Source organism: Perna viridis, chromosome 11 (genome assembly GCF_037379345.1).
Source record: "Perna viridis isolate PV_CMFRI_1.1 ecotype Kerala chromosome 11, ASM3737934v1, whole genome shotgun sequence".
Lineage (NCBI taxonomy): Eukaryota > Metazoa > Mollusca > Bivalvia > Mytilida > Mytilidae > Perna > Perna viridis.
Genome location: NC_142455.1, coordinates 32654775 through 32711419, shown reverse-complemented (window position 1 = coordinate 32711419; position 56645 = coordinate 32654775). Strand labels below are relative to the sequence as shown.

At 32.4% G+C, this 56645-nt stretch overlaps 2 protein-coding genes across 9 annotated transcripts; one reads left to right on the top strand and one right to left on the bottom strand.

The window, feature by feature from the left end:
- Positions 1-13944: 13944 nt before the first annotated feature.
- Positions 13945-39467, bottom strand: LOC148603770 (testis-expressed protein 10 homolog). 7 transcript variants are annotated; one of them, XM_088552439.1, is made up of 16 exons: positions 39369-39467; positions 36184-36386; positions 34690-35363; positions 33430-33575; positions 31522-31709; positions 27279-27398; positions 26339-26534; positions 25315-25447; positions 24067-24236; positions 22570-22747; positions 22006-22118; positions 20021-20133; positions 19220-19297; positions 16757-17030; positions 15415-15563; positions 13945-14140 (listed from the first exon to the last, which is right to left on the bottom strand). In XM_088552439.1, the coding sequence occupies exons 2-16, from the start codon at positions 36373-36375 to the stop codon at positions 14066-14068; spliced, it is 2799 nt and encodes a 932-aa protein (XP_088408565.1). In that variant the 5' UTR covers positions 36376-36386; positions 39369-39467; the 3' UTR covers positions 13945-14065. The 7 variants fall into 7 exon arrangements, with proteins under 7 accessions (XP_088408565.1, XP_088408569.1, XP_088408570.1 ...); XM_088552443.1 differs by having other exon boundaries at positions 22048-22118; XM_088552444.1 differs by having other exon boundaries at positions 31522-31661.
- Positions 39468-39679: 212 nt separating this feature from the next.
- LOC148603769 (sugar transporter SWEET1-like) lies at positions 39680-54133 on the top strand. 2 transcript variants are annotated; one of them, XM_088552063.1, is made up of 7 exons: positions 39680-39774; positions 42270-42376; positions 43611-43688; positions 44755-44878; positions 49547-49708; positions 50826-50945; positions 51981-54133. In XM_088552063.1, the coding sequence occupies exons 2-7, from the start codon at positions 42309-42311 to the stop codon at positions 52092-52094; spliced, it is 666 nt and encodes a 221-aa protein (XP_088408189.1). In that variant the 5' UTR covers positions 39680-39774; positions 42270-42308; the 3' UTR covers positions 52095-54133. The 2 variants fall into 2 exon arrangements, with proteins under 2 accessions (XP_088408189.1, XP_088408190.1); XM_088552064.1 differs by lacking the exons at positions 39680-39774; positions 42270-42376 and adding an exon at positions 42387-42513.
- Positions 54134-56645: the final 2512 nt, after the last annotated feature.

Here is a 56645-nt window from a genome sequence, read left to right as displayed (position 1 = left end):
GAAGTTACAATGATATACAAGTAAAAACTACAGAAAGTTTATTTGTAGACATATGAAAATCCATCATCTATAAGCTGTTTGTCAGCAATATAATTTTTTTTTTCAATGAGATATGGGTATCGGAAATAAAACTTTTTTAGGCAGATATAATTTCTTATAACGCTGGTTTAAAAGCCTGTCTTTTATGGAATGGGGCGTCTGACCTTAACAGCTGAGAAATACCATATTATAGAACTAGCTGGTATAGATAGCGCAAGGTAAGGAAATTTATAATCATCTCGTTCGTCATAAAGTTTGTAAAACTGATGCGGATGAAGCTGTGTCAGTGGTTTCGTTAATTTCTAATTCTGGTGGATAAATAAACTGGCGATGGATATTTTAGAGCTTTGTTACGTAAAATGTTTAAAATTATATGAAGTACTAAAGTCTGCATGTCTATCTACATCTACCATCTAGGAACTTATAATTTACAAGTCAACAAGAACTTGATACTTAAATATATCATGTATTTAGATTAAAATATACCTTTTTGTATATGCATTATAAGTGTTTGTTTAAACCTTATATCGCGTACCCTATATCACACATTTAGACTTATATCGCACCCCTCCACGGACCATACTTAAGTATAGTTGAAAGAGTAATCAAAGGAACCAAGGTTATGGCGGTAATCAAAAGAATGAAATCCAGGGACAAAGACCAGGCATGGAAAACAGACATACACAACAAAGAACATAAAGTAACTAAAATAATACATACAAAGTAATAAAAGCAAATGAGCAACTCGAACTCAACAAAAAACTGGGAGCATGGACCAGGTGCACCGGTAGGATAAGCGTCCTCTTATAATATACGATATGAAGCGTCCTCTTGAATTATACGACATGAAGGACATTACTTGTCAAAATCTGTATCTCATGCGGTATCAACCCTTGACCTTTATTATCCCGCGGGTCGATGGCCCTTGGCATGATATAGGAGTCTCGGGTTGATACAGCATGAGATACGGATTTTGACATGTAATATTCAGTATGCATAATGATTCCTTCTGACATTGCCAAAGACGTAACTGATAAAAGTCTATCAAAAACTGTTCCTTTTCCTTGTCATATCTCGATTGAGGAGCAGGGAGGATCTTAACATAACTGATGGTTTGTGTCTGTGATAACTAAGATATATGTGCAGATAACTTTTGTTCACCATGCATGTATATGTAGTGGTAATTATTCAGGCCTGGGTTACAAGATCAATCGTATATAGTTATTAAAGTATTAAAAGTAAATCAAAACGGATAATCGGAGTTAAAAAATCCTATCAAAGTTAAAGATGAACGGCGCTAAAAAGTCCCATGGGGACGGCGATAAAATGTCCACTGCCTAAATAAGGATAATTAATGGAGAGAACATCAGAAATATATCGATATGAGAATAAAAGGATATATTCTCTATAAACTGTTCGTCTTTCACAAGATTTTGAAGAGACTCTGATTTATAAGAATCATAAAGAAACAGATCGGATAGAAGAGGGCACAATTAGTGCCCATTGGAATGCCGATACATTATTGAAAAATTGTCCCTCCAATAGGAGATATATCGAGCACATTGATCACTTCTTCGGTACAACAATTTTGGTCTTGTTTGTTTTGTAGTGGTAAAATATGTAGAATCATAGCCTGAATCAACACATTTATTAGTATTGCCATTCTTGCAGTTAAATGCTTTGTTAATGATTTCCTTTAGAATGGTTTTCAATTTATCATGCGGCAAGATTGTATATACTGCTTAAAAATAAAAAGTTTCAGTAGATTTAACTTCGGCGAAGGAGGTATCTAAACGATCTTATTTAACAAGAGTTTTTTTTTATAATGCAAATATGATTAATACCACTACGAGAGAAAACAGTTTCACAGTATTTTTGCTGTCCTGCCTACACTGGTGAGCAGACAACTCTGTTGTAAAACAAGTAGATGATTCTGCCATGTACCCTTGGTTGTACGGATTGTTATGTAGTTTTGAAATCCAATACAAATAAGGTGAATAACTGTATCTCCCCTGTTTTGAAACTGGGTAAACGTTCAGCCAATAAAGTTTACATTTGACTTGTGCATACTGGGAGGGGGGATTAATCGGGATTTTATTTATTTATTTTGATGATGAAAATACTGCGGAAGATGTGTTCTCAAAACAAAAAAAAATATAATAGAAATGTCCAAATTTACATTTAAAAATCAATAATTTCCCCAGGGAAACATTAATGAAATTTGTCAACTTTTAACTGTAAATTAGGTATTTCAAACTCATTATTACACAATAAAATTGCATCATTTTATAAAATGTTTTAATAGGAAGTAATTTCAAAAGATTATACAAACAGAAAGGCATAATTGGGGCATAGTTTTTGAACATGGCTATTTTTATATTTCTAATTCAAGTTATATGTACATTCATTTAGTCATCATTTCATCATAATTCACATTTATTAAAAATAGCCGTTGCCATTCAGCAGATTTGTTTCTTTCATTTAATGATATTAATTTCATTTTAATAGACGCAATAGCTTTCGCAAACACTCATCGAAAAACCAACATTAACGAACCTTTTAAAAGTGTGCTTTTTGGGGGGTCAATTGTCTAAATTTACCCAATTTTGAACTGGAAAATATTAATATTCCTCTTATTGCCAATAACAAAAAAAGATATGTTGCCATTTCCAATCTTTTATTTTTAATTTGGTACATCAGTCACCATTATCCATCCAGTAGTTTATACAAACACTCTTAGGCTATAAGCAAACACCCTATTTCCAACAAAAGAAATTTGAGAAAATTTGCAGAGCATAGAAATACCCAAGAAAACCCCAGGATACATAATAATATACATTTGAACCTCCAAAATTGACGGAAATATGTTTTATTTGATGAAAGATAATGTTTTTATTCCGTTTTTTTCGGATTTTTCTTTCGACTAATACCAGCAATTTATCAATGTGACCACTTACGCAATGCTAATTATGCATGATAATCAGTGTTTTTTTTATGTATGTTGACTTAGATAACACTTTTTTTTTATCAATAAATCGAAGCATTCAAGAAAATTTTTGCAATTTAAATAAATATAAGTCAAGCGCTGGCCACGCGCTGCATATCCTCTGATGTAATGGTCAGGTCTACAATGTTCGATCAAGCTAATCTGGGCCTGTGGCGATAATCACGGCGGTAATTTCAATGATTTATTTTATTGTTATTTATAACAAGTGTGGACACAGACTGGCATTGCCCGAGGGGCAAGTATGGACGCAGACTTGTATTGCCGGAAGAGCAAATTTGAATATACAAACGATTTGTCTTGAAAGTGTTTGCGTTGTCTAGAAAACTTCTCCATTTATTGATATCAATAATTGAATTATGCACATGTTGATAAATATCCATAACGATGTGTTACTAAACATCTAAATGGGGAACAAATTCCAATATGGATTGCTATAAGACAAGTCATACACATATTACAATGCTTCCTTGAAGGTGCACTTGTACGGATGTGTTGAACTTGACTATGTCATCTTAAGGATTGGCCATATCCCTTTATACATTTCTGGACTCTGGTGTTTTTTTTTTGTTTTTTTGTTTTTTTTGTTTTGTTTTGTTTGTTTGTTTGTTTGTTTTTTTTATTAACAGAAACCTACAGTGTGGTATCTAAGGAAGCGTATTATGGACATGGTATTTTTTTTGTTTTTTAATCTCAAATTATCAAGAAGTAATTTGTATATAAGTAGTAGGTTATTTGATATAACAAATTAGAAATACCATGTCCCCAATACGCTTCCGTAGGTATCTGTCAGTTAGAATGTAGGAAAAAAAAAGTCACAGGAAATAAAAAAGTCAAGGATAAAAAGTCACAATACATGAAAAGAAGTAAATTTCTAATTTTATTAAATTTATGACATATTTGTTCACCTTTTTTTTCATGGGTATACCTTTTCAAGATACTTTATTTAATTGGAAAGAAATATGTTAACTGTCAACTTTTATTATTAATTGTCAAACTCATACCATCATATCACATGTATTGTATCTGTATGTTTGTTTGTATATGCTTTGGATTATTGTAATCCCTAAATAAATTGATTATTTAAAGACAATAAAAACATGACAAATAAACTAATAATTAATCTTTAAAACATACCAGAAAATATGTCACAATAAATCAGTGTCTTATGAAACAAAATTACGAAACCGGTATATGAAGGACTTTTAGACTAAATCCATCGATACTGACTCACAGTTAACACTTTAAAATCAATATTCCAACTAAATCTGGTATCAAACAATTTTAATCAACTTCTAAATAGTTATATACATTTGTAGCCTGAAAAATGTGTCCTTGGACAAAAACTGTATACTATAGTACTTTTTTTGCAGCTGTATAAAATATATTCTGAGGCAGTGCAAGTATCGTTTGGTTTCAGAACCAACGTAACATGTATGTACATCCATCATTTCAAAACACTGTCATTGACTTTTCGTTAGATCTCTATTTCATTAAATCCTGTAAATCTTCGCACTTAAATAAAACCTGGTTATTTTTACGTGTGTAGTATTAATGTCTTGATACTAAACAAAAACCTTCACCCTTTTAACAGACAAGCGATTCATCAATATTTGTCTATCCAAAAATAAAAGAAAAGAAAATGAGTAGACATATATTTTTAATACTTTACAAAAATTATCAAAAATGTTTTTTTTTATATATACATATAGTTGTATTTGTTGATTGAGTGTATAGCGTTACTCTACATCTATAATCATCTATATATAAATCTAACTGTGCAATTCAAAATCAATGTCTATTGAATATTCTAAGGAAAACATCATCTGACATCCCTATGGGTATAAAACATCATCTGACATCACTATGGCTATAAACATCATCTGACATCACTATGGCTATAAACATCATCTGACATCACTATGGCTATAAAACATCATCTGACATCACTATGGCTATAAAACATCATCTGACATCACTATGACTGTAAAACATCATCTGACATCACTATGGCTATAAAACATCATCTGACATCACTATGGCTATAAACATCATCTGACATCACTATGGCTATAAACATCATCTGACATCACTATGGCTATAAAACATCATCTGACATCACTATGGCTATAAAAAATCATCTGACATCACTATGGCTATAAACATCATCTGACATCACTATGGCTGTAAAACATCACCTGACATCACTATGGGTATAAAACATCATCTGACATCACTATGGCTGTAAAACATCATCTGACATCACTATGGCTATAAACATCATCTGACATCACTATGGGTATAAAATATCATCTGACATCACTATGGCTATAAAACATCATCTGACATCACTATGGCTATAAACATCATCTGACATCACTATGGCTGTAAAACATCATCTGACATCACTATGGCTGTAAAACATCATCTGACATCACTACGGCTGTAAAACATCATCTGACATCACTATGGCTGTAAAACATCATCTGACATCACTATGGCTATAAAACATCATCTGACATCACTATGGCTGTAAAACATCATCTGTCATCACTATGGCTATAAAACATCATCTGACATCACTATGGCTGTAAAACATCATCTGACATCACTATGGCTATAAAACATCATCTGACATCACTATGGCTATAAAACATCATCTGACATCACTATGGGTATAAAACATCATCTGACATCACTATGGGTATAAACATCATCTGTCATCACTATGGCTATAAAACATCATCTGACATCACTATGGCTATAAAACATCATCTGACATCACTATGGGTATAAAACATCATCTGACATCACTATGGGTGTAAAACATCATCTGACATCACTATGGCTATAAAACATCATCTGACATCACTATGGCTGTAAAATATCATCTGACATCACTATGGGTATAAAACATCATCTGACATCACTATGGCTATAAAACATCATCTGACATCACTATGGGTGTAAAACATCATCTGACATCACTATGGCTGTAAAACATCATCTGTCATCACTATGGCTGTAAAACATCATCTGACATCACTATGGTTGTAAAACAACATCTGACATCACTATGGCTATAAAACATCATCTGACATCACTATGGCTATAAAAAATCATCTGACATCACTATGGCTGTAAAATATCATCTGACATCACTATGGCTGTAAAACATCATCTGACATCACTATGGGTGTAAAACATCATCTGACATCACTATGGCTATAAACATCATCTGACATCACTATGGCTGTAAACATCATCTGACATCACTATGAGTATAAAACATCATCTGACATCACTATGGCTATAAAACATCATCTGACATCACTATGGCTATAAAACATCATCTGACATCACTGTGGGTGTAAAACATCATCTGACATCACTATGGCTATATACATCATCTGACATCACTACGGCTATAAGACATCATCTGACATCACTATGGCTATAAACATCATCTGACATCACTATGGCTATAAACATCATCTGACATCACTACGGCTATAAAACATCATCTGACATCACTATGGCTATAAACATCATCTGACATCACTATGGCTATAAAACATCATCTGACATCACTATGGCTATAAAACATCATCTGACATCACTGTGGGTGTAAAACATCATCTGACGTCACTATGGCTATAAACATCATCTGACATCACTACGGCTATAAAACATCATCTGACATCACTATGGCTATAAACATCATCTGACATCACTATGGGTATAAAACATCATCTGACATCACTATGGCTGTAAAACATCATCTGACATCACTATGGGTGTAAAACATCATCTGATATCACTATGGCTATAAAACATCATCTGACATCACTATGGCTATAAAACATCATCTGACATCACTATGGGTGTAAAACATCATCTGACATCACTATGGCTATAAAACATCATCTGACATCACTATGGCTGTAAAATATCATCTGACATCACTATGGGTATAAAACATCATCTGACATCACTATGGCTATAAAACATCATCTGACATCACTATGGGTGTAAAACATCATCTGACATCACTATGGCTGTAAAACATCATCTGACATCACTATGGCTGTAAAACAACATCTGACATCACTATGGCTATAAAACATCATCTGACATCACTATGGCTATAAAACATCATCTGACATCACTATGGCTGTAAAATATCATCTGACATCACTATAGCTGTAAAACATCATCTGACATCACTATGGGTGTAAAACATCATCTGACATCACTATGGCTATAAACATCATCTGACATCACTATGGCTGTAAACATCATCTGACATCACTATGAGTATAAAACATCATCTGACATCACTATGGCTATAAACATCATCTGACATCACTATGGCTGTAAAACATCATCTGACATCACTATGGCTATAAAACATCATCTGACATCACTATGGGTGTAAAACATCACCTGACATCACTATGGCTATAAAACATCATCTGACATCACTATGGCTATAAAACATCATCTGACATCACTATGGCTGTAAAACATCATCTGACATCACTATGGCTATAAACATCATCTGACATCACTATGGGTATAAAACATCATCTGACATCACTATGGCTATAAAACATCATCTGACATCACTGTGGGTGTAAAACATCATCTGACGTCACTATGGCTATAAACATCATCTGACATCACTATGGGTATAAAACATCATCTGACATCACTATGGCTATAAAACATCATCTGACATCACTATGGCTGTAAAACATCATCTGACATCACTATGGGTGTAAAACATCATCTGACATCACTATGGCTATAAAACATCATCTGACATCACTATGGGTGTAAAACATCACCTGACATCACTATGGCTATAAAACATCATCTGACATCACTATGGCTATAAACATCATCTGACATCACTATGGGTATAAAACATCATCTGACATCACTATGGCTATAAAACATCATCTGACATCACCGTGGGTGTAAAACATCATCTGACGTCACTATGGCTATAAACATCATCTGACATCACTATGGGTATAAAACATCATCTGACATCACTATGGCTATAAAACATCATCTGACATCACTATGGCTGTAAAACATCATCTGACATCACTACGGGTGTAAAACATCATCTGACATCACTTTTGCTATAAAACATCATCTGACATCACTATGGCTATAAAACATCATCTGACATCACTATGGCTATAAAACATCATCTGACATCACTATGGCTGTAAAACATCATCTGACATCACTATGGGTGTAAAACATCACCTGACATCACTATGGCTATAAAACATCATCTGACATCACTACGGCTGTAAAACATTTTTAAAGAACTTTGCATGTGCAGTGTATTTTATCTTGCATGCACGTATGTGTACAATATAATAAAATGAGCCCAGACCACCGTCATCAAAACTAAAAAAAAATATCTCAAGCGCCGAATTTGAATTTAAGAGATATGGCCGTGGACTAAGTCTAAAATTATTACAATGTAGTTGTTTAGTCTTGGCATATTTGGTTTTCATTGCATTCTGAGTTTGGTGTCACTATAATGACTTATTTCATTTCAAAATGTTTAAATAAAAATAAATCCATATCTACCCACCCTACAAAATTTCAGAGTGGTGATCGGAAACATAACTTTATTATTTTTTTTCGGCCTTTGAGATTTCTCACCGATTGACTGGCATGCACCAGTAAATTGACTTACCTGTCTTACATGGACTTGAAACTGTTGATTTTTTCCCGAAAAGTATTTTGGTGGGTCAAAGATTCAGCAAATGCTGTAGGCTGTACAGCGCGCAGATCACAAACTGGATCACTAGGTCAAGGATTGACATCAAATCTTTAATGAATTGAACGAATGAACGTGGTCACATGTCTACTATAATTTCCCCGAATACACCATGACACGCATTCACGGGTATGACTATGCTCGGGGACTGTGTAAACGCTTCGATGTTTTACACCGTCCGTAAGAGACCCCAAATGATAGCAAAGGGCGTTAAGAAATCCCTCAATCCGGCATGAATTACAAATACCACATACGAGTGCCAACCGGGTCTAACAGTATTGAGTATATATGTTAGCACGAAAACAAAAATTAAACTATAAGAATAGTCAGCTGATGGTCAGCGTCTCCGATATCGTGCAGATGATTGGCTAAAACTGTGTTACCAAAGGCTTTTTTGGGCGGATTTTAGTGGTCTATATCCCCAAAGACTGTCGAATTATTAAATCAGTTTATAATGCGCGAAATGAAGGGTGTAACGGATATACGGAAAGTGCTATCATTTTAAACTTTATTGTTATAGTGTTATTTAATTATTTTCTACTGAAAACTTCTTGTTCGAACATATTTGTTTATATAATGATCTGGGGTTAGTTTTTGAAAGGATTGATGATTTACTCACAGCTAAGACATTCTCAATGTAGAATATTAAACGCAATACCGAAAATCAAACACAGATCAAATATTCGCCCAATTCACTCAAACCTTTAAAAATATGAAAATGTATAAATAAACTACACGAAACAATATTAGATCCTGCCTATATTAATTTGTATACCCCCGCAAATATATATAGTGGTAGGGGTGTCCGTCCTTCGTTACACAAGGGGGATGTCTTATACGTCACTCTTTTACCAATAAATGTAATATGCTGAAACTTTCACAAATCTTTATTGCATGTTGCCATTGTGTATCTCCTATTTTAAATTTTGATCAAATAAATATGGGGGTTTCACATAGCAAAACATGGACTTATTTATGGAACGCCGCAACTGTCTTTTGTTGACGGTTTTCTATATACGCAGTACATTTCTCGTTATACACAGTACATTTTATGGTATACATAGTGTATTTCACATTATACGCGGTGCATATAACTTTATGTGCAGTATAACTGTCATTATACGTGGTGCGTTTTTTCATTATATGCAGTACAAAACTGGGTATACGCAGTACTTTTTACATTATACGTGGTACATATATCGTTATACGCAGTACATTTTCTAATATGAGCAGTAGATTTCACAGTATGAGGAAAGACATTATACGCAGTATTCTCTGGATATACGCAGTGCAATTGTCATTATTCGTGGTTCTTTCGACATTATACGCAGTAGATATTTCGTTATGATGATGATCATTTATTCTCGTTACTTTCCGTAAATGTACAACTACAAACGAAGTGAATCCAAAAAAGCGTTTTTTTACTTAGGCGGAATACATACGCACCGTAACTAATGGACTCCAACATGCAGACGAACGTCTCTGTAACTTCTATTTTAACCAAACTGAACTTAACAAGCCTAGTTCCAAAATTCGCCGAGGGGAAAATCTCACCAGATATTGTTTGTAAGCTTTAAGACAGGATTTTCATGACTTAGAAGTCACTGACAGAAACATAATTATGAAATTAAGAACCGAATGCATTACGTTTGGCGGGCGTCAACCAGACAGAATCGACAAGCACTTCGAAATACCAAAAGTTACGCTGGAAAGTCTTTTAGAATCAAAGTTTTCCATTATTGATATCAGCCGCATGTTATGCGTTTCTGAAAGCACTATATACAAACGGCTTACAGGTAATGACAACAAAAAAAAGTCTTAGGAGCTAGACCTGGTATTATACATGTACAAAGCCTCTGTGGTTTTTCCTACAGTTGGCTACAAATTTCACTGCAAATGTTTATTCTTTCTTTGTATTACAAAAATTATTCAAATTATGCATGAAGATGCCGTTTTCGACCTAAATATGACATAATTATTTACAAATGAGAAACAAAAAAGAAAAAGAAAACAAGTGGTAGGACAATGATCGGTCCTACCACTTGTTTTCTTTAAATAATTATGTCATATTTAGGTCGAAAACGGCATCTTCATGCATAATTTGAATAATTTTTGTAATACAAAGAAAGAATAAACATTTGCAGTGAAATTTGTAGCCAACTGTAGGAAAAACCACAGAAGCTTTGTACATGTATAATACCAGGTCTAGCTCCTAAGACCTTTTTTGTTGTCATTACTTGTAAGCCATGTCGCTGAAGTAAAAGTTCCCTTAGCATAGTCTCAGCACAATGAGGAAATTCATTTGTAACATTTTTTACACATTTATCAAGTATTTTATCTTCTACGACTGAAAAAAAGTCTCTTTACTAAGACCAAACTGTTGCATCCGTCTGTATATAGTGCTTTCAGAAACGCATAACATGCGGCTGATATCAATAATGGAAAACTTTGATTCTAAAAGACTTTCCAGCGTAACTTTTGGTATTTCGAAGTGCTTGTCGATTCTGTCTGGTTGACGCCGGCCAAACGTAATGCATTCGGTTCTTAATTTCATAACTGTTTCTGTCAGCGACTCCTAAGTCATGAAAATCCTGTCTTAAAGCTTACAAACAATATCTAGTGAGATTTTCTCCTCCGCGAATTTTGGAACTAGGCTTGTTAGGTTCAGTTTGGTTAAAATAGAAGTTACAGAGACGTTCGTCTGCATGTTGGAGTCCATTAGTTACGGTGCGTATGAATTCCGCCTAAGTAAAGAAAAAACGCTTTTTTGGATTCACTTCGTTTGTAGTTGTACATTTACGGAAAGTAACGAGAATAAATGATCATCATCATAACGAAACATCTACTGCGTATGATGTCGAAAGAACCACGTATAATGACAAATGCACTACGTATATCCAGGGAATTTTCCACCGCATATATAAAACAGAGTACTATGTATAAAGTTGGAACTACTGCAAATTAGGCGTAAAATACTGGTGTAATGTCTTTCCTCATACTGTGAAATCTACTACTCATATTAGAAAATGTACTGCGTATAACATGAAATGTACAGCGTATATTGCAAAATGCACTGCGTATAACGATATATGTACCACGTATAATGTAAAAAGTACTGCGTATACCCAGTTTTGTACTGCATATAATGAAAAACGCACCACGTATAATGACAGTTATACTGCACATAGTTATATGCACCGCGTATAATGTGAAATACACTATGTATACCATAAAATGTACTGTGTATAACGAGAAATGTACTGCGCATATAGAAAACCATCAACAAAAGACAGTTGCGGCGTTCCACACTTAGTCATTTATTAACACGGGGACAAGAGGGACCATCTGTTATTTTTTACCACTGAATGGAATTCAATGACACTTTCAGGAATCTTTGTTACATGCTGCCATTTCACACCACCTATTTTAGATTTTGACCAAATCAATATGGGAATTTACATAACAAAACATGGACTTTTAATTTGTTTTATATGGGGAAATACGGAATCCATCTCTTATTCGTTTGGACTATTATACCACTGAATGGAATTGAAGCATTCACAGAATCTTTATTACTTGTTCTCATTGTGCACCCTCTTTGAAGATCTTGATTCAAATCAAAATAGAGATTAAAATATGCATGTTATCAAAATGGGGAGGCGGGTATCAAATTTCACACAGTTTTCTAGTTTCTTATGGGTGGTCCAGCATTTTAATTTCTTGAAAATTTCAATCTTATCATTTACTCTAACAGTATAAGCAGATATATGGTCAAATGTAATTTTCCACAGGGTTTCAATTGCAACTTTGAGCGACCACAAACACCCAATAAGTGGATCATTTGAAGAGGGCATTGACGTTAAAAACACCTACATGTTTCAATTTTCAAAACATTGGCACCTGTTGCAAGATTGAAGAAGTTGACCTTTGAAATTTTTCAATCAGAAGCTTAGAAAGCCTCTACAAGGGACCAAGTAGTCTGATTACACATAACAACAGGAAAACAACACAAACATATAAAAAAGTCTTGGTCTCTGGACACTTCCATAATTACATAACTTCAAAGTTGCAAGTTTGGCAATAATTTAAGAAAATCCAAATCCGTACGCCAAGCACATCTCAAGTATGTGTATAAACGTACTACCACATTTCAAAGTTGTAGCTCAAAAATTGTGGAAAGAGATAGCCGGACCAAATATAAAACCGCTATTACCCCTACAGAGTATTGAATAACTTCATGCAGCTACTTATTTCTGCAATATTTTACACAAATCTAACTCCTTTGGCCCTGCAAATCTCAATTGTGTGTATAAATATCCTGGACAATTTCAAAGCTGTACCTCAAAAACTGTTGTAAGATATATATAGCCCTACAAACCCAGACAGACAAGCAGATAAACAGGAGCAAATTGAGATTAACTTTAAGTCAGGGAGGATTCAAAATTCTGCTTTGTTGTGGGTGTAAAAGAATTATTTTTTAATTTTCTGAAGACTACAAATTGTATCTCATCATAACTGTAATAGAATGGTTAGTGCCAAATGACTTAGGTGTACAGCAACCATTAAAATACCATTATCAAAAAATTGCTTAGTGTGTTTATTTTCTTTCAATTATATTTAATCACTATGTACTGTATTGTTTCTCATATCATTTTTATTTTTTTCCAATGGTAAATGAAACCTATGGCAGGTACAGACAATTCAAAATTAGCTCCCTCTAAGTCATATTGATTTTGGAAACATTAAAAAAGTAAAAATATTAAATTGGCTCTGAAAGGAATAAATAATCTACTATGTATACATATGTGTTAACCCTATCAATTTGAGGGGGGACTCTCCAACAAAATCCATGAAAATTTAGAATCTCCTGAATAAAAATGTAAGGTTTGTGGTAGGTTTTTTGATAAAGTTACTATAGGTATATTTTTGTGACAATAACAGAAATGATAAATCTTAAATATTACAGTTTTGACAACAGTTTCAAACAGACAGTAGAGACACTTGGATCACATTTTCAAATCTACTTTTCAGCTTCTATTGGGCCTTTTATAAAAAGGTTAACAAAATTTATAAAACCAAGAATCAGAAGAAATTTATGAATATCCCTCATTTTATTATTTTTATCTCTTGCTTGCTCCAAGTTGAGAAAGGCAACTGTAACTCCTCCATAATGACAAATATTTAGCAACATTTATCATAACAACATTTATAGATTATAATTTGAGTCGTGACACAAGGAATGTAAAATCTGTCCACCATTGTAGTTCCTTTAGAGCTGGCTTAGATTCCTGAAATAAACAAAAACATTTAACTATTTTTGTTTATATTTGAGATATACTTCTTTTTATTCTCGTATGGAAGCAAAAGATTGTTAATACTATACTAAATAAAATGCTTCACAGGACACAGCTTGATAAAACAACAGAAGTCATACCCTGAACAGTTGGGGCAAGCATTCTAACTTGATACAGCTCTGAATTTGGATTGTGATTTTTTATTATTAGAAATGAAAGTGGCCAAAGAACTTTAAAAAGTAGACATAAGAAATAAGTTATTAACAAATTTTTATCTCCAACTCATTTTATGTCCCTAATTCTATAACCTTTAAAACCTTTTGCATGTTTTATACAATGGAACCTTGAAGAACAAATTCACAGAGATCCATTCACATTTACTCATCTTATTGCCAAAGAACCAGGTAAGGGGTGTTTTGGTCCCTTCTTCTCAATGAATACAGTCACGGTCCCATGTAAATCTAAGCCTGACTATATAAATCCTTGTGATACAATTTCTCTGAGAACATGCACTTACAATGAAGGTTGCTGGTAAGTTCTCCTGGCCCTTCATTACCCTTCAATCAATCGAAACCCTCCTTTTGTGGTATGGAACCTTGCTGTACAATTTCATACAGATCCATACACTAATACTTATGCAATCGTTTAGGAAAATTATGCACTACGATGTTACATACCTCAATGAACAGACTTCGATTTTGGAAATTGGGGTGTTAACTATTAAGGAATTACATTAATGAAAGAGGCCATCTAATGTTTTATTTTGGGGATTTCCAAACAATTGCATGAATCTATAAAATTCATACATGTATATTTGAGTTAATGTTTTGGTCCTTAATTCCTATTGGCCATTGTTTCCAATTACTTTTATTGTGATATTAAGTCACAAATGGCTTATGACTTTACTGATGCATTTTTAAGCATTGTATAAGACGAGGTCATGTGCATCCGTTTTCATGGGTTGTCATACATGGAAAATGCATCACTAAGACAAAGTCATGTACATCTGTCTTCATGGGTTGTCTTACATGGCAAATGCATCAAAATGGAAGAATAATAGAATCTTACAACAGTGCTTAGCGAATGTATCCAACATCAGCACATTGCAAAAGTAAACCCATTTCTTTATTTTTCACCATAAACACTATATCATGAATAAGCTCAACAATTGCTCCCAGTGACAACATTGTCAATATTGTGAACAAATGCAGCCAATGAAGTGAAGTGCACCAAAATGAACCTATCTATATTCCTAAATAAATTAATACCTGGATAGAACTGGTAAGCTTGGAGACACAATTGGAATCATTAACTACATATGTTGACCTTTGACTTAAGTTATCATACTGACGTAACCATAGTGATTCAGACTGGCATGTTTTTTGTAGTTCAATTACATCTGTCTTCTTTACATGTGCTGAAAATCATTACATACATAATTAGAAATTAGGTTGCACATAAATTATATTTTACTGTTGACAGTATTTAATTTTTACTGTTCACGTATAAAGCATTTAGAAAAAATTAGGATGCCTTTGTCTCCATTTGAAATAAAAACGCCAATTTTCTGATATTAATTAATAGAAAAAATGATGCCAATTCAGAATACAGTACTTGCTACTATTCCTGTGTATTTACAAAGAATCATATAACCTTTTATTGTGACCTCAGAAACATTACATGTTTCATCTTGACTGTGAGATAAAGGGAATATCCTGCATGACTAAAATAAGAATATCAATGTCAAGGTGTGTGTTTATTGGTGATTAACTATTCCAATAACCTCCATATCCACAGTAGCTAGCACCATAGGTGTGTGTTTATTGGTGATTAACTATTCCAATAACCTCCACATCTACAGCAGCTAGCACCATAGCTGTATGTTTATTGGTGATTATCTATTCCAATAACCTCCACATCTACAGTAGCTAGCACCATAGGTGTGTGTTTATTGGTGATTAACTATTCCAATAACCTCCACATCTACAGCAGCTAGCACCATAGGTGTGTGTTTATTGGTGATTAACTATTCCAATAACCTCCACATCTACAGCAGCTAGCACCATAGCTGTATGTTTATTGGTGATTAACTATTCCAATAACCTCCACATCCACAGCAGCTAGCACCATAGGTGTGTGTTTATTGGTGATTAACTATTCCAATAACCTCCACATCCACAGTAGCTAGCACCATAGGTGTGTGTTTATTGGTGATTAACTATTCCAATAACCTCCACATCCACAGTAGCTAGCACCATCGGTGTGTGTTTATTGGTGATTAACTATTCCAATAACCTCCATATCCACAGGACCTAGCACCATCGGTGTGTGTTTATTGGTGATTAACTATTCCAATAACCTCCACATCTACAGTAGCTAGCACCATAGGTGTGTGTTTATTGGTGATTAACTATTCCAATAACCTCCATATCCACAGGACCTAGCACCATAGATGTGTGTTTATTGGTGATTAACTATCCCAATAACCTCCACATCTACAGTAGCTAGCACCATATGTGTGTGTTTATTGGTGATTAACTATTCCAATAACCTCCATATCCACAGGAACTAGCACCATAGGTTTGTGTTTAGTACCTATAAGTTTCATACCATTTATATCTTCCAGCATAGACTGAATTAATCCATCAAATCCACCACATAATCTACAGACAGATTCCAACATTCTGGGAAGTACAATGTTACATTTCACAACAAATTCATCCTTCTGTGGTGAGAGTGTGGTCTGAACTGAATGGACTGTACAACAAAATTTCTTGAATTCTAAGACAAAACTGTTTGTAAGCTCTGATGTAATAGGATGATTGTTAAATCCCATTTGATTGGATAAAATTAATACTGCTATGAGCTGACACTCTGTAAAATTCTGCAAATTAAGCAAATAATTTCTAACTATTATGAAACTATGTTATACAATTTCAGAAAATTAATTACCAAGTGTACATGTATGAGTTTCCATACAACAGATCATACAAGAAACACATCCTAGTAAATAGTTTTGTTAACATACTTATCCAGCATTTTAATAGCATAAAAAGTTCATTTAATTTGGTTTAAAACACACCTCTTTATTGGTTAGTTCTTTCTGGGTAAGGCAGGTCTGTATAACTAGTCTTGGTATTGTGAAATCACTTCAATTGACTAAATCTACATAATGTTTAATTAAGACTCTAAGCCTTTATATATTTGAAATGAAAAAAAGTTAAATCTAAATCATAGATCAGTTTCAAATTTGTGACCAAGTTATGGATGAAACACCAACTTGGGCATGATTTATACTTTTTCATTTAATGAAGTGTATACATTTTTCTTTAGTTAGTTGACTATTTCACAAAACTAGGCCATAAATTGACAACAATCTTTAAATGTGGAAACTTAACTGTATGATACTGACATTATAAACACAATTTATTTTTTTGCCTTACTGATTAGGAAGTATATAATGATTATGCTGTCAGTCTGTTCGTCTGTCCCCAGTTCTAATCTACAACTCCTCTTAAGTTGCTGAATGAATTTCAATGAAACTTTTACACAATCTTTATCACAAGATGGTATTGCACATCTTCTATTTTCTTTTTCAATCTGAATTACTATTGGGTTTTCCAATAAGGTTTCTAGAGAGAGGAAAGGAGGGGGTATCACAAAGTGATCTTTGGTCACATTTTTTCAAGTCGTTGAACCCCATCATTATACTGTAGCTTATTTTAGTGAACAATTAATTTTGCTGATTTTGTTAGCAAGGAAAAAAGATGAAGACAAATCACTGTGAAGTCCCTTCATTTTGTAATGTATGTTAACTGAGTGTTAGCTATAAAAGGATATGGAGCTGACAGATAGACTGAAAAGGTGGATTCCAATATACCAATAAAAGGTAGTGATATTGAATTGATATCATGAAATGCGAAAATTAACAAAACAAGCAGATTTAAAAAATTTTTTTGCATTGATGTATAGTTTTTTATTTAAAATAAAACAATACTGAAACATGTGTTGCTTGAGCTACAACCAAGAAGTTGAAAATCTAGGATTTAAAACAAATTATTCATTGTAAAAAATTATAATTTAAAGTAGGACATTTTTATAATAAAAGCTTCACTGAGTGCACCATGATACAACTACAGCCAGTTGATCTCTGTTCATTTGGGGCAAGTGTGGGCACAACATTAGCTTTTGATACACTTAACATGGGACTTACAGTTCATTATGGACAAAATAATTAGTTTGGATACAATATTTAACAATATTTTTAAGTAAAAAGTTCTATTTTCAGTGTGCTTTCAATGATCACTTTGTATTCTAATATCTCAAACACTGTTAATAATGGACTAACTTTGCCATCACGCTTCTTAAAGCCCCTGTAAAGAGGAGTGACTTACTAAAACAATCATTAAAATCAGAAAAATATTATAATAGGTCTTAAAAAGAAAGACATTTTTTGGCCCATTTGAAACATTTTTACTCAAAAATGGTGAGAAATACTAACAATTCTGATTAAAAATACTACTCAGGATTTCCAGAAAAAAAATTCAAAACTGGACTAGAAATAAAAAAGTTGATTTTAGGGTGCAGTCCAACTTAGACCTCTATATATTGAAAATGATAAATGTTATTTAAAATCAATTAAATATTCTTCAAAAAGAATTTTATAAGAAACAAATTAATTATTTTTGGGGTCAAAATGGAATAAAATGTAAACCTTCCATGTCATTTTAAAATTCTATTTAACCCCCTTTTTGCAGAACGGTATGGACCCCCAGAGACCCCATTTTAACTACCAAACTTCCTCTGGCTGAAAGTAACAATATTAAAAAAAAATCATGACATTATATTCACTACAACTAAAGTTATTGCACAGAAATGAAAAAAAAAAATAACAAGAATGCAAACGACAAAAAAATCATAATATAATATGACCACAGTATAAAAACAAACATTATAAAACAGTATATAGTTGTAATAAATTAATAAACTTAAAATGAAGCAATGGCTGGTTACATCTATTTGAGTTTAAACCACATGTGAAAACTGGCCATGTGCTGTATATCCATAGCTTACCATTGACATGAAGAATTTAGAAAGAATCTGGATAACCTGTTCTGTATCACCATATTGTATCAAATGGCAACCAACAGCCTTTAGAAAATAGTAAACATGTCATAATTAATACTTATTCCATTGACACAAAAACTGATCACAAATACATGTATGTTAAATGTGATATAAAGCTGTAGATATAATGTGAGTGCTGGTTATGGTAAGTTTTATATTATATCATTTAAACATCAGAAACTTTTTCCTTATATTTGTTTCAAAGTGTTTTAATTTTTGTTTAAAGACTGTATTCTGAAAGTTATATGACTTGTTGGAAAGGTGATGGAGTCTCTTAAAAGATAATTAGTTGAACATAATAGTAAAACAGGGTACTGATTCCATCAGGGATTCCATATAGGGGTCACTAGGTAGATCAAAGTGTATAACAGCTAGTGTACTGCATTATCATTTTTATTCCCATGCCTCCTATCATTGGTAATCATCTGTGAATTTTCTAAATTTGTTTACTTTATTTCAGCATTAAGGTTCCATACAAACTTTTAAGAACCTTGGTTCTCTTGATTACTCTCCATCTGACTGATTTCATCTATAGACATGTACATAGTAATACTGGCATCATTAAAAGTCAGACATGTTTAATAAATCTCATTAATTAAACCAACTTCTGCAAAAATGGAAGTAAATATAATGAGAAAGTAGTAAACAGTGTAGAACATGAGTAAAAAGGGGGAACAACTCATGTCTGATTTGGGAAAATTATGTAAATCTTCACATATTTATTCAAGCAGAAGAAGAGATCATTACCTCAGAAAGATGAATGATTCTTTCCCATTTAAAACTGTCCAAAATAAATGGTCTACTAACACCGTCCTCAACACAGCATGGCAGTTCATCTTCCGAGTTGTCCTCACTGTCACCTGAAACATATATTTGTGCTTTTTTAACACAAAATATAATTTTATAATAGAATAAATGTGTCCCAATTTTTATGATGATACAAAATTATTAACAAAACTTAATATTAATTGTAAACACATCACAAAAAGAATCTTATGGATAAAAGTTTAAAAACTCAGGTCTGTTTAAAAGTAGAATATTTGTCAACATAGCACTTAGGTTTAATCCACTGAGATAAATAACATAATGTAAAGTCAATGTACATGTTTAGCAAGCCAATGATGAATGTACAATTTAACAAATACTAAAATTTGTCCTTGTAGGATTGGTGAACATTATATTTTTAATACAGAAAAAATCATTTTACTTTTTCTACAGTTATGAACCTATCAAAGAGAACAGTCAGCATAACACTTATATAATATACACCTACCAAGTATAACAAATAGTATTACATGTATAAGGTACATATCCACCAAGGACAATACTAACATCATGCTACTTAAGAAAAACAGGGAGTAGTGACTTCTCTTTCAGAGAGACACTAGGGAGAAGTGGGGAGTTGTCAGGGAGAAGTGAACACGTACATGCATCGTTCACCAACACTTTTTTTTATTATATGTGTAATACATGTATGTTACTTACATGCACACAACATAAGCAGGCATTTATATGTTTATTTTCTTTTATTGAGATAAATGTTACTTTTTCTTTAAGTTACATATGTAAGTAACTAGATATTTTGGCTTGCTGACTGAAAGATTGACTGTATCATATATATTCATGAAATTGAATTTCTATACCTCTACCCCTTACCAAAATTAATATATGATTGAGCAAAGCAAAGCTTCTTGCATTGCATTGTCCTATTGATTTTGTCTTTTTAGCAGAACTGGAACAGAAAATTTCAGGCAGTGACATTCTGTTGGAATTTTCATTTTATTCTATTTTTTCTCCAGGTCCCACTTATTCCATAATGATTTCTTGTTTAAAATATCCAGTCTCTTGATATAAGCTTTTCAAGAATATCAATAATCATGTTCAAAAATTATTTATTACTGAAAAATCAAGACTGAAACTTTATTGACACACATAATTTGAGGCGGTCGGTACAAACTTGTCTCAAGCTTAAGAAATGTTCCTTGAAATGAAGATTTGACTGTTCAGTTGTGAAACAAAAAGGTAAAAAGAAACACTTTGGGTTTTCTACTGAATTATCAATTGAGATAAATTTAATCCAAGTCCCAACAAACCGCACGTCAAATTTGCATACTTCGTAATGAAATATAAATGATAAAACAAGAATTTTCGTAAGCTGGATTGACACTAAATAATATACACCTACCAAGTATAACACATAGTATTACATGGATAAGGTATATACCTACCAAGGATAACACTGAACATTACACAAAACAGTGTACACCTACCAAGGATAACACTGAACATTACACAAAACAGTGTACACCTACCAAGGATAACACTGAACATTACACAAAACAGTGTACACCTACCAAGGATAACACTGAACATTACACAAAACAGTGTACACCTACCAAGGATAACACTCAGCATCACACTAAACAGTGTACACCTACCAAGGATAACACTCAGCATCACACTAAACAGTATACACCTACCAAGGATAACACTCAGCATCACACTAAACAGTATACACCTACCAAGGATAACACTGAACATTACACAAAACAGTGTACACCTACCAAGGATAACACTGAACATTACACAAAACAGTATACACCTACCAAGGATAACACTCAGCATCACACTAAACAGTGTACACCTACCAAGGATAACACTCAGCATCACACTAAACAGTGTACACCTACCAAGGATAACACTCAGCATCACACTAAACAGTATACACCTACCAAGGATAACACTCAGCATCACACTAAACAGTATACACCTACCAAGGATAACACTCAGCATCACACTTATATAGTCAGTAACATTATCTGATGACTTCTCCATTGAAGCAAACCTGTGTAAAGTAAGTTTTTAATGAAATTAACATTTTGTCACTATCCAAAAAATGTGGTAATTTTATTTATAAAGACTCATACATTCTGAATTCTTATTCATGTAATCAGATGAAATTTTGTATATACATTGTATATTATATTACAATCATCTGACATGTGATTGATCCACTATTATTATCTCCAAAGTTTCAAAACAACAAACACTATGTGAAGGAAAGCCAGTATTTAAAATCAGCAAATATGCAAATATTTACATAACCCAAAACTGGCCCAAACTAACCATACTTCATAGTGTATGTATATTTCATGTATATGATGTGTATATTAATAAAAATTGTGTACATATTCATTTTAATTACTTTGTCCGGGCGAGACCCAGCAAGGACGTCAAAGATGTTACAAAATCCCTCATTCTACTAATTACTAACAGGGTTCTCTACCACCACTTACTTGTGATGTAAAATCTGAAGAAAGTATAGACATGTTTCTACAGGAATATCTGATTTTCTCAAAACATTGACCAATAGCTTCAAAGAACTCTTCTGTATCTGAGGTACATAAAATATCAATTCTAACACCTTCCTCTGTATTGATATTTCCTGTTTAGACAGCTGACTTTCCTTGCCTTCTGGAAATGCAATTGCTAAAGGTTAAAAACGAGTTTTATAATAATTTCTTCATTCACTTAAGAAACAATGAGAACTGACACAGTGTATGGTAGACTATTAAAACATCATAAATGTAGTGACTGTTTACTCTTTATTTTAGCAGGGACTTTATAATAATATAACAAGGACTGGTCACTCCTCACAATGTCTATGTAAGAATGAAAATAACTCTGCCTCACCAGTCATTATACTTGTTAAAATTAAAGCCTATAGATTTACATTTGACTTATATATACCAAATGAAAGAGAAACTATTCTAGATTTCAGTTATATAAGTTATAAAATGGACAAATTAATAACGAAAAATTTATGATGAAAATACTGAGGACAGGTGTGTTCTCAAAACACCAAAAAATATAATAAAATGTCAAAGTTTATTTTACATAAATAAAAAGACAAGTTTCATTCTCCAATCTTTTATCTTTAATTTGGTACATCACTCATCAAAATCCATCCAGTGGTTTTCACATACATCCTAAGCAAATTTACCCTATTTTCAACAAACAAATTTTAGATACTTGACTCATATTGTGAGAGTACTTTAATTTGTGGTGTCATGGTGGATACCAATTTTCATGGATAAGGGAAGAAACACAAGTTCATGGATTCTTGAATTCATGGTTTTGAGGTTTTCAGTATACACATCAATAGAAATCTCCTTTTCATGGGGAACCAAATTTCTTGGTTTGGCCTACCAACAAAAACCTAGAAATGTGGCACCCCAGGAACAATAGTACTTTAATAGTAAACAGTTAAATAACAATGGCAGTGTTCTATATAGATCTCCCTCTAATACACAACCAAATGTAACCTTCCAATTGAAGACATACATGTTCCAATGGTGTCAATGAATTAAACAAACTTTCAAAAGCTGTAGCTAAAAAATTGTGAGAGAGTAATCAAGGGAACCAAGGTTATAGTGGTAATCAAAAGAATATAATCCAGGGACAAAGACCCGACATGGAAAACAGACATACACAACAAAGAACATAAAGTAACTAAAATCATACATACAAAGTAACAAAAGCAAATGAGCAACTTGGACTCCAATAAAAACTGGGAGCATAGACCAGGTGCACCCTGAGAGGAGATACATTTATTTAGCCATACGACCCATATACCCCTATCAAGATGGACAAATGGACAGACAGGGGTAAATTAAGATTCCATCAACTTCTAGTTGCAGTGGCATAAAAAACAAAAAAAACAAAACAAAAAACAATGTAAAAAAATCTTCCTCCTAATAATCACCTAATGTGATATCCATAACAAACAGTACCTGTTACTTTACAGATAAATCTGTTTAATTGTTGTAGTAAAATCCAACAATTCTGGCATGCTGATGTCTTCATTACATCTAAAATCTGTGCTGCCATCTGGTGGTTACTACTGACAACACTTAAATAAAGGTCAGGAAGAGAGGTCATGAAAACATCTATGGCATCAGCCCTGTAAAAGATAAAATTACATGCATTAAGTGGCAGTATATAATTACAGCTGAATTGAAAATTTAAAATATAGATTTTTACCAGCACTGAAAGGTTTGGATGTCACATCATGTGATATACTAGAATGTGATCCTTTCCTAGGTTTGGATGTGATATACTAAAATGTGTTACTTTCCTATCAAGAATGTCAAAACATCCAAAAATCCAATAATACATTACTTACAACATAGCAGATAGCATCATGTTGTCACCATCTTAAAATCTGAGGTATAGACTGAAGTAATACATTTTGTCATCACAAGTTTTGTTTTTGCTGCACCCCGTGCAGGTCCGGGTGTCAGAAGAATAGGCCTGCAGCAGCACTAAGCTTGTCGCAAAAGGCGACTAAATAGTGCTCAGAAACCTAGCCGGGGGCTAGTCGCTCTGTCAACAGAGCAACTGGGATGTGTACCCCAGGTGGTGGAATGGGGTACCCCTGGCATGTTACATGCTGGGGATGTCAGGTTATAATAAGGAAAACCTGACATTTTTCGCCATTACTTCCAAAGACTGCCGACAGGACATATACCTGGGTTAAAAATACTTTAACCTTGGTAAAAAAAACATCAATAACGAATACACGTAAGCACTTGTCATGTTCTCATTTCATGTTTTTCTTGATTACTTTTCAAATAAATAATGACCATATTTGAGCCACATTATCACAATACGTAAATTTCAAAATGATCCTTATGTTATATTCAAATTTTTTTTCTTTTATGGTCTTCCTTGCCGTTGAATAACCACTTTCCCTTCGCAATCAGAGTTGTTATTAAAGAAGCGACCCTTACAGCAGATGCGCGCATTAAGATCACCAAAAGTCACATGCAAACAAATTTATCTAGGTCGATTTTTTGTCTTGCAAAAACATACATACATAGACACCTATTTAAATGTATTTAATGCATTTCACTTGTGGATATCAAATGAAATAATACATGAAAAGTACAATTTGGTAGAAATAATTCGAAGTTAAGGTATATTTCAACAGAAACAAAATTTTACGAAAATGACAGCTAATGCAGTTTTAAACAACATACCCTATTTTCTGTTGATGACTTCTGTTCAAAATTATTCCAGAGAAAAATTGAAAGAGGATTTTTTTGTCTGTTGATAGTGGATGACTCCTGGTATACCTCTGTAATAAAACCTCTATCAGGCTGTCAATGTTGGCTACAAAACATCAAACAAAACACTTATTATTTCATAAAATTAAGGAACAAAAAACTAGGGAGGAAAAAAGTACATACATACAATAGTAATAAACAATATTTTCAGCATCTACTTTTGAGGTGTATCTCTTCTCCATGCAAGCAGGATTTAATTTTTTATTATTAACTTGAACCCATCTTAAGTTAGACATGCTGACATTCACTGAGACATACAATTACAATATAAATCACATTATTACATTACACTGAGAGACAATACTTGACATTGTGTCTGGAAGAAGTGGATGATTTACTGATTTAAACATCAATCTATAATTTGGTAGTTAAGTATTACTCCAGCTAAGAATCATGCAAAATGTGATTCATGGGTAAAAAACCTACATATTTTTATTTTTGATATTTTTTTTGAAATGCCATAGTAAACAGAAATAAACATGTGGTTTTTCATACAACCCATGCTCTTAGGAGATAAAAATTACATAGAATGCACTGTAGAGTTCAAAATTAAGGGAGATAACTCTGTAAATGGCGCTCAAATATAATAGAATCTACTGTATTTTCAATGTCGATTATCTCCTAAGAGCAGGCAGATTTGAATGAATAATTACACATTTCATAGTATAGACCCATAAAACAACTTAATTACAAAAATAAAAATATGTTGCCTTTTTTGGGGTGGATCACATTTTTCAGATTTTGCATGATTCTTACAAAGACAGCTACTTAAAACATCAGTCAAAGTAAAAATATGGGCACCCAGACCAGTGGGAGTCAAATTTCTGTTCTGAAAGAGATTTTCTTGGTTATGACCAAGACAAGTGTACTATTAGCAGAATGTATTCAGACTAATATTTATGACATAAAGCCCTGTCCACTTTTTATTCATATTTACCTCCACCACCTATCACTACCAGCTGGTGTGAAATTTCTGCTATACTTCTTATTTGTTGTTTATCTTGGATGTCACCATTTATAACATCTTCTAAGTACCCAGTCAGAATTATCTCTCTTTTCCCACTTTGGTATTCATCCCCATAGAAATGTGTCATTATATCACAGATGGTAATGTTTAAATTCTGAATAGCCTCCTAAAACAAAGCAAAGACAATTTACTTAGGAAATACATCATTATTTTTTCTACTCATATTCTTATTTCAATAAGGCAAGTCATTGAAAAATAATTTTTTCAGCATTTTTGTCATTTTAACCAGACTATAAACAGTCATAAATAATACAAATAAGAACATCCTGGTTCCAATAAATAATTGTAGTTTACTTCAAATAAAATTCTAAGATTATATGAGAATAACCTCAGTAAAGTTGAAGTGTAATTGAAAATTCTTTATAGTCATAGAATAAATGGAGGGATCAGTTGTTCACAAAATATAACAAATTTGTACAAACTACAATTAAAGTATCTCCTTGTGTTTTATATTGAAAAATAAACAAACAGGGAGACTGTTTTGTCAACTAAATTGTTCTGGCTCAAATACTATTTTTTCTTTGATTTGTTAACTTCTATTAACATGTACCATTAACATTTCTATATAAATTTCTACAATTTTTTTTATCATTGTACTATGTCTATGTACATGTATTACCATGTATGAGTAGTGTCTGCTGTTCCAAGTTTACTCAACCAACTGCACACAGCACTCTCAAAAATTGAAATATTGGGAAAGACTGAAAAGTTCAACATGACACCATCTCAGTTGAATACTGTAACAGGATTTTGAAGAAAAAAAAGATTGTCTGCAGCTGTTTAGTAAGAAAGGAAATAAAGTCTATAGCTACAAAAAGCTTTATTTCAATGTATCAATAAAATTACCAACCTGAAGACCCTGTTTGCCATCATTGGACTTTTTCTTTGCAGGTATATGTACAGAATAAGGAAATGATTTCATCAAATGTGTCTTCAGTTCTGAAAAACACAACTTCCTCAACCATCCTTCCTGTAAATAGGAAAAAACTACATGTAACTGAGAGGAAAATATAATAAAAAAAACTAACATAAAAAGAGTTAAGAAGACAAGTATGAGCCCTAAGAGACATTCAAGTCCTTTTAAAATAGAAGTAGTTCTAAGTTAGAAAGCTTCTCTTCATTCGACCAAATAAGCCTCAAAAAATAAAATCTGTGTTTCACTTCAATGATAAATCTAACACTGCTGACAGTGCAGGTCAGATACCTATGGAATAGATTAAAAACTCTCTAAACAGGCTCTGCTGAGTAAGAGGGAGCCTGAGATTTCCTAGTCTTGCTTTTTCTGAAGGTGTTTGAATGCAGAATGTCCTGTTTGCAGAAATTACTTTGAATTTTCAAGACCTTATACAGGTTTTATTGTGATGCTACTAACACCAAATGTACAATCTAACCCATGGGAAGATAAGGAAATCTAACAAGGGTATCCTTTTCTCAAAAATGAAAAAAAATAGCCTACATAAAGTATCAAACAAGGATGAGATATTAGGAAAACACCCAAGAAGAATAGGAAGTCAATATACATTACATGGTGAAACAAGCCACAATCTACCATATTTTCCGGAATATAAGTCGAATTGTTAATTTTCGACCAAAATCAATGAAAAAAACATAGATGAGTCAAATACGCCAGGTAAGTCGAGGGGTTCGAGAACTGTCAACTGGACACTTGAGTCTATTTAACGGGGATGGAGGTGGTACAATACTGATTTACTGTATGCAATATATGTTTAAATAACTGTAACAATCAGGAGAAAGCACTATTTAACTATAAGAAAAACACAATAGTCACATAAAAAGTTTTTGTCTACAGTTAATGTTATTTAGCTCTGATTCAAATCGATGCTGGTTGTATTTCATCATCATCATCATCATCATCATCAGGCAGTTCTGGCATGTTGATGATCTCAGCTTTGATGAAACCATTGATGATGTTTGTATCAGAAATATGGTTCCATGCATCTTTAACCCATTGGACAACTGTTGAATATGATGCTTGTCACAAATGCCCTGCTTCTATGAAGCTCTTTTCTCCATGTGACATCTAGTGCTCCCCGAGCTTGCGCATCTGGCACTTGAAGGACTTGTTTACAGATATATCTAAAGGCTGCAGCAGCTTAGTAAGTCCCCCAAGAATGACGACTGGTATAGATTTAGTGGCTTTAACATGGTCTTTTGTGATGTCACTAATGTGGGCCCTCATGGTGTCTAGTACTGGCAAGGACTTCTTTTGACGAAAGAATCTACCGGCTCTTTTCACACAGCATTTTTGCAACCAGAGGTCCATTACATCGTAGTCCATCCAACCCTTCTTGTTGTAGTGGATTATTACACCTGATGATAACTTGTCTTTAATAGCTGCATTCCGCTTAAAAATCCCCATTGGTGGAACTTTCTGGCCACTGGCAGTGCATGATAGGAAGACAGTAAAGCTGGCTTTCTTGTGAAAAGTGGTGTTGACTGTAACTGCGCTTTTGCCCTTCTCTTCAACTGTCTTGTTCATTGGTATGTCGAAAGTCAGTGGAACCTTGTCCATGTTGATAATGCTATCATTTCTGATGCCTTGCTTAGCTATTTGGTTGCTGACAAATGTGTGGAAGTTTTTCATCTTCTCTTCATAATTGTCTGGCAGTTTCTGGTCCATGGTAGTTCTCTGTCTCATTGCAAGATTCTTGCGCTCCATAAACCTGTAGCACCACGAAGTTGTGCCTTTGAAGTTTTCAAGCTTGATATAGTCTTGGCAATCTCTAACGCATTCATTCTAAGCAGGACGGTATTAACAGCTCTGCATGCTGCTCTCTGTTCTGAGATGAAGTTCTCTAGTTTGTCTTCCAAGGCTGGCCAGTGCGGAGCATGGAAATGGAATGCTTTTCTAGTTTTCTTGGTCAGTCTGAGTGGGTCTTTCTGCTTGCGCCAGTCTCTAACCAACTTTTCGCTGACACCAAAGTGATGATGTGCAGCCTTGTTTCCACCATTCTCTGCAGCATAAGTAACAACTTGGAGCTAAAGATCTGCCGTGTACGATCTACATGACTTTTTAGGAGGCATTTTTGTACTGAATTGTTTATGATATTATGATCATTTATAACATAAGACTTTGGTGGGAATCGTTTTAATATTTGAGTAATTATCGTTAATTGGTCAAATATAACAACAAACCAAAATTGAATAATAAAAAAGAAATTACTGCACAGCTAATGAATTAAACCTAAATAGATTGGTCAAATCTATTTGTGAGCTCAATGGCTTCATTGATGTTTGTATAGTCCAATTCTTGTTGTTTAAAATAAAAGTAGAAATTATATTTTAAAAATATTACCTTCATTTATATGTTTAAATGAATGAAATATAATTAAAATTCCCTAAAACAAATAATTGTACTAAAAAACAAACACAGAATATATTTTATGATATCTATAGGTATAGGTTTACTATTTTAAGTGTCCTATGGTAAACTACTAATTTTATCTGCTCCCAATTGGTACCTCACTGATACCTCAGTATCTAAGAATAACCTAGTCTACCAGTAAATTTATTTAATGTACATGGAGTGCTTTACGTTCTTCTGATTTTATTAAGATACACAACTAAAATATTGATACTTTTCCCCCCATTTTTACTCAGTTATGAAGGTGTTTTGTTTGTTAAAAGATTATTTCATATCAATAATTATTAGGACTAGCGGTACTCATGATCATCGGCGCATTCTCTTCAATTGCCGACTTGACTGACAACTTTTGAAATCTAACAAAATGATTGCAGGAATATGATTTGAGTAAACTAATGGAGTTTTAACCAATTGTTATCTAAACACTCTTGCAGACAAGCACCCAAGCTAAGGCAAGAAAAACAAAAGATTTAAAAGTTCAAACAGGTGTCTGATAATTTTATTTGTACAAATTTAACACAAAAAATCACTGATATAAACAATCCTGTCTATCTGGAAAACCTGAAATATATACTAAGGTCTAATTGGAAAGCATTGTTTATAAACATTCCTTTAAAAAAAATCCTTACATAAGTCAAACTGGACGATAAGTTGAGGCTGGCCATTTCTTGAAAAAAAAAAATATCGACTTAGAGTTCGGAAAATACAGTATTATTTCGCGGAAAATCACAATACAAACTTTGTAATCACTAGCCATGTTAAAAACCAAGGACATTAGCAGTCAAGAATACATTACTACATGGTCAGGAATACATTAACAGCAATACATGGCCTGTAATACATCAACAGCAATACATGGCCAGGAATACATCAACACCATTATATGGTCAGGAATATCAGGAATATGTGATCAGGAACACATTGACAGGAATACATGATCAGGAATACATCAGCATTATTAATGTCTGGTGACATAGCAGCTCTCTAAATAAGGCGTTTTTTTTAATTTATATGCAGTAACATATGGGTTTAAATAAGCCATTGGTAAAAGTTTTGATTCACCCAAATAATCTTAATATTTCTGTCCAGTTCCTGCCATGATACTTCCCCATAGTCCTCAGTTTCAATTGAAATTCCTCGTTAAATATCTCTGTATTACTGCATTAGTAATTTATTTTATAGGTATCAATTTGTATGCTTTAAGAAATCTTTTTTGTAAAAAATTAAATTTGTGGATGTTATTTCATTGTCAGTTTCTATGTTTTCTAAGTGAATTATACCTGTTGTTGATAATTTGAATTCATGTTTTTACTAAACAACAGAAAGTTACTGCTAAAACATTTGTGCTTCTATATATTTTTCATTCAAAAGCAAAATTTGTCTAGAACCATTATCAATATCCAGACTAGGAAGAAATGGAGTGGCCCTGTTTCCAACCATCAAAGACTAATTCCCCCTGTGTATTATGCCCTATTGAAATTTTGAAAAACAGTGTCATCCAATCCACCTTTATATGAAACATTGCACATCCCCCTTTTTTTCTTTCAAGTGCCATATATACTAGGTGTATTAAAACAATATGACAAATCTGAAGGTCTGCAGTGTGTCTAACACAATACATGCATACATGCCCCCCTCCTGAGTCCCTCCATTTTCAGATCCTAGTTAAAACACTGATGATGGATAGTATCAATAATTGTAAACATACTGTAGCACCAATCTTCCCTTCTCTGGTTGTTGTAACAGCTGATGGATACCTGTTCTTAATGAATTGACACAGTAACTGTAGAACACTGACAACACTGGTTCTTAATGGTAAAGAGTCTGCCACAACTAAACTGTTAGTACCTACAAAACATAATGGTAAAGAGTCTGCCACAACTAAACTGTTAGTACCTACGAAACATAGTCAAAAGCTTTTGAAATCATTGGAATCATTTTTTTACAGTTTTGCTTGACAATTTATTTCAGTATAATTTGCAAAAACTTAAGTGCTTCTCATTTTCTTATCAAAATTGGCAAGGTTTGGATGGATGAATGTTTTCATACAACATACATGTAAATACAATAATGATTTGATATACCTGTATTGATCGTAAATATACTAACTTACAGAATAGACTTTAAAGAAATCTTTAGTCACAAGCATTGCTTTCCGTTTTTTTTGTTTTGTTTTTTTGTTTTTTTTTGGGGAGGGGGCTTTATATAGTCCAACATGATGAACTCGATAGATCGTAGTTCTAGTAACTGTCCAGTATTCAGAGATGTATCAAAATTTATTGATACATTTAAGAACATATTTTTAACGAATGATTTATTATCAGAAAACTAAGTGCTGGCCACCATTTGTGTACAAATGTTTAATGTAACAAACAATATAATGGCAGAACAATACATCTTCTCAATGAAATACATACTTGATATAAATTCTGCAATGCTTACTCACATTTTTTTATGAACAACACTGACTGTCAGTTTCAACCTAAAATTCCATGTACAGTGTCTTAGTTCAGATTATCTCACCTTTTTGATAATCAGCTTCTTTCCAACACCACAGGAGTTGTACTTAAACTAAAGCTAACTCACCCTACAAATGCAGTGTGTTGACAGAATCAGCTTCAATCCAACATTCCACGAGTTGTATCTAAACTAAGGCTAACTCACCCTTCCCATGTAGTGTGTTGACAGAATCAGCTTCCATCCTACATTCCAGGAATTGTATTTAAACTAAAACTAACTCACCCTACCAATGCAGTGTGTTGACAGAATCAGCTTCAATCCAACATTCAACGATTTGTATCTAAAATAAGGCTAACTCACCCTTCCCATATAGTGTGTTGACAGAATCAGCTTCCATCCTACATTCCAGGAATTGTACTTAAACTAAAACTAACTCACCCTACCAATGCAGTGTGTTGACAGAATCAGCTTCAATCCAACATTCCACGAGTTGTATCTAAACTAAGGCAAACTCACCATTCCGATGCAGTGTGTTGACAGAATCAGCTTCCATCCGACATTCCAGGAGTTGTACTTAAACTAAAGGTAACTCGTCCTTCCAATGTAGTATGTTGACAGAGTCAGCTGTCATCCAACATTCCACGAGTTGCATCTAAACTAAGGCTAACTCACCCTTCCCATGTAGTGTGTTGACAGAGTCAGCTTCCATCCAACATTCCAGGAGTTTTATCTAGACTAAAGATAACCCAACCTTCCCATGTAGTGTGTTGACAGAGTCAGCTTCCATGTAACATTCCAGGGGTTGTACCCGGTACTTAAACTAAGGGTAACTCACCCTTCCCATGTAGTGTGTTGACAGAGTCCGCTTCGATCCAAGATTTCAGGAGTTGTACCTGGTAACTAAGGCTAACTCACCCTTCCCATGTAGTGTGTAAACAGAGTCAGCTTCCATCCAACATTCCAGGAGTTTTATCTAGACTAAGATAACCCACTCTTCCCATGTAGTGTGTTGACAGAGTCAGCTTCCATGTAACATTCCAGGGGTTGTACCCGGTACTTAAACTAAGGCTAACTCACCTTTCCCATGTAGTATTTGACAGATTCAGCTTCGATCCAACATTCCAGGAGTTGTACCTGGTAACTAAGGCTAACTCACCCTTCCCATGTAGTGTGTTGACCGAGTCAGCTTCCATCCAACATTCCATAAGTAAAGGTACAATCAGCTGAGCAAACCTTTTCAGTCCATTTTCATCTGATAATGTGATACTGCTAGATTTCTGGGTTGTTTTAGTAAGGTTGGATCTGTGACATAAAAGTTATCATGTGTTTAAAGAACCATAGCATAAATACTTACAGGATAATTATTTGAAAAGAGTGAATAACCAAAATATTATCACAAGTACTGAAGAACGCCTATATTTAGTGAGTGAGTGGAACTTGTTCCGAGAATGAGTTAAATCTTCAAGCATTCTTGGCATGACTGATAATATTTTGGTTATTCACAATAACCAATTGATTATCCTATTTATTATATAGATTTTCTTCATATTTTATTGATATTTTCAGCATGAATTTTAAATTTTGTGATGGGTGGATGGATATCAAAGTTGTGACTTCAAATTTTGTAGTTAAAGGAAAACATTCTGTAAAATTGACTTAGATTTACCACCATATTTAAGCATTTAAGGATTCTTTTAAAGTTCTGACCAAGCTGTACAGATGACTAACTTAGAGGACATTTAACTTCATGAACTGAAAGCTGTTTATCAACAAGCACAATTGTCCCAAAGTTTGTTAAGCATGCATATCTTGGTTGAAAATGAAAAAAAAAAACAAAAAACAGTCCTTACAAATTTTAAAATACATATTCCTGATTCTAACACAACACTAGATTTGATCATTTATCGAAATCTTATTTATTTCAGGATTATTAGAATCATGAATTGTGGACTAATTGATTTTCTGATGTCTCAATACCAATTTTGTTTACACCAAATAACCTACGTTACTCAAAGAGAACCATAAAATCAGAAGACATTAAAAATCAAATTTAATAATTAAAATATTGAAGTTTTGGTTCTTCACAGCAGTGTAAAGTCTTCAAAAATAATTTATTAGAGATTTATTCATTTTCTTTTGTTGTTTCATTACTTCTAACTGACTTTATGTTCTACATATATGTGTGTGTATCTGTAACTATGATGTTAAAATAAATATATGGTTACAGTATGATCTGGTATCTTGTTCATGTACACTCTATTAAATTATTTACTTCTCTTGTATACTAAGATCGTTTGTATCTTATCAAACATTAAAAACTTTTTGTCTATAGTGAAGTATTTATTGTGTTATATGATGTAATAAATATATGGAAATAAATTGGAACTATTGAGTAGAAACTTCTTTAATGTTAAACCTTATCTGAAATCCTGGCTGTTTCCACTGTGAAAGTACATATCTAGGATAAGGGCAGGCTTGATTTATCTCCTCCTGTTGCCATTTTACAGTCAAAACTCTTGACTCCTCATTTTCTGTACTCTTCTTATCAGCCTCTAGTTCTAAGATTGCTGATAAAAGTTTGTGTAATCTAGCCAGTACCTTAGCTCTCCATTTATATGAAGCAGTCTTAAGACTTGAAGTAGTAGCACCAGTATGAACTGGTTTCCCTGATTTGGCATCCCCAACTATCTTACATCTAGAAATTTGTTCTATAAAATTCATCAAAATTTGGTTGCAGTTTGAGGCTACCATTTTAGGAAAAAATTCTAACAAAAGATCTAAAATTTGAAGTGAGTCTGATTGAATATCCTCATATATATGAGTCATTGCACAACAAAGATGGGCACTTATAACCATAAAGAAAGGTGTTATGTGCTTCCCAGTCAAAGAGGCAAAAACAACTTTAAGCAATTTAGTTACAGTCTGACGGACTACTGGATCTTTATCTACAAAAAGCTGTGCCGATCTCTCAAGGATGGCTGTTAAATTTGATTCAATGATTGTTTTGTGAGATGAAAGTAGGTCTTTTAATCCCATCACTGCATCCACTCTTGTTGTAGTACTGTAATGCTGAAACTGATTTAATAGCTCCTATAAATAAAGAAATGAACAGCTCATTTATATTTATATTTGGATTTGAAAGCAATATATTACCTTCTTTAATTCACCTCTTTAATCAATATTTGATTATCATTTGCTTATGACATAAATACTTTACTATTTTGGCTATAACTTTCAATATTTCGAAAGGACTTAGTCAGTCTTCTCAATAATCTTTCAGACTATACCACCACAAAAATAATAATAGGATAATTAATTGATAAGAGTGGATAACCAACATAATATTCATGAAGATTACTGAGATCGATAGACTGTGAGTAACTGCTTAAGTGCACAAGCTAAATCTTGAAGCGTTTGTGGTAAAAGTAATTATATTTTATTTATTAAAGATAACTTATTGACTATCCAATTCCTGAATAATTATTGACATTTTCTACATAAACTTTCTATTTCAAGTCTGGAAGACTGATATACAAAAAAATTATGAGAGTGAAATCACAAAAAAGAGCAGTAAATTTAATTGTTGCAACCATCATTCTTTTACCATTTCACTGACTGGTCCCTGAAATGTTTGGTTTGTAATGTGCAAATTAGAAATGTCAAACGGCAGAATGACAACAGACTCTTTCAGCTTTGATGATAAGTATTGAACACTTTGTCATCGCAAAACACTAAACATGAAAATGTATTGATAGTCACAACAAAGCCCAACCAAACTCTTACTGTAAATTTGGAACAGAATATTGCACCATATTTCTTGATCATAAGTTTTATCCACAAATACTCCTGGTGAAATTCTGCAATTTTGCACTAAAATGAGAGAAGCTTTTCCACACCATGTAATACTCACACAAACATTAAGCTTCCTCTTGCTACTAGGCTCAGATGATGAACCCGTTTTAATCTTCTGTGTAACTTGGATAGTTTTAGTGTGGAAGCTGGCATCTGTTACATTATCTGCTTTCTTCAACCTCTTTCCAACTTTTAATTTCACCTTTTGAAAATCTTTATGTTCATTCTTCTTCCTTCTGCTTTTGGGCATTGTTGATCAAACTAAAAAAGTTGAAGATTATCAGTTTAGAAGGAAAAAGAATGATCCACATTTTATTGTGTTGTTTTGAGCAGTTCTTTAATAATGATACAGAAGTGTAATGGTCAGATGAAGACAACTGAACAGAAATAATATAAATGAGAATCACTGACACATTGCAGTACCAGATCCAGGGAAGGGTTCTAGGGATTGTCCAAATGTTTTGTTTGGTAAATCATAGCTTGGATACCCCTTTATAATTTTCTAGGTAACTCCCTTCATTTTTATAAATTATTGATAGAATACCACCACTCTCAGTGTTTTCCCCAAAATTTGCTGATAGCCCTATACATATTCAGCATGCTTGACACAGCATTTGAAATGTGCCACTACTTATTTGATGTATTATTTCAAAATTGATCAGTGTACTCAAAATGTACCAGTCTCCTTATATTTGCTGTTTATGATGAAATGAATTATTCATAGGTACATCATAAATATTTAACCATTGTACTTCAACTGCAGTAATTATAACTTAAATGCTATTTTTATTATTTTTCCTTTTTATATTTAACTCATAAATAAACAAGAGGCTACCAGTAGCCTGAATTGCTCATTTGGTTGAATTCTGTCTTTCAAGGGCAATAAATTTAACATTAAGTTGTCCAACAAATTTGACTCAAGAAGACTTTGGTAGGACTTATCATAAGAATCATTTTAGCAATTGAGTTTCTATCTATCATAGTTTTCAAGACATTGGCTGAAAACTGTAAAAAAAAAAAGAAAGAAAAAAAAAAAAACGTCATTTTTCCCCTTTTATGCCTGAAGACTTTTGCAGTCAAAAAAAGAAATATCATTTCAGCTATTGAAAGAATTTGGCTAAACCTAATGGTTTAGGAGATATATGCGAAAAACTACTGTCTGGACCTGTATGTTCTGCTTTTAGTTTATTTTTTTCCACGAATCAAAAATCCTCACATCAGTTCTATGCACGATACCCCAAGAAACATTCATACCAAGTTTGGTTTCAATTGGTCAGCTGGTGTCAAAGGAGAAGACTTTTGAAAGAAATAACATTCAAAATAGCAAAAAAACGTCGAAATAGGGCAATAACTTCAACATGGCTTAATGGATTGAAATGAAAATATGACCGCAGATAGATCACATGACTGCAGATAGATCTCATCATGCTGAAAACTTTTTTCCATGTCAGAATATAGCTAAACCTTACAGTTTTGGAGATATATGTGAAAAATTACTGTCTGACCCCTATGTTCTATTTTTAGTAAAGGCGGCCATGTTTCTTGACGGATCAAAAATCCCCACAACATTTCTATGAAAGATACCCCAAGAAACATTCATACCAAGTTTAATCCAAACTGGTCAAGCAGTTTCAGGGGAGAAGAGTTTAGAAAAATTGTTAATGACGATAGACGATGATGATGGACACTAAATGATAGCAATAGCTGACCTGGCCTTTGGCCAGGTGAGCTAAAAAGATATTCTATCAAGTTATGATAAGTAATTCTACATAAGCATTTTCTCTTATATATACACAACCAGGGTTCTTTATGTAGAATTTTTTTCCAAAAATGGATCCTATCATAAGGCATACATAGTATTATGTCTAACAATGGTCAAAATATAAAGCCTCCGATACAAATTCAAAACAAGGATTGATGAAACATTTGTTTTGTTTTTATACAAGTAGCCTTGACATTCTTTTATTAAAAATCGAAAAAATAATTATGATTATAAATGTTGACCTATCCAAGGAATGGATGACTGATAAGGGTGAACCAGCGCCACTGTTGTTTTTATTTAACCTGGTTCAGGTACAAAGGTGAAATTCTTTGTCATGTGTGTATTTTATTATCATCTGATTTTAGTGAGGAATGTCTCCTGATATCTGAATATACCTGTACATTGTACAATCTTGTAAAAAGAACTTTGTTTTGATTTATGCAGAATAAACTGTGAAGCATTAATCCCTTTTGGAATAGTCTCTGGAGGTATTTTCTGATTTGGCAGCGAAATCAGAAAACAACCCAGGACATTGATTTACCTTGCTTACATAAAAACATACAGCACAATTTTAAAATAAATCTATTTCAGAACTTTTATGCAAGTTTTCTTGAACTAGAAATTGAGCATTAATAGAAACTTTTAACAGTGCTTGCCTTTAGCCACTAGCCCGAAGCCCGGGGCAAGTAAAAATTGATTTGGGCTAGTGAAATGATGTGTACTTTTCTTGTTTAGGGCTAGTTGAATCCTATACATTCCTCTATTATTCTGGCTACCAGTAGTTGTTTAGAATTTTGAAGGAAAGGACTGTTTTAAAGGTCACTTTTAAAACTTTTTTTTTCTTTTAATCTAATTAATCTTTTATGAGCTGTAGACTTAGTGAACCCAAAACATACTGATATTTTTGTTTAAAGAAGCCCTTCTTCTCTTATTTTATTTTACTGTTTTTACCTTATAATATAAATTTACGTGTGTATACACACGACCATGAAGAGGCCCTTATCAAAGGATGGATATCAAATAAGATATGTCTTGCAAGTTTCAGTTGCAATATATCTTATTCTCCATACTTTCAGTGATGGCATTTTTTATTTTAACAAAAGCTCCACATATGTGTTAGTACATTTGTATAGTTGTTATAGATGAATTTAAGGGCTCTTCAATCAGACTTCATTAATTTTTCCCCATTTTATTAGTATTAGCCTCACTTCAAAAGTGCCAAGTGATATATCAAATTTTAACTGGTAAGCTATTGTTAATCCTCACATTTTAAAACAAATGTTTTTATCATAATTTTTTCGGCCAATGGTAAGTGCCTGAAATTTATCAGTGTATCTACATAATTTGAAGCTGTCTTAAATTTTCGTTAGATTTAGTTCTATATTAATTTACTAAGAACTGCGTCGTGTTCTGATATTTTTTTATATTTCCATAACCCATACATAATTCATTTGGTTTACCATTAAATATGGAATATGCACAATAAAATTCTAACCGTGAACAGGCGGAGAAAGATTTGCTGGATCACGGATAAAAAGGCCAGGGAAAGAAACACGTGCGATTATACCGGAAGTTCAGATGTCAAACTAAAAAATAAAAATTACAAATTTGCTTAAAAAACGAATATGAATTTCAACACACCAGTCAGATTTGATTACCAACAAAAAGTAAAACAGATATGCATATTTTGTTAAATAGATATAATTTATGAAAATGTACAAATTAAGCAATATTACTTGCGTAAAACAGGAGATACATTTTTCGTCTTGCTTGATGTCAATGAGCTTTGTTATTTTGTCTCACCGTACAAACAAATATCACGAATGTTGACGCGGCACATCCACCTCAGTATCAGCAACAGACAGCAGATTTAAAAAGTTGTTAATGGTACTACATTTTAAACAACTGTTACTTTTAATGAAATTGCATTTTATATTCTTTGATAACATCTCATAACTGAACATATTGGAGATTAGTCCAAGCTCAAATTATGTTTATATCAACGTTTATAAATTATAGATCATACTGACAGTATTCTGTACACATTACATTTATATATATGGTATCCTCTATCCTCATTTATTGATCTATACTTTATATAAATACCATAAGTTCAGTTTTGTGTGCTCATTGTGGCCCTCGATTTGTAACAAAATCTTGAATCAGTCAGGATTGACATGCTGGTTTTGGTAGCAGGTCGATCTGTCCCCATATTTTTCTGTCCCAAAGTTATTCCGTTCCCAGTCAATCCGTCCTGAAGTTGATCCATCCTCTCTAATAATTATATTGTATAAATTTATGTCCATAATATTTAGTGTCATATACCGAAACTTGCATTTTACAGCCAATTTTATTCAGGATCATCATACTTTTAAGGTACATGTAGCTTCAAAATCGTAGGTCATGATCTTTTTTTTTTTGATTTTGCGATCTAGTGTTAAAAAAATACCAAAAAAATAGTTAGAGCTATGTTTCGCAACTAACTTATAAAGTATGTATTTAAATTGAAGAAACTATAAGGTTTTTTTTTATATTTATTTAGAGATAAAGACATGGTTTGCAGCAGGCTGGTTAATTTACACATGCATACATTTGTAGAAATCAAGATTAAGTACAAGTGAATGGAAAACAATAAACCTTCAATGATAAAAAAAATAACTTGAATTGAATTCTTTTCATTTTTTAATATAATAATCATATATTTTTACTGTAAACTGTACTCTATTAGGTCTAATACTAATAATATTTTATGAATAATAACTCTATTTTGTTTTTAATTTTAAAATTTAAGAAAAGACATAATGAAAAGGATAAGATAATTTATTTTCAATATTTATGTTCAATATTTTAATTGTATGAATTCCTAATGCACATTGCATCAAGTTTATGATTTGGAGCAGATCAAGTTTTAAAAAGGAGATGGATCCACTTGGGATGAATCAACTGGAGATGGATCCACTAGAAGACGGATTACATGAAATCCTCATTTCCAGGATATTACATATTCCCTTTTGGCATATGGATCTCCATGGCCTAATTCAAAAGGGATTAGGATATTACAATGAAATTAACTTTGTTTTCAAATGGGAACAAATTGTGCTCCGCTACTTGCTGACCGTATCCTTTACTCTGACTTACATGTATTAGGTTGACTAAAGCTGATCTTATACAGAAGAAAGAACATTATTTAATCTGAACCTTGATCTGAGTTTTAGCTACATGTCCATGTATATATATTTTGTTTTGTCTTTTAACAATTCTAGATTCAGGGATTTTATACATTTTATCTACTCAAAGAACTTATGACACTACAGACACTGTTAAGTCAGTTTCCTATGATCTTTATCTACTCTTATATATTTTAGAGATCAATAGAAAGGCTACAATGAACTCATTACCAATAAACTATACAACAAACACATTTACTTCTCTATCTGTATAGTAAATTTTTCTTTCATCTGTGGCATCATTGCTTCAGCACCTGTGTGTGGAGCTATGCTAGAGCTTGCCTAAACCACACACACTTTTTGTACTGTGCTAGAAACATGCTTCTGGTACAAAATGAATACGGTTATGTTACTGTAAGACTTATATGAACTTGTGAGTCGTTTTTGTGTTACTCCATCTGCATCATGAAACCAATTTGTTCACTGGGTCGTAGTTTTCTTAAATCCTCTATACTTTTAGTTTACCTTGGATGTGACATTTGTTAGCAACTCAGCAGGTGCACCTTGTCCATGCTGCCAGTTTTTATTGGAGTCAGGTTACTCATTTACTTTTGTTTCTTTGTACATATTATTTTGGTTATTTTATGTTCTTTGTTGTGTGTGTCTGTTATACCTGTTTGGTCTTTGTCCCTGGACTGCGTTCTTTTGATTTGTACTAGAATCTTGGTTCACATGATTGCTCTTAGAAATGATGGCAAATTGTGTGTCAAAAGGACTTAGTCTATCCACCGTAAAAATTGTGGTGAATATGAATCATGTATCAACATTGTTCCCCAAATGTACAGGGTTCAACAGGCTGCTGTGGATAAAGGTCCCATTAGGGGCAATGTCTAGCTGACTTAACAAGAATTTCACAAACTTTTTACAAAATAACTATTTTTATGTCCCCCCAACAAAGTTTTAGGGCATATTATTTCTACTTCTGTTTTAAAATTCTTTTTTCTTCCAACCTCCACGTACCCAGAAACGGCTGATTGGATTGAAACGTTACTCAGCACAAAATTAGACCATCAGAAGTGGATGACATCCTGTTACGCTGTGCTCAACAATTATATCTTATTTTTTGTTGCAATTTGTGTAAGGTTAGGGTTAATTTTGTAATAGCAAATTGACTAAATTAGAAATAGTGAATTACTTGCTTTCAATGTTTTTCAGATAAAATCTATGGTAATAGGAGAAAGAAAGGTGTAATTGATGGAATTATTGCAAATTGTAATATGGATTACCACAGCTTCTACACTTGTAGTTCAACTGATGGGTTTGTAAGTACAGAAGGAATTTATGCACTTGACTGTCAACACTTTTCATTTCTCAGTGTAGCAGGGTTGTTGATAACAATTCACTTCTCATGCTGATAGTTAATGTCATTTGCAATGCACAGAATACTCAACCAATTCAGGTATCATTTATAACAGCCACATATGGAATAACATTCAATGTTTTATACTTAATGTTATTTATATGTTTGTAAACATGTACTTTACACAGTAAAACCATTCTTAGCCGAACCCTTTAGGACTTTAAAATTGGGTCACTTTAGAAAGCTGTTCCAATTACCAAAGTAAGAAATACATTTAAATTGATATGAAAGGTCTTACATATTATTGAGAGTTCAGTTTCAACAGGTATCATTGTAAACATTATGAAAGCCATGTAAGCTCTCTCAACAGCCTGAACATGGCCTAATCTAGAGGCAGAAATGAGTAAAACCTTCTCCAAGTTTGTGCTCACTTCTCCCATTTGTCTTTGACAGGGAGAAATTTTTGTGATACATGTTAATTACATAGAAAAAAATGTCAATTTTGTTATTTTCAAACAGAATTTACTAAAACTTCTTCTTGTCATTGATTTCTAGATTAGTCCCTGCAATATTTCATTACTCTGTGTGTCTCCATGTTTAGGCCTGAAGGGCATTAAGTTTGACTGCTATACTTTTCTGTGCAATTCTTTTTTTTTCATTTAGACTAATGAATCTTCATGAAATTTTGAAAAAGAAAAACACCATAGAACAAATGTTTAGTGATTTGAAAACTCACAAATGGAGTAAAAAGGTTTCTTTTCATGCACCATGTACAGATTAGAGTGTCAATGACCAATTTAGCCATGGCATGATATATGTATTTGTCATCACTTCTTATTTAACTATGTACTCGTTATAGTCAATATCTGAGTATTTCACTGATGTTCACTTATACATACTTGTACAATGAAAATGGATATGGTGAATATGTCAAAGACAGTAACTCAACAGGAAGGAAATTTACAGCTATATTCTTTAAAATCTGCTACAGAAAAACATTTTTAAAACACCACCATACTTTAACCATCAAACTACGGACAGTGTAGGGCAAAGTTTTTATCAAATCAAATCACTGAGGGTTAGGTGAAAAAAATGAATTTCTTAAGATTGAGTGTCTTTAAAACAATGATTAACCATGCCTCCCAAAATTTCTAGGAGAAGCACTAATTAAAAAAAATGCTTGATTTTATTTTCAGAGACATATGTTTCAAGATATATAAGAAAGGATCTACTGGTGATATATCTGCATTTCCATTTGTAGCTAATTTTACCTCGTAAGTATTAGACATCGGTCAGAAATAATTACAGTATTAGAGATTTTTTAGTTCTAAACCAAGACGACATTTGTGTACTGTATGATAAATTTTACTAATGGTTTTATAGGTTTAAAATGCCTATAAAATGTTTTTCTACATAGAAATACTTCACAAGATACAACTATCAACCTGTGCAGCTACATGTAATAAAAAAAATTGACAAAAATTGTACATCCATAATAGGCAAAGCCTAAAATCAATTATAATTAAACATCACGTTACCTTATATTACTAACAGTTTTCAGATTCCGTGTCAACAGTATTGCTACATGTACCATATTGATTCTCTTTATACATAATACAGCCATATTTCTTAAACTATGGCATACTGTGATTTATTTAACTTATGGCATACTTTGATTTATTTAACCTATGGCATACTTTGATTTATTTAACCTTTGGCATACTTTGATTTATTTAACCTTTGGCATACTGTGATTTATTTAACTTATGGCATACTTTGATTTATTTAACCTTTGGCATACTTTGATTTATTTAACCTTTGGCATACTTTGATTTATTTAACCTTTGGCATACTGTGATTTATTTAACTTATGGCATACTTTGATTTATTTAACCTTTGGCATACTTTGATTTATTTAACCTTTGGCATACTTTGATTTATTTAACCTATGGCATACTGTGATTTATTTAACCTTTGGCATACTGTGATTTATTTAACTTATAGCATACTTTGATTTATTTAACCTTTGGAATACTGTGATTTATTTAACTTATGGCATACTGTGATTTATTTAACTTATGGCGTATTTTGATTTATTTAACCTTTGGCATACTGTGATTTATTTAACTTATGGCATACTTTGATTTATTTAACCTTGGTATGTGTGTAGTTGATACTGGTATCTTGGTATGTGTGTAGTTGATACTGGTATCTTGGTATGTGTGTAGTTGATACTGGTATCTTATAAAACAGTTTCAATATTTGCTTGTATTGTACACTAAATCTATCATAACATTTATTATTATTGTATAATGCAATGCACTGGTATTATATTTTCAGTGCCAGCTTATGGTTGAGGTATGGAATTTTACAAAGCCTTGGGATGATGATATTTCTTAATGGCTTCGCAGCTCTTCTTAACTTCATATACCTCATATTGTTCTATTATTATACGACTAGGAAAGTAAGTAACAAATTTGTATCTTGTATATGTATGTTAAAAGGGTCTGTACATCTTATCATGTCACCTTAGGAGAACAGCTATGACTGTTACTACAGTACTTATCCAAAACCAAAGAATTTAGTTAATTCTAATCACAGAAAATACTAAACTATAGAAAATGATTAAAGTATGGATGACAAAACACACTTCATACATGGTGATAGAAAGGGAATAACACTTTATATCGTATTCTTTAACCTGTCACATTGCATTACAGTTTATCCATGTTTAATGCTTTTAACATTCATAATTCATGATATAAAAGTTAGTCAAGTAACTTAGTCAAGTTCAGTGTTCTAGCATTCCACTTTCACACCACAAGAGGCAAGTGCAGTTTTGGTGTGGGACAGATGTATAATATGAGGCAGGTGTAACAGATGTATAATATGAGGCAGGTGTAACCTGTAAGAGGATGAAGTTGAATATGCATCCATTTTTTTTTTTAATAATAATGCCTTTTGAATATATTAACATTTTTTTAAAAATAATAATACCTTTTACAGTTTTAATCACCTGGGACTTATTTTTCTTCATGATTTAATAAAACTTTTAAGATATTTAATGTTGTTAAAGATACAAACTAAAAAGATCCTTGCTTTGTTTTACTGTGGAAGTACTATTGTTCGTAGGGTACCAATTTTCTTGGTTTTCATGTGTAGGCCAAACCATGAAATTTGGTTCCCAACGATAGGGAGATTGCCATTGATGTGTATACTGAAAACCCAAAACTCCACAAACTTGTATTTCTTACCTAATGCATGAAAATTGGTATTCACAAATTAAAGTACTTTCACAGTACCCTTGGTATTACAAGTTAACTTCCTGTCAGACTGAAATCAGGCTCTCTGTGCTTTTGAGGTCAGAGGTTAAATATGGATTGATTACCATTATGAGGACTTGTTCCTCTATTATTGGTGACTTCCCTCTGGCAAGTAGAAAACTTGAATTTCTGAAAGAATTTTTTTAAGTACATGTACCAGACTTTAATAGTAGGTGTGGTATTTTTTATTTTGATATTTCCTATGGAAATTAAAAATTTACAGAAATCCTGAAACACTGTTCAAGACTAATTTTTTTTCAAGCACTTTTTTTGTGGTTTTCTGTCTTTAGATTACAATTCCTATGACATTTTACTCAGGTTATTATGTTTTTGGCATAAATTTGCAGTTTAGTAAATGCTATCGATTGGCTTGAAATGTAGGCATTAAAGAAAGTACATGTATTCTTATTAGCTTGTGATTTGTTTTCATTAAAAGAACATTTGACTACATATTTCTAGATTTGTTTCCTGACAACATACTGTTCATACCAATGTTTTTATGTGTTGTTATTATGCATTATAGTTTATATAATGATTTCACCATGTACCACCTAGACAGTATGAACATAGAGATACAGACCTTGAAAACAGAAATAAAAGGGCATACTTAATTCATTTTGAGAAAATTTATGATTATGCATATTGCTATTTATTTCAAATTCATGCTTATATGAAGTGTTTAATGTATGTTTAATGAAATCGTGGGGTTTAACAGTAATACTTTTATAGATGAGTAATTTAAATTATTTTTTCACTCCAGATGGTAAAACTGACATTTTTAACATACAAGCTTTAGGGAGTATGTTAATATTTTATAAAAAAGTTATTGCTTTCTTAATCTGTAAAAAATCTATGAAAATGTAAAAAGCCAGAAATTTCTGGTAGACATATTAATGACCACCTGTTAGTTATAAAGTCAAATACATTTCTATTCACTGACTTGGAAGTAAAGACAATTGTTTAAATTTTCCATGTTGTTCTGAAGAATATAGAAGTCGATTTAAGGCTAGCTGGGTCACTTAAAATTTGATTGATTGATATAACTTCCTATGGCACTGAAAATTCTATTGGATAAGGCATGTCTTATGGAAATAATTATGTTTTTTTATGAATGACTTTTAGTGAGGTATACATAAGTGTGATTGCAAATAAGTTTCATTTATCTGTTGGTGCAATAATTTCTTTTTGATGTGCATTTTGTAGAGAAAAGTAAGTTTTATAAAGTTCCTGATCTGTAATTGCTATGCTTTGATTTTAATATCCTTCAAGTTTCTTTGCTTTTTATTTTCTTTTGTTTCCTTTGTTTAATATATTTCATTTTGCCATGTTTATTTACCAATATGTCACAGTTTATATAGATGGTCTTAGAATTATCAACATTGTCAGTAACGAATGGGTTGTCCTCCTTTGTTTTTGCTACTCATTTAGTGATGTCTTAAAAGTTGCTGAATCTCATAGAGGCAAATGTTTTTTTACATTTTTTGCGATTTTCTTTTATCCAACAACAATTTTGCTTAGTAGTAAATGGCTTAACAAGTCAAGCTTGGGTTAAGTTGATGAAAAATCTCCATTGTTTTTATTTGTATATTGAAGATTGGTTAAAATACTGGACTTTAATTCTGACATGCCAATCAAGAACTACCATATGTTGGGATTTCACCAACTCTGACAGTTTTGTGGGGTTCATCCCAGAAAGACTCACCATAGCTAAGGGATTTCTCAATTTCTCTAGTCTGGCCGTTCTGTTGGGTCAATCCCAGCAAGACTCACCATAGCTTGAGAGTTTCACCATTTCTTCATTGCAGAACTTTGGTCCTCTCAAACAAACCTATTGAACATGTTAGGTATGTGCTGGCAATCAATATAATAAAACAACCTTCTTACATGTAGACATGTAGATAAATCTGGCCTAAAAACCAGGCGAAAATCTAGAATCTGAGGGCAAAGCTCCCTGAAAGATACTGTCTGCTCTCCATCCCAGTAACCATAAAATGGAAATATAAACAAAGATTTCAAAGAGGAAATTTATGTTACTTCAGTCTGAAATCTCATATATTATCTTTGGTAAAGTATCTATTGGAATATCAAATGATGTGATAAATAGTTGCATCAAAACTGTTTCAGTCGAATGCATTTATGGACAGATACAACGATCACTATATTGGTGGGGGGGGGGCAATAAAAAGATTTTGAGTTTAAATTACTAGTATGTGTATTTTTTTAACCAACTCCCATCTATATTAACTGTGAAAGTCCTTCATTATTGATATGTTGATATATTTTTTAGGGCTGTATATCTCGGATCTGATTATTTTCGATTCATTTTGATAGATTATGAGTAATAAATGTTAGGGTACAGAATCTTGTTGATGTGTTTGGAATTTTTTAATCTCTTTATCATAAATTCTTTTTGATATCTCAGACTGTTGAGTGAAATGCATAGACTTGTACATCAACAAATTCTTTATCTATAACACATATTACTATATTGTTTACCAATAGCTGTAATGGGAAGATGTAGATGATAGAGGTCCACCCATATACTCATACATTTATAGCAAACCATGTCAACTTTAAACCATTTTTATTTGGTATCTGAGTTTAGATTGTAGTTTCACTCATAAAGTAGAAGTCAGAACACTACTCAATCCAGTGACTGCAGGAACTGAGCTAGTGTAGAATTTTGAACTGAGTAAAATTCCTTCATCATTGTCTGACTAGCGTGACAGTACATGTATGTGTGCATTATGACCTTCATACTTCAATCTCTGTGCTAAAAATAATTGTACAATAAACTTGAAATTGAATAACTAGTTATATATCTGATTATTATGTAAATATATAGGTATATGCTCTTTACTATTAGTTTGCATGACATAATTATGTGAATGTTGAAATTATGATGCAGCTTTGTGCATGTTTATTGTAGTGGCCTGTAATTAGTTTTTTTACTTGATGTAATGTTTTTTTTTCTTTTAAAATTAGTACAGTTTTTTTATTGGATAATTACTGGTCATTTGATAAACAATAAGGACTTTGTATAGCATAGTGATCAGTTCTAAAAATAACTTTACTTTAATATGTTTCAAGGAATAGGTCTGTAGTAATCATCTCATATGTAAAACCATTAAGGGTACATGTATTATCATTTCTTTGAAAAGAAAAAAAAAATCAATATTTGCAGCAGTACAATAAAGGACTGGATGATGTTTGATAACTGTTCAATTTTATTGTTTTTTATCAATATTTGTTTAAAAATTTTAGTGTACTTAACACTAGTATGGTAGTTCTTTTTTTCAGACTTAGTCCTTAGTTCTGTATGATAAAAACATATGACAACCTCACTTAAATGCGGAGGGGCTGGACAAGTTGTACACCCTAAAACTGGAAAAAAACATTGTTTTTTTTTTTTGCTTGAAATCTTTTTCACAAACTATCCCCTCCCCCCAAAAAAAAAACCAAAAAAAAAACAACAAAACAACAACAAAAAAAACAAAAACAAAACAAAAAAACAAAATCTTGAGTTGCTTTGCCCCATATTCAGTTTACCCCCACCCCCTAACCTGAAACACTAGATCTACCACTGTTATTTATGTTATAGAATGTAAACATTGTAAATTGTGAATTGACATTGCCTGACAATACCAATATGTTTGTTCAACACTTTTCCGAACTCCATAAATTGATATTAATGTATAGACATTAGAACATACACAACTTAAAAGGCCCTGCCTGAATGTAATTATTTGATATTTTCATCAATACAATATATATTGTACATCTTTGTATTGTTTGACTTTATTTTTCAGATATCATTCATGAGAACAGTGTTTTTAGATATTACATTCATATTCTCCATTCTGTATTATGTAAAATATCAACAAATAGAACTGAAAGTAGCAGCTGGACACTTGGGAAAAGTATGTGCTGCTTTGTCTATAATAGCTTATGGAGCACCATTAGCTTCTCTAGTAAGTATTATTGTTTCTATAGGCCATCATAAACAAAATCCTTGATTCTCATCCAATATTTTTCAAAATTAGGGGCTGGTGGGCGAATTTTAATTTTTGTATTTTATCAATTTAAGTTTAATTGGGGGAAAATGAAAATTAAATTTTTTGGGGAGGGTGAAAAATGTGTTGGGAGGGAATGAAAATCAAGGATATTTTTTTTTATTTCGACCTTAACTACCAATTTCTATCAACAATTTTTGTCACTTGATAAGTGCAATGTATAACCAGAATTTTCAAACAAAATTTAAGGTTTTTTGAAATCATTTTTTTTTACATTTGTCCCCAAACGTTGAAGCAGGGTATGTAGCTGCTCTACTCTTTCCATCCATCAGGGCTTATGTATACTTTGTGTAATTTTCAACTCATGAATATTGAACCATAATTATTTAAACTTTGAATGAGGTTAAATAAGTCACACTTTAAATAATATTTGTTTCCCCTTACCAGACCCAATCTCCTGGCTTTGGGTAGGTATGTAGAGACATTTTTTCCCCAAAGTTCACATGATTCTGTAAAAACCATAGAGGTGAAAAGTGTTGTATTGAAAATTTTTAAAAATATCATCAATAAAAATATTTGGGTAGGGCTAATTTTTATGGGTAGGTAGGGTTGGAGGAAACATACTTAATTTGAGATTTTGCCTTAATAAAATATGCATGTTAAAGGATGTACACTTCATCTTGTGGACAAAAAAAATCCCCATGATTTTAGCAGTTTTTAGAAACTATATGTTAGGGATGGTACATACATGTATTTTGTGTCATCTGTATGAACCATCATTATCAAACTTTGCAGAATGTTTAAGTACATTATGAAGATAACCACTTTTTATTTGGCAATTTTAACCCTTTAAACTTGTGAGTATTTATTAGGTTTTTTTCATTTTGAAATTTGATTTTAAATTGTTTGCTATAACAAGAAAGCCTCACTTCATTCAAGTTGAGAATTCCACAAATATGTGTTAAAATTACAATTATAAATTTAAAAATGATAAAAATATTCCAATAATTATAGAATGTATGGAATATTGGTAACTTTCATTTCTTTCATATCTGATTCACATTTATTCTTACAGAGAGTAGTTATTCAGTCAAAAAGTACAGAATGTTTATCATTTCCATACATATTTATGAACTTTGTCGTGGCGGCAGAGTGGGTCTTGTATGGTCGTTTGATTGCTGATTTATATGTACAAGTAAGTTGTTTAGCATACTTTGGACTTATACCCCCACTCACCTAGTGGTGGCATATTGGAATCACCTAGTCTGTCCATTTGTCTATCCATCCGTTATTTCTTCAGTCCATCCATCATCTGTCTGAATTTCAATGCAATTATCTCAGCTCCTATGGAATGGATTGATTTAAAATTTGGTATGTGACCTTTTTATAGATGAAGCATAACTTGTGAGCAATTATGTTATGATTATTATTGCTTATTGGAGGGATTTTCCTAACATGATAATTCTTCCCCATTCATATTTCCATTGGAAATCAGATGCTTTTGTTAAACAACAAACTTAAAGTCAACAAACTTCTTTGACAAAACTGAAATATTTATATTCAATAAATTTCTTTAACTGTAATCATGGTTGAAATAAACACACAAATTGCACACAATCTTAAGATAAGGCCAAGAAAAAAGCATGTCTGTTTAAGGTTACCCTACCTACCCTAGCACATTTATTTGTATTTTTTTTTTAATGAAATGCTGCTAAGCAAACAATTTTTAATTGAGCAATATTGAAATAAAACAATCCTCCCATAAGTGTCTATATAGAGTAATTTTTAAAAAAAATGATTTTAACCCCCTTCCTATATGTTCATCAAATGTAACCATAAGCTGTCATATTTGTTCTCATATTGTTGATATGAATTGTACAACTGGGTTACTTCTGGGGGAAAACACAGGATTTCAGGACTGAAGAATAGGAATATTTTTTACAATCATAGTGTTATCAAGGTTTCTAGCAACCGATTGCTCTTGGTTTAGTTTGTGACGAGGAATCTACACCAGGATTCACGTTGCCGGCTTTTCAGATATTATGAATTATGTGTAGCTCTAAATTTTACAAATAATTTTGCTCAAAGAAGGAAAACGGACTCGGACTAAAGCATTTGTTCTGAATACATGTACCAGCTAATCCTGATTGGAGTCATTGATAGGTAATATTTTTCTAATCATGCATTCCCTTTACAATAATAAAAACTGTACTTTTGTTTTCTTTTTCAGATACCAAACTTTTTGGGATTCTGTTTAGCATTTATACAATTAACATTATTCTGCAAATATCCATCTAAATCACATTCATTAGAAAGGACTATCACGGTGAATCCCCCAATATAACACAGCTAATTATGGTGTTAAAAGTGAGATTCAATCTGACAGTACTGAGGAAGAAAATATATGAAGATGTGAAAACTTGGTGATGGTTTATCCAGTGGCTTATTGTGTAAATCATTTCGATAAGTGTTTTGATAACTGGCATATTTCAATCACCTAGTCTGTCCATTTGTCTATCCATCCGTTATTTCATCAGTCCATCCATCATCTGTCTGAATTTCAATGCAATTATCTCAGCTCCTATGGAATGGATTGATTTAAAATTTGGTATGTGACCTTTTTATAGACGAAGCATAACTTGTGAGCAATTATGTTATGATTATTATTGCTTATTGGAGGGATTTTCCTAACATGATAATTCTTCCCCATTCATATTTCCATTGGAAATCAGATGCTTTTGTTAAACAACAAACTTAAAGTCAACAAACCTCTTTGACAAAACTGAAATATTTATATTCAATAAATTTCTTTAACTGTAATCATGGTTGAAATAAACACACAAATTGCACACAATCTTAAGATAAGGCCAAGAAAAAAGCATTATCCAGTGGCTTATTGTGTAAATCATGTTGATAAGTGTCTCGAGTGTGTTTGGTTGTGAGCACATGTATGTAAATGTATTGTGACATTAAAGGAAAGCATGTGCATGTACATGTATTGGTGACATTAAAGTGCATTCATGTATATGTACTGTGACATTGATGATTTACAAGAACTGTTTTGAATGTGAACTTTGGCCAGGATTAATATTTTTTTCTGGTTAGAACCCATGTTTTAAAATATTATTTTGAAAAGTTTCCTCGGCTGATTTATTTTTTTCCCAAAATTTAAATCAGCAGAGAAGTTAATTGTAATAAGAATTGGATGTGCTTCCTTTTGAATATGTCAACCTGTTCACATTTGGAACACAAAATTTAACATTAAGCTGTATGTATTGATGTGTCATAGTTGACAGTTACGCAATTAATTTGTTTTATATTTGACAGAATAAAGGACTGTTAATTCAGAAATCATGGTAAAAAATGGGACTTAAAACTGCAATAATAAAACTTGCATTGTGGCCTGTTCACAGTTATGTTAGAATTTCTCTCAAAATCACAAAAATTGAAATGACAAAACTGCAATAATAAATATATGCATAAATTTCTGAATTGACATTGAATTGTTTTTTAGTTCAGGGAAATGTGATGATTTTAATGGATCGCTGAAGTGGTGACTTATAATGCATTACTATGGTGCATGTACATGTATGCTCATTTTGTCATTGTTATGACTTTTATTATATTATTGTTAAATTTGTGAATTGTTTAAGGAAGTAGACCTAGTATAAGGGACATAACTTTTGAAATCACTGATATGTTTGTATCATATTCAATTTCACCAAAACCTGTCAAGCTTTTGTTTGAAACAGAATAAAATAATTCCAAGTTAATTAGATGCTTGCATAAGATGGATGTAAAATGCTGCATACAAGCGTTTCAGTGATTTTTAAGAGTTGTGTCCATTACCCCAGGTCTACTTCCTTAAGACACCATTTGTTATGTTATGTATAATCTTATCAAACTAAAACAATATACAAATATGCAATGGCTTAATCAGTTAGATTTTTAAATTTTCATCTCTACTACCAATAACTCCCATATAGTGTTTTATCCCCTTGCCAAAGTTGTTGCCCAAGAATGTCAAGAGGTATATAAATGCTGCTCATTTTGTCATTGTTATGACTTTTATTATATTATTGTTAAATTTGTGAATTGTTTAAGGAAGTAGACCTAGTATAAGGGACATAACTTTTGAAATCACTGATATGTTTGTATCATATTCAATTTCACCAAAACCTGTCAAGCTTTTGTTTGAAACAGAATAAAATAATTCCAAGTTAATTAGATGCTTGCATAAGATGGATGTAAAATGCTGCATACAAGCGTTTCAGTGATTTTTAAGAGTTGTGTCCATTACCCCAGGTCTACTTCCTTAAGACACCATTTGTTATGTTATGTATAATCTTATCAAACTAAAACAATATACAAATATGCAATGGCTTAATCAGTTAGATTTTTAAATTTTCATCTCTACTACCAATAACTCCCATATAGTGTTTTATCCCCTTGCCAAAGTTGTTGCCCAAGAATGTCAAGAGGTATATAAATGCTGCCATTCTTCAGTCCCTCAGGCGTACTCTGTATTGAACACACTGTAAACAGACATTCTCAATTGAGTTTTACCAAATGTGTAACATATTAGAATCCTTGTTATTATTCATAGGTTAAAGGTCATGGTCACAGGGTCAAGTTGTTTAGTGAAATGATATCAGGAATACATTTCTCCTAGTATCACTAAATTCTGAGTTTTTTCACTTTTTAATGAAATAGGATTGGAAAATCAATTCTTCCCCCAGCTTTAATTTTGTAATGATCCCGATCAATTCCTCTGACACTGGATTTAAAACAGAATTGGGATGCAAGCATTGAATTGGCAATGCTAACTGTTGACTTAGTGAACTGTGTAATATTATTATGTCCTATTCTCTCGATGCAAGCATAAAATATTTCATCTGTATAATGTCTAGAAAAATGCTTTTTATTGGTAAATATAAATTAAATGCTTACTAGTTATAATGTCTCCAAAATGTCTAAAGAATTGGATGAGAATCTAAGAATGGAGAAATGGTTGAGTATCTAAGAATGGAGAAATGGATGAGAATATAAGAATACTATGAAGTGGCCTATCATAGTTTCTATTATTCTGTGGTGTATGAACTTACTTCAGGAGTTTTAATCTTACTTAATCTGATTTAATTAGAAAAGTACCAAGTCATTGTTCTAGTTATTGTGTTCGATTTTGATATGCTTGGTCTACATTCTGAACAGCAGTAGTTGTACTGGCTACAAGACATTTTATGTATTCAGTACTGGTCTATATAAAATTCACGCACTGAATTGTTGAAGAGATACAAACTGCAGAAAACTGAATGAACTAAAGATGATGTTTTTGGTGTACATAGACTATAATTTTAGTTTGCCATACTCTTTCAGCAAACAGATCTGTATTTTGGAAAAAAATAACTTACATTCATTTCCCACCTAAATCAGTCATACAATCTTTTATAAGGAACAATGTTAATGAACAATCTAAATTATTTTTGTCTCAAAAGGTAATGTTCCCTATTGAAGGTATTGGGTGGGAGTTGGCATCCCCCCTTTATTTTTTTAGTTTTATAAGCTACTGCCTTTGATTGAGGAATGTGCCTTAGTATTTGCCAGGAATGTCTTTTTAACCAGGTTTACCATGCCCTTCTCATAAGCTACAGGGAACACTTACTGTGCACCAACCAAATTACAAAATAAGACTTGTTTTGTGGTCTGTAGCTGTTTTTTGAGTTCAAATTGAAAGTGAACTAGGTGGGTTATTAACAAGCATGTATCATCTCTTGTCTGATATTTATAAAGAATGCTACTTAATTTATGATTACATCTTTTTGCTGAAAACATAAGAAATATAGAATGGCTTTTGATTGAAATAAGTTGACAATTATATATGATACTGTTTTACAGATAAAAGCTATATCAGGTTTTTGAGAATGATATGTCTGCTAACTTATCATATGAACCAGACCTGATGAGATGAAAAATGTCAATTCCACATTTCTGTACAATGAACAAGTAGTCATTATGAGAATATTTCATAATGAAAGATTTGAATCCTTTAATTTATCACTTCATGCGTTTTAAGTTTTCTTTTCAATCAAATGCGACAAAATCAAATTTGAGCCAATTTGATTTTCCACTAAAACACAGTGGAAGAATGTATTACATTTTTTTCATTATTCTATATAAAAACATCTTTAGTTCTTTTGTAACATATTGCATACTCAAAATATGTAGCTCCCTATCTGAGTTGTATTTTAGAAGTGTGAAATCTTCAATGTTAGTTATGAATAAGAACATACAAATTGATAAAATTTGTCTCTGTTTTATCTTAAGATGACACAAATTCTGTTGACTAAAGTCTATCAAGGAAGTCGATATGGAACTTTAGATACTGTTCCAAGATATTGTTCAAGTAATAAAATCTGTTTTCCAACCAAAAACTTCTAGTCAGGACCAAATGGAAGAAAGATCATTATTTGTTTTTGTTTTTTTTTATTGCTCATATTCTTTGATTCATATTGGAGTGCTTTAAAGACCATTTTTAGATTCATGCTCAAAGATGTCATACATAGTTTGAGATAATACATTGTCAAACTGTCAGATTTTTTTTCTACACCCTAAAGTATGAACAAGAAAAAAATGTAACATTTGTTTTTTTTTAATGAGAAGTATGATCCAAACCAACACATTCATTCTTGAAAATAAAAATCATATAATAATGAAATGTATGAAGAGAGTATGTTTTATGTACGGTTTTAAAATATACATAAAGAAAAACATATACTTCAATATTAGTCCAAAACATATGTTTCCATATGTTTTATAAATATATAGAAACATTTGTTATAATTATTCATGTGTAACTTCTTGCCATTTAATAATTCCTTGGTTTATATTATAATAT

Coding starts and splice junctions, on each gene's coding strand:
- LOC148603770 (XM_088552439.1), bottom strand. CDS start 36,375: ATGCCCAAAAGCAGAAGGAAGAAGAATGAACATAAAGATTTTCAAAAG. Junction 19,298..20,020: donor GAATCATTCATCTTTCTGAG/GTAATGATCTCT, acceptor TATTTTCTAAAG/GCTGTTGGTTGCCATTTGAT. Junction 17,031..19,219: donor CTAAATTCTTCATGTCAATG/GTAAGCTATGGA, acceptor CTTAATTTGCAG/AATTTTACAGAGTGTCAGCT.
- LOC148603769 (XM_088552063.1), top strand. CDS start 42,309: ATGGAATTATTGCAAATTGTAATATGGATTACCACAGCTTCTACACTT. Junction 42,377..43,610: donor GTAGTTCAACTGATGGGTTT/GTAAGTACAGAA, acceptor TTTTATTTTCAG/AGACATATGTTTCAAGATAT. Junction 44,879..49,546: donor ATTATTATACGACTAGGAAA/GTAAGTAACAAA, acceptor TTTATTTTTCAG/ATATCATTCATGAGAACAGT.